Consider the following 71,298-nt stretch of genomic DNA (forward strand, 5'->3'; position numbering starts at 1 on the left):
GGCACGTGTGAAAGTGAAACCATTGTGTAAATAGTATAAAAGACTGAGATAATGGGAAATCGAATGCGAGATGACTGATCTTGCCCTGTTGGAAGATTTGGAACAAGCTGCATTTCGCAGAGAGCAGGTGGGACTTTTTTGAAGAAAGTACAGATTGGTTTTGGGAAACGATATCTGATGAAACAATTTTAAAGGATCTTTGCGAGGATTAACACATACTTTAGAAAGGCAAACACATGCCATTCCGGTGCACATCAAAGTTCTATCCACCCTCAGGTTTTTGGCAACGGGCACTTCAGCAGGAGCTTGCCGATAGGCATCTCACATCCTTCTCACATCCGTCAACAAAACAAAGGTGCTGATCGTGGACTACAGCAGACAGCAGAGAGAACACACCCTTATCCACATCGATGGGCCGCAGTGTAGAGGGTCAAAAGATCCATGTTCCTCAGCATCACTGACACCCTGAAATGGTCCCTTCACACAGACAGCGAGGTGAACAGTGCCTCTTCAACCTTTGCGGCTTGGCCCCTATGACCCTCGCAAACTTCTACAGATGCACCATTGAGAGCATCCTGTCAGACTGTATCACTGCGTGGTATGGCAATTGCACCAGGTGGTGGTGCGGTAAGCCCAACGCATCAGCGGGGGCACACTGCCTGTCCTCCAGGACACCCCTGCCAGCCATCAACAGTATCACAGGAAGGCCAAGAAGATCATCAAGGACCTCAACCACCCGAGCCACAGCCTGTTCACCCTACTAGCATCTAGAAGGTGGAGACAGTACATGTGCATCAAAGCTGGGAACGAGAGACTGAGAAATAGCTTCTATCTCCAGTCCATCATACTGTTAAATAGTCACCACTATTCGGCCTCCGCCCAGTGCCCTGCCCTGAACCTTAGTCATTGTTCTAGCCGGCACCACCCAGTACTATACCCTGCACCTTAGAGACTACTGCCCTATGTGCGTAGAGTCATTGAACACTGGTCACTTGAATAATGTTTACATGCTGTTTCACCCACTTTATATGTATATACTGTATTCTGATCATGGCTCATCCTATATAACGTATTTGTTTATTCTTATGGATTGTGTGTATTGTTTTTTTTTATTGCTAGGTATTACTGCACCTTTGGAGCTAGAAAAACAAGCATTTCGCTGCACCTGAGATAACGTCTGCAAATTTGCGGATATGACCAATAAATGTTTATTTAATTTGGCCAGTGGATGGCGCTGTTCTACATGAAGGCGCGCTTTCACTACAGCTGTGGCTTGCCGTCTCACCCCTCAGTCACAGTTATTTGTATGAGTTCTATAACAGGGAAGGGCATTGTAGTATGGACTGGAGTTTGAAAGGTAAGCTCCACTATATGCAGGGCTGAATATCAGGGGAAAACTTTGTGATTGTCCTGCCAGGTCTAGAAGATTCGCCCACGGTTTTTTGTCTAGCGTTTTGGTGAAGTTGTATATTAATTTGACTGTTGATATGATTGGCTATTGTTGTTGAATTAGGTTTTTGGTATAGTGCGTATATGTTGTTCAAGCTAAATTAAGTTGGTAGGCTTTCTTTTAAATGTCATTGCCCACTCAGCCTACCAACATTTCTGATATAATTAAATGTTGGGCTTTTTTCTATCGCTTTTGAAATCGTCACGTGTTTGAAATCGTCACGTGCGCCTTGGATGTGGTGATGAACGCGCATTTTGCGTTTGGTCAAATTGAACCGAGTTTTGTTATTCATGTTTGTTTCATTCAACTTTACGTAGTCACACACAAACCTTCTGTGAGCCCATGTTCTGTGTTCTTCCTGAAAATCTGAGTTGTATCATTTTCTACCTTATCTAGCCTATAGTTAAAGGGTTAGTTCACCCCAAAACCAAAATGACACGTTGGTTTCTTTACCCAGTAAGCAGTCTATGGACAAGACAGCGATCTATGCTTTTGTGGCAGAAATCCAATGCAAGTCAATATGTCTATTGGTATTTTTCACATTTCATGTCATAAGCTAGCCCAAGATGTGTAGACACGCCTACTCCTTTTAACATCCAATGACCTTAAATGTTATGTTCGTTGGTAAACTGGCTTTGGCAGGCAAAACAACCATTACTTTGTCTAAATGTGAATGGATTCTTAATTACTATACGGTTTTAGAAACATAAAGGCTTACACTTTCATATCACATCAAAACATTTTCACAAATGCTAAATATACACTTATTGTACACTGTTGTAATACAGTTGCAGCCAACACTTGTTACAAACAGGTATTCGGAGACGAGATAGCTAATTAGAACAGGTGGTCGCGCCTCTCTTCTGTAAACAAGCGCTGTAACATGGAAATATGATCGTGTGGGAACCTAAACCCTATAAATGTGTGTAGTAATTGAACCTTTTGCTTTATGAAACATCTTTCTTGATTATATGAAAGCAAACTTCCAAAGGTTTCCAAAACCGTATCGCAAGCGAGGATTATTAACGTATAGACAGAGCGTCGGGACTATTGCACAGTACACAGTCCTACGCCATCGTTAATGCTTCAACTGAGAGGGAGCCCTCTTTGCTGAACAAGAGCTAGTCCAAAGCATCATTGATCAAAGCATTGATTGCTGTTTTACCTTGCCCATAGATAGGGTTGGGGAGTAACGGATTACATGTAACCCGTTACATGTAAGGGATTACAAAAACTAACTAATGCGTTACGTTACCAGCAAAAATGTTGTAATCAGATTACAGATACTTTTGAAAAACTAGATTACTTCGAGGATTACTTTTAAATTCAGAAAGGATATTTGCGAAAAAAAATCTTTGACACTACTCTGTTTTCTCAATGACATTCAAATCAACATTGAAAAAAGGCTCACGTTTTTATGTTTGTTCCACCTGAGCAAGTCTGACCACAAATCAGAGACCACTATGATGACACCCCAAATGTATTTGATGGATCGCGGGAAAAGAGCAGGAATAGGCTTTTGTAGGCTACAGTCCAAGCTATGTCTTCCAATGGTGCGACTGGTATCGGAATCCAACGATTATCCCACTTGAATAAATACTTTGAGGTAAGGATGACAGCAGTGTTGTAGTCTACGGCGATACGGATATCACTTATTTTTTTATTGAATCCAAAACATACAATATACTTGCAGTGAAGCCGCTCAACAACTGCACCACACCAGTTATCCAACAGACTCCCCTTCAGAGCGACACACAGAAGTATCCAGGGTCAATGCCCTGCTCAAGGGCATGTCGATAGATCTCCCACAAGGCCAAAAACGGGGACTCGAACCCCCCCCCCCACACTGTTCCCCAATAGCAACCCATCAACCATCCGAGACCCCTCCCACAGTCCCCCCAAGAACGTATTTTTTTAAATTCCATTCCCCACCCTCAAGAACCCCCCCCCCCCAATGCACCAACAACCAAGAAAATTAACTAAAGAGGAAAAAGACAATGGAAAACAGAAAAAAAACAAAGCACATCAAGGACAACTAAATCATAACAGCAAGGCCAACTGTATATGTTTGAGAGCATGTCTGTCACTATTTACATGTGTGTGTGTCCATGTATGTGTGTATTTGAATGAGAGTGTGTGTATATGCATGTGTACCAACCTCTGCACGGCATCAGCCTCAAGCAAACCGGCATTAGCTGCAAAAACACTGTCATTCAAACATACTTTTTATTATGTTATATTTTGACTTTATTTTTTATACTTTTATCTTTGACCATCATTCTATCTCCCGCCCAGCAACTCCACTCCCACTTGTCTCCAATTCCACATCCCAACCCTCAGCTTCCCTCAGCCCATCCCACCTATCTCTGCTGGCCACCCTCTTCGGATTTCTACGCAACATATATCTTTCAACTATGCTGTGATGTTTAACGTACAATTTCTATCTATCTAATCGAATAGAATCCACAGATTGCGAGTTGAAGATAAATACTTTTACTAAGAGTATTAGTAATTGACTGACCCGGTCTCTCCAGATCTCCTAACAGTACTATTTCTAGGGTCAATTGTATATAAATGCTATGCATTTTCAGCCGTTAACGGAACCTGAGACCAGAAACAGGTTACCTGAGGGCAAAACCATAATAAATGGTCTATTGATTCTCTATCCTCACAAATAACTCTGCAGAGTTTCGATGATTTTATGCCCTAAATATTTAACATTTTGTTGGTGGCAAGAATTCTATATAATAATTTTAGCTGAAAAGCACAGTCTTGAATCTTATGTTGTTTTATATATCAACTCATACCATGGAATTGGTACATCATAAATCTCTTCCGAACTATTTTGCAATCTGTATGGCTGTCACGCCCTGGCCTTAGTTAGCTTTGTTTTCTTTATTATTTTAGTTAGGTCAGGGTGTGACATGGGGAATGTATGTGTTTTTGTAGTGTCTAGGGGTGTTGTATGTGTATGGGGCAGTGTCTAGTGTAGTTGTCTAGGTAAGTCTATGGTTGCCTGAAGGGTTCTCAATCAGAGACAGCTGTCATTCATTGTCTCTGATTGGGAGCCATATTTAAGGCAGCCATAGGCATTAGGTTAATGTGGGTAATTGTCTATGTTGTACGTTTGTAGCTTGTGTGTGCACTTACGTCTATAGCTTCACGATCGTTTGTTGTTTTGTAAAAGTGTTCGTTTCGTCATCTTTAATAAAAGAAGATGTCTTCATATCCCGCTGCGCCTTTGTCCGCTTATTATGGCGATCGTGACAATGGCACAGTTGTCAACATCCTGGTCCTCAAATGAAACTGGTATACTTTCCTATTTATGCTATTTTTATTCCTCAACCAGTTTGAATCCTTTATATTGGGCAGACTGACCAGTTCCCTACCTCACCCCGCTACCACCTGCCTCCTCCATTTTTGGGGTAATGCTGTAATCAATTGGTTGTACTCTTGGATTGAGTAGACCTTCCCGTACAATTCTGATAACTCCATGAAAGACATAACTCTACCATTCCAATTTACAATATAATTTATGAACAAAATACTCTTTTCAAACATCTTTCCCATAAATAAAGGTATGTTATCACCCAGCACATTTGAGTTCAGCCATATTTGTTGTAATATTTGTTCCATCTTTTCAGGGGGATGAAGTTGAAATTGTAGCCAGCTCTGCAATGCTTGTTTGAAAAAGATAGATACTTTTAAAAAAGTATAATTTTTCAATTAATCAAAAATGAGACATGGCAATCTGCACAAAGGCAAAAAGGCCATTTTAAAACAATGGATGAGCTTTTCTTAGTAATCTACTTGAAAACCATTTAGGGTTTAAGTACAACTTTTGAATAAGTTAAACTTTTGGAGAGGTTTAATGCTTTTATATTTAATACTCTCAACCGACCCAATTCATTATATAGATAGGCACACTTTATTTTGTCTGGTTTAACGTCCCAGATAAAGCAAAATATTTTTTGCTCATATGATTTGAAAAACGAATCATCAGGAGTAGGCAGCTCCATAAGTAAGTGAGTAAACTGAGATATGACTAAGGAGTTAATCAGGGCAAATTTTCCATAAATAGATCTCTCTATGGTTGCAGGATCTTGTCTAATTTTACAAGTTTTCTATTGAAATTCATTGTTGAGAGCTTATTTATATATTTTGTGATATGAATCCCAAGTATCTCTACTTCACCGTCAGCCCATTTTCTAGGTAAACTGCAGGGTAATGTAAAAGTTGTATTCTTTAAAGATCCAATATGTAATATTGTACACTTACCATAATTAGGTTTTAGTCCAGAGAGTCCAGAAAAGTTATCTAGATCTTCAATGAGACATTGCAGGGATCTAGATTGCGGACTTAATATAAAACTTGAGTCATCGGCATACATGGACACCTTTGTTTTTAAGCCTTGGATTTCTAATCCATTTCTAATTAATGTTGTTATTGGATCTGACTTTAATAGCTAGCATTCGATTGCCATAACGAATAGATACGGTGACAGCGGACACCCTTGTTTAACACCTTGACAATTCAAAACTCTCTGAGAACTAGCTGTTATTTACTTATTTTACACCTGGGGTTGCTAAACATTACTTTTACCTATTTTATAAGAGAATCACCGAAATTGAAAAAATCCAGGAATTTATAAATACAATCCAGTCTTACTTTATCAAATGCCCTTTCAAACTCCACTATAAATGCCAGGCCTGGCTTCTTAGATGTTTCTTGGTGTATATTATCTCCAATGTATCGTCCATGTAAAAACCCTGCCTGATCAGTTTGAACAATACCTTGTAAAACCTTTTTAATTCTGAGTGCTATGCATTTTGCTAGTATTTTTGCATCACAACATTGAAGTGTAAGGGGCCTCCAGTTTTTTTTAGATAGACTGAATCTTTATATTTGCCATCTGGGTCTTGTTTTAATAATAGTGAAATCAGACCTTCCTGCTGAGTACCTGACAGACAACCATTTATATAGGAGTAGTTCAAACAATCTAACAATGGAGCTTTTAGTATATAAAAAAGGCTTGATATACCTCTACTGGTATGCCATCAAGACCTGGGCTTTTTCCAGACTGAAAGGATTTAATAGCCTCAAAGTTCTTCCTCTGTAATTTGGCCTTCGCACTGATCTTTCTGTACATTTGTTAATAATTTTTACATTTTATTATTTGGAAAGAATTCCTTACCGTAATCTTCATTCAGTGGGAGAGGTTGAGACAGAAAAGAGAACATCTATTTAGCTTCCTCTTTTAAATGATCATTCGGGAGAATCATAGATAACTCAGTCTTCAGTAACCAACCCATAAAGTAAAATGTAACATCCATATATGGCCCGCTATGTAAACTTTAACATTGATTTATCCTGCAATAGATGTCATTTTATTTGGTAACATTTTTGTCTTCTTCTGATGCCTCTTAAGGGGAAAGTAATCTAAAAGTAACAATGCAATCAGATTACGTTAATCCCAAAATTACATTAGTGATTACAATTTTGGACAGGTAACTAGTAACTGTAACAGGTTACATTTAGAAAGTAACCCAACACCTGCCCATAAACTGCTTACAAAGTAAGAAAACCAATATGTAATTTGGGTGAACTATATCTTTTAACTGTAGCAATTGAGGTGGTATTGTCAGATATTGAACCAACAACATCCTGAACTCCTGTGTCATAAAAGACCAGGCAGCATGCCAGACATGGGCTAAAGTACACTTGGCTTGCAAAAAAAACAGAATAGTTTTCCAGAAGTTAAATAAAATAACATTTCAACTTACTCTCTCGCTTGTCTGTAGGCTCGGTCCTTATGTAGGGGGAATTTGAGGAAAAAACATCTAATTGAACGCATAATTACAGGGGGGTCTGTTGTAGACCCATGCAGTTCCTCAGCATGGTCAGTTTCTCTCTGCTTACCACATGCCAAAATAAAAGTCCCCCACAAGTTCTTGCTTTTTTTAAGTTATGGTGCACGTGCAGGACTTTTTTTATTTGAACATAAGGTAAACGGAGAGGAAGTGGCTCTACAACAGACCTACATTTGGAAAGTTGTTTAATTTATGCTCTATTAGATGTTTTTTCTCAATTTCCCCCCTGCACAAGGACCAACCCTATGGGCAATAGGCGGACTATTCCGTTTTTTTGCAAGCCAATTCCTAGCAACGCTCTTGTGTAAATACTAGCATTGCTAAAAGCAGCTTAAAGGAAGGTTACTCTGACACCCTTGGTTGATTGTTGTGTGTATTTATGTCCCCTATCTCCCTATGTGTACTCTACTACTACTACTACTACTACTACTACTACTATCTTTCTCCTGTTGCTATTTCCGCAGGGTGACAGCGAGAGATCTGTAGCGATATGGAGGATTTCTGGGCCATGGTCCTGGCAGGGCTGAAGGTGTGGGTCTGCCTCATTGTGACTCTTCTCATGGTGCCCGCAATGTTTGGCTTCTCCCTGGGCATCTCCGAGACATACATGAAGATCCTGGTCAAAATCTTGGAGGTAAAATGCGTCTGTCCAGAAGTTGCCAACCATCAAACATTTACTGGCACAGGGGTACAACAAATGGGAAAGAGGAAATCTAATACCTACACACTGTTTTAAGGCTGGTAAACTGCCTCACTCAGACAATATGAGGTGCACAGCTGCATGTGTCTATACTTGTCTTAAATGTTTCTTATGCATCATGTTCTAAATATAAGCCTTGTGTCCTAAATGTATGCTGTTTTCATACTACACAATAGAATAAGATACAGTACACATGATGTGGCCAGCAGGCTAGCCATGGTCCTTCATTTGATTTACATTGGAGATTGTATCAGTTTCAGGAATGAGAGAACAAGAAATGCATCATGATCAGCAGTCACATATTTACTGTAGGGAAAGTCTACTGTACACAACAATCAATTAGCACAACTCTGCACATGTGATGTATAAACATGGAATGTATATATGTTTTTTGACAGAAACGCTTGTATGTTTTACAGTGTAATATTTGTTGTATATTTTTTGTAATTGTCCTGTAACCTTACGACCTGAATAAGCCTCTGGACAGTGATTGAAAGGTTTTCTGGCATGAGAGTTCAGGGGTAAATGTGTGTGTCCTTTCTCTACTGTCCTTGTGTGGGTCAGGGAGTGAGAGGTCAAAGGCTAAAGGTGTTTCTCATTTCTCTTGTCCAGTGGGCCACGTTGAGGATCCAGACAGTCAACAAAGCGCAGCAGATACTCAAATCCTCCTCATTCAATAGTGAGTCAATGAGCAGAGCTCTCACACTGATCAATAGATTCATTTGATTGATTTATTGGTTGAATGATGAAGGGATTGATTGATTTATTCATTGCTCTATGATAATGAAATGATTACGTAGTTGATATTTTAGGCTTACAAGTCTGGGCAAGTGTGGGAAAGAGAAACAGTAACGTTTTCAGAGACTTACCTCGCTCAAGGGTAAAATAAAGTATCATTAATTAACATTTGATACAGTATGTTATCTGTTTCAGTCCAATCCGGTTCTCCTCTCTGTCAAGGACACTGGGTCACACGTCCACTCTTGTTCGTCTGCTGTGTTCAGAAGCTCAGATGTAAAGTGCCCTAGAATAAATGAAGTGTGTTAGTGTAGTTAGAAGTGTTGAGTGCATGGAAATCAGTCCTGACATGAGTTTCGCTCAGGTGTCAATGGTTGACTGCGAGTTGATAATAGGTTGCGTTTTTAAAATACAGCTTCTCAATGTGCCCAATCTGCGTGAAACGGTAAGGGAGGGGTAAATTGATATAAAACGATACCTCTGAGAACCTAGAGACCGTGTAAACCTGTTTATAGTGCTGGGCAGGGGCTTGCAGTGGAGATGGTTTAGAGCAGTGTTTGTAGAATAGAAGATGGTAATTGGTCCAGCTCAGTCACCTGAGAGCATTTCCGATGTGATGTACTGTATGTGGCGCTGGGTTTGCTGCCTACCTGTCGGGCTGACTCAATTCCTCCCCTCACAATCAGCAGTCATATAGGCTAGTCGGGGTGGGCTCTTTTTATTTGTTAGCATATCAACTCACAGGATGGTTTCTGTATTATATGGATAGCATAGACTCCCCTCACTTGTACTGTACTGAAGTTTTCCTAAAATAAGGGTTTGTGTAGTTTTCAAAGAACGCAAAGGGTGGATTGAATTCAACACAAAGTCAGTCACTCAGTCTCTCTCTCCTGGACTTTGTCCTGTGTTATCAGATAGTGTATCCTTAGCTGATCCCACTGTCTTCAGACCTGCTGGAGGGAGGGATACACTCTGGGGTGGAGTTGGGTAATCTGATCCTAGACCTGTGATTACCTTGATGATAGACACACAAAGGGAGGCCCTTTTAAGGAAAGAAAGGAGCCTCTTTTATCAGTGAACACTGCTCTCTGATAGCTGTTATCTGAAGTGGTCCCAGTTCGTAAAGTGCAAGGCCACTGACATTTTCTCTGTTTGATGGCCTGTCATTTAATATGGATTCTGTATGACAATTATATTGGTGAGGCCTTGCCCACAGTGAAACTCTGGATTTCATTGATTTAAATAAGGATTACTCAGATATCAGCCCAGGATTTCTTGTTTTCTCAATATGGGGCAACAGTGTGAGAGTTAGTGACACAAGTGTGTTGCAATCCTCTGATTTCATTTCCTTCCTCACCAGCTCCTAACAAGTCCACAGTGGCTTGACCAGTTTGTCCTCCTTTCATTTAAAATGTATGAAAATTCAAAGCCTATTGACTCGATGACTTGTAACACTGTGAATGTTGTCTTTCACCTATGGTAAAAGATAACACTGAATCATCTTCCTTATCAACTACAAATATGTGGTACGATACAATCCAATCTAAAACTGATGAGGTGGATTAGTTGAGCGTGTGTGTTTTCCCCAGGCCTCGTCCAGAGGGATGATGGTTCTATGGAGGAGGAGCTGAGGGGGTTAAGGCACAGTCGCCCCAAACCACCAGTGGGGGGAGACTTCACCCTCAGCGACTGTTTCTACTTCTACAGACGAGGCATCGAGGATATCGTAGAGCACAGGTGTCAAACTCATTCCACGGAGGGCCGAGTGTCTGCGGGTTTTCGCTCCACCCTTGTACTTGATTGATGAATTAACATCACTAATTAGTTAGGAACTCCCCACACCTGGTTGTCTAGGGCTTTATTGAAAGGAAAGACCAAAAACCTGCAGACACAAGGCCCTCCGTGGAATGAGTTTGACACCCCTGTCGTAGAGGATGAGGTGAGTCCACAGACTAGAATAAGATTAATTCCAAATGTATCCCTAACCCCAGACATTCCATGATGGCCCCTTGTTACGAATCCCTTTGGCCCGACAGTCTAGGGGGGGGGATGGTAATGGGACCCGTAACATAACTCATGCAAATTATAGTAGTGACAAAGTAAAAGTGAAAAACGAAATGACGACAACTAAGATCTACCGTCAAACACTCAAGGTTTATTTATAAACACACGGTAATGGGGGGGAGCAGGAAAAGGGGCTGAGCTGGACCCAAGGAATGAAACAATAATAATCCAAAAACACCCCTAAGCTAGACTAGCCTATTTCAACAACAACTAACTAACTAACCAGTAAATACAGGGGGTGGTCCGCCCAGTTCTAACTAGTGTTTTTAACAACGGTTACCTACGGGTAATGTATGCCCATGGGCGACTTATCTGGTTACCCCCTTTCCCCACCATTAAACAAACACTCAAACACCATAACCAAAACAATACTCACAGGTGGGGACTAAGTGACATGTAGATGCTTACCAAACAAGAGATCTACAGACAGAAGGCATTGGCAGAGAGATTGAGCTCATGAGAAAACAACTGACAGGGGTTTTAAACCAAGGGAAAGGAACTGTGATTGGGTAAGGGAAAAGGAGCAGGTGTCTTCTGATTAGCAACTAATTGATGACTGATTGGGGAATGATGATTGTCACCTGTGAGTAGGGGAGAAGGAGAGAAAAGAAATACACACAGGATACACACAGAACACTTGTATCCGTAACACCCCTAATAGAACTGAGTAATACCTGTAGCTACACCTAACCCTCTGGTAGTCTAGTATGAGTTTCTTAATTTATTGCCTACTGCACACCCCTCCAGTCCTTTCCAATCAATGATCACGTTTACATGCACACCGATATCCTGTTATTATTCGGAGATACTCAAGTATTCTGTTTTGAGTTGACGCATACGAATGTCATATCCCGTTTACAATAACCCGAATAAGCTTGTATCCCAGTTTTGAGAAACCTGAATAAGATGCCTGGGATATGCTGGTCTTAGACAGAGACTGTGGCATGTAAACATCTTATCCCGTTTACTGTTGTTTTCTTGCAGTAAAATGATAGACCAAATGTATATTTTGTCTCAGTAACAGGAGTAGAGAAATATGATTTATTTATTTCCTCTTGAGGAAATGTGAATGTGCAATTTTCTTCTGCGACATAAAAGTATTTCACTTTCAACCAACGTAAGATTTCAAAATGGATTGAATTACTATCAGAAACATGTTTGATTGTTATTACATCGTTTAATTGCCCTGAAACTGGTCAATAAACCGATGTCATTTGTACATTTTGTGTGGAAAATCTTCCCGGTCTCTCAACGTCTTCTCTGCAAGAGAAGCAGAAATGAAAGAGAACTTTATACCGCTTTCATTCTATCGATTGATTACATTATTGTGGTGAGCAAGGCTTTATTTAGTATTCTAGAGGATCAAGTAATGACAGAAGCCGACTTAATGTCGGAAATTATAAGCAGAACAATATCTAAATAAGGCTTAACTTTATTTTCAGCACCCCCCCCTTCAAAAAATCTTTCCGTCATCACTGGGCAAATTAGGAATTTTCTGTTTATTCATGGATACAGGGATCCATGTGAGCAGGATATATCAAAGGTGCATATAAACATGTTATTCTGAATAAGACCTTAACCGGGATATGAGTTATTATCTGGAATACTGTGCGCATGTAAACGTGGTCGTTGAATGGGTGTCAGGAAGTGCTTAGGGCCCAGGAAATAGGCATTGATTCAAGTTTGGGCAAAAGAGTAAAAAATCCAGACTTACTTTCTGTACAGGTAGGCCTATTAAGTTGTTTTTAATGTTGTTCCTCTGACCTCCAGGTGACCCAGCGGTTTTCGTCAGAGGAGCTGGTGTCGTGGAACCTGCTAACTCGGACCAACATCGACTTCCAGTACATCAGCCTCAAACTGACCATGGTCTGGGGCCTGGGCGTGTTCATACGATACTGCATCCTGACTCCGCTCAGGTAATCACTGAGAGTGTGAAATCAGTCCTCATCACTGTGCTCACCTTTTTAATAAGGCCTTAGCTCTCTTACAGTTCACATCCATAAACCAAGCATACGTGTCACTGACTGACATTTATGTTGCTGAATAGACAGGATTTACAGCCAACAAAGTAATAAACCATGTAGCGTCGACAATGCATTAATCCATGACAAGTGTTGTAGTGTCTCGTGTATGTTTCTGAGTCTGAATGTTTTCTTTCAGGATCATGCTGGCTTCTATAGGCCTGACCTGGCTGGTGATAGGAACCACTGCTGTAGGATTCCTCCCTAACTGGAGGTACACTTACACTGCATTGAATCTACAGGTTCACACGGGATTGTTTTAAAAACTGAGACGTTTGTCTTGTGTGATTTTGTATTTAATCAGCTTAATGGAAGCTTCTTTCGTGCGTGTCCGTGTGTGTGTGTTTTCTAGGCTCAAGTCCTGGCTGAGTGAGTGGGTCCATGTGATGTGTTACAGGATCTGTGCTCGAGGCCTCTCCTGCACCATCCACTACCACAACAAGTCGGTGAACGCTCCTCTCCTCTGACACATGAGTACACAGCAGGCTTTCACACACACCGTCATGTCCCCCAGTGACTCTACGGAAGGTCCTCGTGATATGTGCACAGAGCTTTGTTTTGATGTAAGATGCACGTCTGCCACTTTAACGTGTGTCCGCGTGTGTTCTCTGTCTTGTGTTTTACAGAGAAAACAGACCCAGGAAAGGAGGAATCTGTGTGGCCAATCACACCTCCCCGATTGATATTGTCATTCTCTGCAACGATGGGTGTTACGCCATGGTATGTGAAATAAAGCAGAAAATAAGCCTAGCTTGAAATAGCTAAACTTTGAATTCATTTTTTATACCTTTATTATCAATGTTCCTTCTAAGCTGCACACGTGTGTGTGTGTGTGTGTGTGTGTGTGTGTGTGTGTGTGTGTGTGTGGGCGCGCAGCTCCCGCAGGACTGCCGCACAGATGAAATATCAACCTGCGCAGAGAAGCAGGAGATTGAACTACACTCAACTTTCTAGAGTTTTCCGCCTTAGTTAACACCATCAACGTTTCCCTTTACTGTGGGAATTGTGATCGAATCAATGCAATACTAGCCACTTTCAATACAACATGCCAAAACAAACTATGCAAGAGATTTTGTTGTAGGCAGAATACATCGGGTAGGATTCTATTGCATTGACACACACCACTCAGCCCATACTCTACACAGACCAGTGTAGCATAACCAATCAGAGCTGCAGTAGGCCTATACGCAAGTAGACCATTGCCATATATGGATCTGTGCCATTCACATTGAACTGGACTGTGTTTACAGCGTGAGTGGTCGTGAATCGATGCGCTTGTTTTGAGATCAAAGCCAGAGCTGCATGTAGTCTAATTCTGGAATGTTTCTGAGATGGAAGTATGCTGTTTTGGATATGCGTTGTCTAAAAGTTAGACCAGGCTCAAAGGTAACACCAAGGTTTTTAACAACTGTTTGGTGTAATGAGGCAACCATAAATGTTGAGAGTGAGGTCTGACACTTTGTGAGTTTCTTGTAGCCAAGTAGCTTCATTTCTGTCTTGTCAGAGTTTAAAAGCAATAAGTTGGTTGTCATCCAGTGTTTAATGTCAGTGGGGCATGTCTCAAGGTGGGCTGACTGTAAAGTATTGTCTTGTTTAAAAGATAAATACAATTGGGTGTCATGATCATCACCATGGCAATGAAAGTTGTGCTTACGGATGACATTGCCAAGGGGTAGCATGTATAAAGAAAGTGCTGTCTCAGTGCTGTGAAATGGTCTATACGTTTATCTGTCTTCTACTACTTTAATCCTGTTCAGATGATTTGTCTATGAAATGTATAATGACGTTAGATGGGATTTGATCTGATGTGTTTTAGGTGGGCCAGTCACATGGGGGTCTGATGGGAGTGCTGCAGAGGGCCATGGCGAGGTCCTGTCCTCACATCTGGTTTGAGAGAGCTGATATGAAAGATCGCCACCTAGTGGCCAAAAGGTGAGCTTATCTGTTCGCTATCTTATCAGCCAGTGGGTTGGGCATGTTCCTGGCACCAGACACTGGTATTCTGACTGCCAACACTCTTCAGACAAGCACTGATATGCCCGTGGAAAATTTCTACAGACCAATAAACAGTGGTGGAAAAAGTACCTAATTGTCATACTTGAGTAAAAGTATTGATACCCTAATAGAAAGTTACTCAAGTAAAAGTAAAAGTCACCCAGTAAAATAGTACTCGAGTAAAAGTCTAAAAGTATTTGGTTTTAACTGTACTTAAGAATCAAAAGTAAATGTAAATGCTAAAATATACTTAAGGATCAAAAGTAAAAGTATAAATCAAATTCCTTATATTAAGCAATGCATACGGCACCATTTTCTTGTTTTTAAAATATACAGATTGCCAGGGGCACACTCCAACACTGAGAAATGATTTACAAACCATAGTCAGTAGGGATGACCAAGTGTTCTATTAATAAGTGCGTCAATTTCACAATTTCCCTGTCCTGCTAAGCATTCAAAATGTAACGAGTACTTTGGGTTGTCAGGGGAAAATATATGGAGTAAAATACAATATTTTCTTTAGGAATGTAGTGAAGTTAAAGTTGTCAGATATAAATAGTAAAGTACAGATACCTCAAAAAAACGACTTAAGTAGTGCTTCAAAGTATTTTTACTTAAGTACTTTACACCACTGCAAATAAATCAGTCATATCTTTTTTTAGTCAACTTTATTTTGACAGGGTGTCAATGCTGAGACCAAGGTCTCTTTTCGAGATGAGCCCTGTTTAGCACAACAATACACATCAAATACAATATTTAATCATAGGTATTCACTTATTTTATTTCCTTATCCAGATAAAAAAAAACTCATGCCAGACCGATGACATATGTTATATAGGTGCTTGTCAAAATCCCCAACTGTAGAACATTCAAGCATAAATGTCATTGCCATTTGACAATTGGGGATATCATTTAATACTAAGATTTCCTGATATGGACATATATTATATGATTTTAGTTAAAGCTATGTTCACACTCCTCCCAGATATAAAGTTAAGTTACTTTTATAAAGTAAAGTAAAGTTTTCTAATTGTTGTTAATGTTTACAGGTTGAGGGATCACGTGAATGACAAGACTAAGCTTCCTATATTGATCTTTCCGGAAGGTAAGTGCTAAAATGGAGTAGAATGAAGTCCTTTAGACACTGATCTAAGTCAGTCAGTTTAGCATTGGTTCGGATAAGCTGCATTGGTGATGCATTGGTTATGTACAGTCAGGTCATCCTATACCTGTACATATGAGTAGCATCTGCTAGAATGAATTTCTCTTCCTCGTCTGTGATTTTGGAGAGCGTTGTTGTTATCATAGAGATCCTATCTGACCAATGAAATTTGATTAGATCTTTATATATCTCTGGTCGTTCTGGTTATGGCTTATCTGCACTCCATATTTCTGATTTCCTCAGGGACCTGTATCAACAACACATCTGTCATGATGTTCAAAAAGGGAAGTTTTGAAATCGGAGGAACGATATACCCAGTAGCCATCAAGGTAAGGTACTCTGTAAGGTACTTCTGAAGAAGTACTCTTCCCTAAATCATGCAAAGATGACATTGGAAAAGTTGTGTGAGAAAGTCAGCATAGATTTGAAGAGGTTTTCTTTTTCCCTCAGTATGACCCTCAGTTTGGGGATGCATTCTGGAACAGTGCCAAGTACAACATGGTGAGCTACCTGCTCAGGATGATGACTAGCTGGGCTATAGTCTGTAATGTCTGGTACCTGCCAGCCATGCACCAACAGGTGTGTATACACCACCACACACACACACACACTTACACAGTACCTACCAATTATGCACTAAGTGCCACTAATTTATTTTATGTCTTCAGGAAGGGGAGGATGCTGTCCAGTTTGCCAATAGAGTCAAGTCTGTCATCGCACATCAGGGGGGACTAGTGGACCTGTCCTGGTAAGAATCTCCTCCCATCTTACTATGAATGGCATCCTGACTGTCTCATACTGGACTTTGCATCTCTTAGACCTTAGAATGGACACGTTTATTTTGTTTATTCACGTTTAGATTATTTTGTGTTAGCATCTCCTAGACCACATGTTTGTTCCCCTGTAGGGACGGAGGCCTAAAGAGGGCTAAGGTGAAGGACACGTATAGAGAGGAGCAGCAGAAGAAGTACAGCAGCATGGTGGTGGGTAGTGAAGAGGACCGCAGCGGTAACAGTGACTGACACCCTCCTCTAACATATGAAAAGGGTAGCATCTCGTTCTCTAGCAACCTACATCGCGACCGCTGGAGACGGGAGTTTTACTTTGGCAGGGGTCGTGTCGCATTTCGGATTTCTCCAATGATCACGCAGCGTGAATACATTTAGCCTTCAACAGTGCACAGAAGGGGGACATAGGCCCATCCAAAAGCTCTTATCTGGGAGTTAGGACAGGAGCTGGCCATCACTGCCTGAATAGTGCACTGCTGACGACCACGGACTAGACTGCCATCGTGTGAATGAACCGTTTTAAAGTGCGTTGCGGACTGTAGGGTTATAACTGATTAGCCAATTTGCATTACGAGAGGAAGGACTCTCGTCTACTGTGACAACACAGTGCAGTGGAACTGTAAAGGAGATGAGGTGGCAGGTCCAATACCACCATTTTGAATAGCTCTTTCTTGTTCTGCTATAAAACACTGTTCTAATTCTCTGCTGGAAAATGACTATAAAATCCTGTGTTAAGACATGAGAATCAATGGGTGACTTTGTGAATAGTGCAATTGTGACTATAAAGACTTTTTGATCACAAAGTTCTAAATGTCAGTGTCTTTGTGTGCGATGACTATCTGAGGTTATTTTATTTGTCTTCGTGTTTCCCCCCCCCCCTGTCGTTGATGATTGTATGAGCTGCTGTACGTCCAGAGCCAGTTGATCAGTCATTACTGCTAATCGTTTGGAAATAAACGTTAGCCCACAGCTGTTCTCTCTCTTAGTGGTGTGTTCATTAGCAAGCTAAGCTACCAGAACAAGGTGGTCAGAATCAGAAAAGCACTTGTCAGTTGACGCTTTGAAATGTTTTGCATATAGTACTGTGACACTATCCATACATAGGTTATGAAAGGGAGCCAAACAGTACAATAATAACAAAAGGCAATTGTTCAGTAGGCAAAGTGATAGGCATAGATTGTAGTTACACAGTCATCCCCCCCCCCAAAAATATATTCTCCCTCTCCCTATGTTGTTTCTATGATTCATCACAGTAACAGGCAAGGAAGAGAACTTGGGGTGATCATAAAGACTCAATACAAAGGGATTATATGACACTAAGTAAAACATTATGGTGTTGGGCATCAAAACAACAAATGCGCAGCCCATTCATAGTCCCGTGTCTCTAAAGAAGGGTACATGTTTGGGATTTTTTCGAGCTCTTTTCGTTGGTTCGTTTTCCTGAGGCTTTGCCTGCGTCACTGCCTCCATCCTTCTGTCGCGTGTTAGGATCTCTGCCCACACCTGGAAGAGTTGAGCCAATTAAGTAATTCATATTTCGGTCAAATGTATGTTAACACTAGCATATAAGGTGCAAGAAATTCCCTCTTGCTTACTAACTTACCGGGTGAGAAAGTGTCCCTGTTCTCTCCATCTGGACCAGCAAGGTGTTGACTGGTATCCTGTTTTTACATTAAGCAAATGTTATTTAACTACGTGAAAACACAGAACAGCATCTAACGTGTTGATTTATTGCATCAGTTCATGTAATTGTATATTTGGCCTGTTATTAACAATGACGACACGTACCCCCAAAATGGTGCTATTGTGCTCTTTCTTCCCCGCCTGGCTTTCCAGATACCTGTTAACATCCGATCAGACTCACTAAATGTAGTGTATTTCAGAGTAAGTGTACTGTAGCTACCTTGCAGTCCAACCAAGGTGCACAAGTAATTGAAAACAAACTGTGCAAGAGAAATTCTGCCATTGTCTGAGGAAAGTGCTTGACCAGTTGAAACATTAATGAGCCTGTTTAGTGTCTGACATTCCTACGTCCTGCTGCATAGTTCACATGTAAGAGAGGGTACTATTGGATGGACAGGGAGAGGCAGCACTAAAACAGCTTTTGTTGATTAGAAATAAAATGCCTTCAGATGATAACAGCAAAGTTATTGAAATAGCCTAAAACCTTGTGATGCATGGACTCATTGCATTTATTGGTCTTTGTAGCAGACACATGGACATTAATACAATATGGTGCGTTTCATCAGGATGCAACATTTTGTTTTAAACCAAGATGTCACTTTAATTCAACAGAGTAAAGATCAATCCACCCACCTTCTTAGATAGGAATCACAGTTCTTGACCGGTTTTGCCTCTTTCTTCACCCCATCTGGTGTCCACGCTATGGATGTATCTATCCCCACATCTACTCTACCCTCAGCTCCAGAAGATATAGGCATCTCTGCTTCTTCTGCAACAACTACATATCACACGGCAGAAAACTCAATCTTACAAACACCTTACTGTAGGGACTTAAGAAGGAGTAGCTTGTATCCCCAGCCTTGCTTACAAATCTGGGTTAACCTTGTCTGTCCAGCTCTGTTTGACCAATAGATGTGGTGGCTGTTTGGCAGTGGAGTTAACGGGTTTGTTGTTGTATCCACGGCAACCGAGGTCTAAATGACTGGAACCAGAGCCATATATTTAGAATTGTATTCTAAATACATAGCTCTGACTGGAACTACACAGGCTCATTGCAGTGGGCCCTTTCTCCCGAATGCACCTTACAGATCACATTTGGGGTATTAAAGGCCCAGCGCAGTTAACAATGTGATTTTTCTGTGTTTTAGATATACTGTATTTCCATGCTGAGGTTGGAATAATCTGTGAAAAGGATGATAATTCCCTTTTAGTGTAAGAGCCTGAAATTTCTGGCTGTTTTGGTGGGATAGTTTTGGTGGGATAGTTTTTTGACCTGTCTGGTGACATCACCAGGTGATAAATTAGTTAACAGATGAATAAGAAAGTTCAAAACCTCTGCAAAAAAAACAGCTAGTTTTCAGTTTTCCCCTCCCCACTCAGTCCTAGCCAAATTATTGCTTGAGAAATTGCTCTTGCTAAGAAACTATTTTTGTTTCGTTTTGACCATTTTAATTGAAAACAATCACAGCAAGGTACCTAATTGTGTCCCAGAAATGATTTGACATTGATATAAAAATGGCTGCATTGAACCTTTAATCTAAATCATGCTGTGTTTGAAGGGGGAGGTGGATGTGGAGGGGGTAATTAGGTTGACTTGAACGTGTTTTGTAGTGGTTAAGTGTAGTTTGTGAGTGTTTTGGTCCCAGTATCGGCAACAGCTGTCAGAAACAAGAGTATGTATGACTGTAAAGATGACAACACTTTTATTCAACTGTGAGATAGTATTTGTACTAACTGTACTGTATCTAAATGTAACCACAAATAAACAGAAATATTTTACAAACAGGTGTTGATTTGATTTCTTTACTGGATTGGCAAAAGACAACCACAGAGGAGATTCCAGTTCTGCCCTATCAGGGGTTATGGGTTGAGGGTCAAGGTTTTTTGCTGAGGGCCTTTAGGACTCCTCCTTCTCGTCTCCGTGTGTGATGATGTAACACAGTGACTTGTAATCGATGTTGCCTGCCGAGAACGCCTGGTCCACCTGAGGATTTCATCAGAAGACAGAGAGGGATTAGGCAAGAATGTGAATTGACCAAAGGCCTACTTTCAACGTAGGACTGCTGATCGAATGGTTTATCTCTCTCTCTCAAGTAATGTCAAATGTGTGATTTGTTAATTTATTCTTTTAAAGAAAAAAGGTAAGCTAAAAGGAGAAAAAGAATACCAACCTCTGCTGTGAATTTATCAGCCTGGTTCATCAGTAATCGTTTAAACCTTTAAAGAATACACAACTAATTAATAATTCATTGCCCACAATGTGTCATTGCATATTTTGGCAATCTGTGTATAGGTTCAAATGATACTGACTCATCCTTGTTGACGAAACCTGTGCAGTTTGGGTGAAAGAGCTTGAAGGCAGCGAGGATGGTGTCCTCAGGGTCTGTGCCTGTAGGGGGAGGGTTATAGTTCAGTTAACATGAACAAAACCAAAGACGCATACAGCAGAAGGGTGGAGAAGCAGAGGGATGGGGTCTTACCGTTGAGTTTCTCTCCAAATAGAGCGAGGAACACAGTAAAGTTGATGGGACCCTTCCCCTCGTTCAACATCTCATCCAGTTCCTCGTCCTTAACGTTCAGCTTCCCTGGTGCACGAAAACATAAATCAACATACAGACACGCATGCACATACACACATTTGTAAAGTGAGACTATTGGAATACCTAGCTGTCCATAGGTTTCTCTCAGGTCCTGTTTTTTGATCACACCATCTCTGTCTTGGTCAATACAGCCGAAAGCCTGGAGATAAACACAGTACATCCGTTGTTAATAGTTTTTCCCCCCAGAAATGTACCTTCATCATAAAATAAATAATGAATATCCAAAATGTATTTATGTCTAATATTATGAGCCGTTTCCTCTGATGTCTAATGTCTATGGACCAGCCAGTGTAAGTGTACTGTAGCCACGTACCTCCTTGAACTCCTGTATCTGAGACTTCGAACATGGAGAAGACATTAGAGCAGCTCTTCTGGGCTCCCCTCTGTCTCTTATTAGCAGCCTTCTTACTGGCCTGAGAAACAAGAAGAATAGACGGGAGGTTACGCATGGTCATTTCACTGTCACCAGTCGTAAACGAATGAGAGCAGTGGAGTCCAAAAAGAATAACTACGTCAATATGTAACAATGGAAACCATTTATTCTATGTGAAAGAATAAAAAAGGAGTAATAGGGTCACATGTCACATACATTTTACACATATTTTCACAGTAAAACATCCAGGTTTACTTGACCAAGGTCACCCGGAGTTAGTGTGATTTCAATTTAAATAAGTACTAATGACTTTCTAAGGAATTAGCCATTTCTAATTTCTAATTAAAATAGTAGGACAACAAAGAAACGTCCCTTTTTCGGGACCCTGTCTTTCAAAGATAATTCGTAAAAATCCAAATTACTTCACAGATCTTCATTGCAAAGGGTTTAAACACCGTTTCCCATGATAGTTAATGAATTAATGAACATGCACCTGTGGAACGGTCGTTAAGACTCTGCGTGAACGTGCCTTAGGCATGCTGCAATGAGGCATGAGGACTGCAAATGTGGCCAGGGCAATAAATTGCAATGTCCGTACTGTGAGACGCCTAAGACAGCGCTACAGGGAGACAGGACGGACAGCAGTGGCAGACCACGTGTAACAACACCTGCACAGGATCGGTACATCCGAACATCACACCTGCAGTACAGGTACAGGATGGCAACAACAACTGCACGAGTTACACCAGAAACGCACAATCCCTCCATCAGTGCTCAGACTGTCCGCAATAGGCTGAGAGAGGCTGAACTGAGGGCTTGTAGGCCTGTTGTAGGGCAGGTTCTCACCAGACATCACCGGCAACAACGTCGCCTATGGGCACAAACCAATCCGTCGCTGGACCAGACAGAACTGGTTAAAAGTGTTCTTCACTGATGAGTCACGGTTTTGTCTCACCAGGGGTGATGGTTCGATTTGCGTTTATTGTCGAAGGAATGAGCGTTACACCGAGGCCTGTAGTCTGGAGCGGTATCGATTTGGAGGTGGAGGGTCCATCATGGTCTGGGGCGGTGTGTCACAGCATCCTTGGACTGAGCTTTTGTCATTGTAGGGAAACTGAACACTGTGCGTTACAGGGAAGACATCCCCCTCCCTCATGTGGTACCCTTCCTGTAGGCTCATCTTGACACGACCCTCCAGCATGACAATGCCACCAGGCATGTGTTCTGCCATGGCCAGCGAAGAGCCCGGATCTCAATCCCATTGAGCACGTCTGGGACCTGTTGGATCGGAGGGTGAGGGCTAGGGCCATTCCCCCCAGAAATGTCCGGGAACTTGCAGATGCCCTGGTGGAAGAGTGGGGTAACATCTTACAGAAAGAACTGGCAAAACTGGTGGAGTCCATGAGGAGGAGATGCACTGCAGTACTAAATGCAGCTGGTGGCCACACCAGATACTGACTGTTACTTTTGATTTTGACCCCCCCTTTGTTCAGGGACACATTATTCCATTTCTGTTAGTCACATGACTGTGGAACTTGTTCAGTTTATGTCTCAGTTGTTGAATCTTATGTTCATACAAATATTTACACATGTTAAGTTTGCTGAAAATAAACGCAGTTGACAGTGAGAGGACGTTTCTTTTTTTGCTGAGTTTATAAACGTGTTTTTGACTGTCGAAGTTGTACCTTTTAGTTAAAATTTGAAACATAAATCTAGGCTTACTCTCTGCAGTCCAAAACGTTATAGGGTGTTTCCACCAATTCAGTGCCTTTTGAGAAGTGTAACTTGGTAAAAAACATATTTTTTATTATTTCACCTAATTTTAACATTCTGTCATAAAGAGCACATGTTCAACTTCATAAAAAACATGTTTATCAAGAGGTTAAATAATAATAATAATTTTTAAAAAGAACTATAGTAAGTGCCTATTAAGTGCCAAATAAGGTAACAGGGTTGTGCGATTGGGTTGTGACTGGGGAAATGGAAGCTTGTTGTGTGCAACAGGGAGTGGCAATTGAATGCACACTTGAATGCATGTTTTAACAATGTAATTGTTAAAACATTTCTAGCCTTATCTATGGGTAACAAACAGGGTTGACGTCTTGTGCTCCACCCACTCAATTTTCCATCACAAAATACAAAACATTTGCTGCAAATAGCACAACCAGCTCTATGATTTGACTATTCAATGTTTCTTTTGAAAAAAATATTTAAAAACAAATGGTTTCACTCTATTAAAACAAGAGTAAAGTTCACCTAACAGAGTTGACCTTAAAAATGAGGGATAGACATCAATGAATCACTAATCACATGAAATAAATAACAATCCTTAGAAATTACTTTGTCAAAGCAACAAAATAAGTAATGATGCAATGATGCAATTCCTAGAACTGACACAGGGTTGACAGAAGGACATGTAACATATTTTTTTTGTATATTATATCAAATCTGATTTATTGAAGTCTGTATGTGGTGTATAATAAAGGGCACTTCATTTAATATAACAGGCTTTTAAAATCCAATATCGGTGCACGATTTCTACTTAAAATATCAAAGGGATGCAAAGGGAACTCTTTTCGTGGAACGACCCTAATATTTCATCACAACAATGAGCTAAATTCCAGATAAACGTTACATAAAGATTTTGCTTATGAGTAAAGTCAGATGGCAAATGATGTATAATATTGAGTCATTGTTCTAGTACTCACCATGTCTGTGTGTGGTATAGTGGCTCTCTGTGCCCAGGACTAGGTGTGATGATAGCTAGGGTTTATGTATGGCTCATGTTATCTTCTGCCCTCTTATAATAGGCCTGCAGTGTGTACCACAGTCCCATACATGGCCATCTACACCCTCTCTCTCTCTCTCTCTCTCTCTCTCTCTCTCTCTATGTGGACACGATAAGGACCAGGATTCCACTGGGGGTGGAAAAAGGAGATAGGGAGAAGGAGCAGGGGGAGGAGAGGTGATAGGATGAGAGACGAGAAGGGAGAAAGAGACAGAGGGGGAGGTGGATTTGGACAAAATGGTCTGAGAGAGGAGCCAGTGGGATATGGCAAGAGAGGAAGTGAAGATACCATGTTACCCATGAGTATGGCCAGTGGTGAAAAAGTACCCAATTGTCATACTTGAGTAAAAGTAAAGATACCTTAATAGAAAATGACTCAAGTGAAAGTCAGCCAGTAAAATACTACTTGAGTAAAAGTTTTTAAGTGTTTGGTTTCAAATATACTTAGGTATCAAAAGTAAAAGTATAAATCATTTCAAATGACTTATATTAAGCAAACCAGACGGCATACATACCAGACGGCGCCCACTCCGACAAGGTTAATTGACCCACAGTCCCACAAGGTGACATGATATCATTGAAGTGACGTGCAAATGAGCGATAGAAAACCGATTGCTCAAATGTCACAATTTTTTTGTGCCGTGCCCAAGATGTTGCCCTGGGCGGCTGCCCATGTCGCCTATACCTAAATCTGCCACTGGCCAGGGGCACGCTCCAACACAGACATAATTTACAAATGAATCATGTGTTTAGTGAGTCCACCAGATCAGAGGTATCAGCCATGACCAGGGATGTTCTCTTGATAAGTTTGTGAATTAGACCATTTCTTGTCCTGCTAAGCATTCAAAATGTAATGAGTTCTTTTGGGTATCAGGGGAAAAAAAAATTTATGGAGTAAAAAGTACATAATTTTTATTAGGAATGTAGTGAAGTAAAAGTCAAAGTAGTCAAAATATATATAGTAAAGTAAAGTACAGATACCCTAAAAAAACGACTAAAGTAGTACTTTCAAGTATTTTTACTTAAGTATTTTACATATCTGAGTATGGCTGTAGTTTACAGTCCTATTCAGTTGCATTGGGTGTTTGCCTGGGAAACTTTGTGTGCCGTTGCTCACTTTACTGAACAGAAACAGAAACTTGACAGTTCTTTATGACAGGAGAGTATGTGGTCATGTACAGTAAAACCACTTCAGTTATTTGGCCCCTTCAATTTCAAATGATGATAAACACACAACAAAATATTTTTATGTTACGGCAACTTTACTTATAACCATAAAAAATTGTCACATGACAAAGCACATTATCATTCTTAGATATACATAATAGCAATTAAGACCTTTACGCTCATCACAGATACATAACGTTTATAAATACACTATCAAAGAAATATTTAATTTCCCACGAACAGTAAGTGAAAGACAATACATTTGAAATGGATAATCCCTTAGTTTTAAATTATATACGGAAACATCTCTGGATTAAACAGACAGCATCAAACAAACAACAATACTGATGTTATAAATCAATTCCAATCCTTTTCACGTGAACATTATATTACATTATTAATCAAGCTTAAAATACCTGCAATCAGTGGAAGCTTGAGGACGTGTTTAAACAAGGGTTCATTACTTTCTGAGACTCACCACTTATGCATTGTGGGACTGCAGGGAATTTTCAGAGGCTCATCAGTTCAAAAACACATCTGTATAATACTGTACACTGGGAAAAGTGCTGATTTAATCTGTCTCTGTGTTTCCCATGTTGTGTGAGCTGTGTGGTGGGGGTCTTTTTATGTACAGTGAGTTATCCACACCCATATTGCTTCTCTCACCAATGAGGAGTTACAGATTACTCTGTGAAAGCTTCAATAGGAGGCCAGAGGCGGATCACCCTAGATGAGGTATAATTTACTGTATGAGGTCAGAGTTCAGCCTGGTTCACCTGCATCGCCCCCTATAGGTAGGAGGCTGTTACGACTCTCACGGTGTCAGCATGCACGCTGCCATCTTACAGGCTACTGCCGAGATAAGTGCCGCCCCCCGGCCACTCCCTTCCTCTGATTGGATGAAGGTGATGTCACAGTGAGGCGTCAGCTCCCGCACAACTTTGTGGAACCTGTCCTGGAAACTGTGGAGGGAGATTAACATCAGAGTTAGAATAAAAAGCATGGCATTGTCGCTAGATATGACTAACATTATTTGTATATTATACTTGGTGACTCCTACTCCCTCCTCCCTCCTCACCAGGGGTGGAGTTTGTAGACGGAGCCATCGATGCCCACAGTGATCTTCAACACCGCCTGGCTGCGGCGTTCTCTCATACGGTTGATGACGCCGGCTAACCCCGCACCACACATGTGTGCTGCTCGCGTGGACACGCTCTCACAAGCTAGAAGCACTATGTCACAGTCCAGTTCCGACGGCAACACGCCCAGCGTAGACAGGATGTTGTAGATCTGCTTCCTGTCTCCAGAGTCACTGAGGAACACACAGGGAGAGAACACACACTTAGACTCAGTGAGGGAAGCTTTGACTGGCTCGGACAGAAGACAGTCACTGACACAAAGAGTTGGAACTGTGTCGATGGCATTGTAATAGTGTTGAGAGTTGTAATTCTAATGTCATTGCTGTGTCGTGACCCCTCACCTCTCTATCTGGGAGACGTAGCGCGTCTCAAAGCTGCCGCGAGTCTTCAGCAGGTCAGAGGCCTCTCCGTTAAACAGCAACTCCTCGTTCACCAGCTTCAACAATAACAGCCGCACCAGCTCTCCCATGTACTTCCCACTGATGAGCTTTTCATAGCTACAGACCGATGGCGAGGAAGGAAGAGAGAAAGGGGGGAGAAGGGAGAGTCGAGGGGAGCAGCGGGGCAGAGCAAGTGGATGAAGAGAGAAAAGGAGTTGTGCGTCACACAACACGTGAACCTACATCGCTGTCATCATCATTTCCCAGCTAGGCCGGGGAGAAACAAGAAAGTGAGAGATTGAAAAGCAGGAGAGCGATCTCTCGGTCTAGCTGTCGCTGTGGGGCGGAGAGAGGGGTAAAGTGCTAGGGTGAGTGAGGCTCAGCTCAGCGGTTGCCCGTGTGAAGGGCCTGTCAGAGTAGACGGTAAACAGCCATTAGCCTGGCTGACATTAGCTAGCGCTGGACAGGAGCTCATTAATCTGACCCTGATGTGTAGTGACTGGGCTGCCACTAGCCTCGACTTGGAAAACAAGAGGGTTACCTAGTGACCACACATAGGCTGCAGGTTAGTGTCAGGTGAGTGTTGTAGACAGGTGAGAGAGAGAGGTGAGAGAGAGAGGCACGTTTTCACCTGTGCTCATCCTCAGGCTGCATGTGCATTGTGTCACAGGAAAGTACAGGTCTTTCAGAAACTCTTGACTCTCACATACTTTGAGCTCTAAGAATGGACACATTTACACATGACTGGATACACACGCAACCAATACTGCACAAGAGAAACTAGGTACTACTTTCAAATTTCTGCAAATTCTTGGAAGGTAATCAATTACTTTAGCCACTTTATGCCAATTAAAGGTAGTTTTATCACTAGTGGAGATTGTAACACTCCCTAAACTTAGGAAGGCCTAATTAGGTTATTGTGCTGAGATTAACAGTGTGAGGCCCAATACTCACAGTTGTTGTCCAGGGTTGAGTGATGTCTCGTCCACCACCCTGTCGTACTCCAGTCTAAACTCCTCCAGCTCTCCGTTGGCTCCGAAGGCCCCCCACTCTGTGTTCACACACATCCTCCCCTCTTCCCCCTCCACCAGCTCCACTGTCCGCATCTCCTCCATGTAGCAAGCGTTACACCCAGTACCTGAGGACAGGACAATGCTCAAATTACATTTGATTTGTGTGTTGTATTACAGACAAATAGCAACATAGTAGGCTTTAAGGAGAGGTAGAGAGATGGTAGGTAACAGGAGATAAATGGCCGATCAATCAGTGTGTGTGTGTGTGTGTGTGTGTGTGTGTGTGTGTGTGTGTGTGTGTGTGTGTGTGTGTGTGTGTGTGTGTGTGTGTGTGTGTGTGTGTGTGTGTGTGTGTGTGTGTGTGTGTGTGTGTGTGTGTGCGTGTGCATCCTTACCCACAATCATTCCCACTTCGCAGCTGCGGTCCTCATAGTAACAGGATATCATGGTGGCAACTGTATCGTTCACCATGGCAACGACGTCCATCTCAAAGTCCTGAAGAGTAAAGGAACATTTCAGAACGGCTCTATTTGCATGAATCTAATACGCATGTTTTACAAATGTGTCATAGCACGTCTATCACAACATATCTATTATTCTATGTATCATAAACATGGAATCCTAATCCTGAAGTGAAAATCCTACCCCTCTCCTCTTGATGGCATCTCTCAGTAGTCCCACCACGTTGTTACCCTCTGCTCCAGACGCCTTGAACCCTTTGGTCCAGTTCAATAGGATGCCCTGGGAGGAACACAGAGGGTTAGGGTTGGTAGCAGGGCTCAGACACTAACTCAGATACTCAGATAGTCATTCGCATATCAAATCTCTAATCTGAAGTCTGTGCCCTGTGCAGATCTTGTTATTAGTCCATCTCCAACCTTGTCTATGTTCTCGTGTCGTACAGGAAAGGAGAAGGTGAAACCCAGAGGAAGCTTCTTGTGCTTGATGTGTTGTCTGTTCAGGAAGTCTGATATACACTCAGCAATGTAGTCAAAGAGCTGGGAAGAGAGGGGAAGGGGGGAAAAGGATGAAGGGAGAGAGAGGATGGTGAAGCATGATGATTTATGGGGGACACTGATTACACTAGTCAACACAGTGCAGTTCTGGATGAACACTTCTAAGTACACTGCACTCTCACCATCTCAGCCGTGCCTGTCATGGCGTCCTCAGGGATTGAGTACATCTGGTGTTTGGTCTCCACCTTCCATCCCCTCTCCTCATCCTCCCCCACCTTCACCAACATCACACGGAAGTTAGTCCCCCCCAGGTCCAGGGCCAGGAAATCACCCACCTCTGACACAGCGCAACACACAGAATGGTGTCATATAGGATCAAACACACACAGCAGGGGTTTCTGGAATAAGAATATTTTTCTATCTTATTTTTTAAAAAGCACTGCAAGTAAAATAAATCTTGTGCGAAATGTAATGTTCTTTCATGTGCCATCACTCTCATGAATTCCCATTTAGTACAAATAGCCTAGGTATCACGCATTTACATTGTTATTCCACAAGAAAGCATTATATAAATGAGGTTTATGCCTCTACCTGATCCTTCAGGGGTAGAACAGACGTAGGTGGGCAGCATTTTGACACTGGCCTCCTGGTGCGTCTCTACACGCAGTCCCCGGTCCATCTCCCTCATCATCCTCTTCATCACTTCCTTCAACTGCTCCTTCTTCAGCCTGAACTCCGACAGGATCTGCTCCACCTGGGGAGGAAGGGGCAAACAGGGTCACAGCAAGCCCCCACAAGTAACCATCATAGTATTCATTCATAGAATACCTTTACAATAGAATAACATTATTTCCCCAACGGAACGTCAGGTGTCCAAGGACACTTTACATCCGCACGCCATAAATAGAGTACAGAATTTAAAGCACAGCAAAGCAAAGTGTGAAAAATGACAGTAAGGGTAAGGATAACTTCAGCCCTCTCTCTCTCTCTCTCTCTCTCTATTTTTATTAGTCTAAAATGTCAGCTGCGGAAACAGAAGCGTAGAAAACCAATGGGGGAAAAAAGTAACAATTTGAAAGACATAGAAGTTGCGTCATGCCGTGTGCTCTGTGTTATGGTTGCTCTGAAATACATTTCACTGCCAAGATATACAGTTTCATCCAGGCATTTCACAAAGAGGACAAAGTAGTAAACTGAACGTCTGACCCAGCTTCTCACCCATAACTTCCTCTCAAACAACATGGAGCAGTATATGTGTTGAAGACTTGAGTCAATTCAGACAACAGTCATGCAGAGTAGAAAGTCAATTTATAACATTGTTAAAGGCAATAATGTCCAAATTATTTTTATAAAACCTAATCACCTCAAGTAAACCCAACCCAAATTAGATTATTCAGAAATTCGGACCTAAACTATTCAGAAATGTGTGTCTTACCATGAGGACTGTCTCTAGCACAGAGCTGAGGTACAAGGCATCTTCCCCATCTGGCCCATGAAGGAGCTGACGCACAGCATCTTGTCTAGCTCTCTAAATCACTCGCGTGTGTATCTAGGTGTGTGGTGAGTGTGTGTCTGGCATGAGTGTGTGTGTATGCAGAGTCAGTGAACTGTAAATGTAGTTGACTGAGGACCTCAGCTGTTTTTATGCTCTGGTAAAGGGGGCTGGCCGGGGGAAGATGGAGGCCCACACAAATGCCCACCCCCTAACCCTTCATCCCAGCCAAGGACATGTGGTCAGATGATATCTACAATTTCTGAGACAATATGACTGTAGTAATGCTGCAAAAAAAATGGCAAACCAATTCAATTTTTTTCCTGAATACAAAGTTTTATGTTGGGGCAAATCCAATAGAACACATTACTGAGTACCACTTTCCATATTTTCAAGTATAGTCATGTTATGGGTATGCTTGTAATCGTTAAGGACTGGGGAGTTTTTCAGGATAAAAAATAAACAGAATCGACCTAAGCACAGGCAAAATCCTAGAGAAAAATCAAGTTCAGTCTGCTTTTCACCAGACACTGGGAGATGAATTCACCTTTCAGCAGGACAATAACCTAAAACACAAGGACAAATCTACACTGGAGTTTTAACCAAGAAGATAGTGAATGTTCCTGCGTGGCCTAGTTACAGAGTTGACTTAAATCTGCTTGAAAATGGTTGTCTAGCAATTATCAACAACCAATTTGACAGAGCTTGAAGAATTTTTAAAAGAATAATGGGCAAATGTTGAACAATACAGGTTTGGAAAGCTCTTAGACTTACCCAAAAGGCTCACAGCTGTAATCACCAAAGGTGATTCTAACATGTATTGACTCAGGGGGCTGAATAGTTACAGTATCTAATCAAGATATTTTTCATACATTTTTTACAAATGTTCACATTTTTTGTCCACTTTGACGTTACAGAGTATTTTATGTAGATCTTTGACAAAAAAATACAGTTCAAACCATTTAAATCCCACTTCGCAACACAACAAAATGTGGAAAAAGTCAAGGGGTGTGAATATTTTCTGAAGGCACTGTACCTTGCAACACTATAGAATGTGAATCATTACCACAGGTCAATTTGAACAGCAAAGTATTGCAGTGAGAAAATCTTTCACATGCGTAATGACAAACCCAAAAGCAGGCAAAAAAAGAAACTTAATTAGACAGGTAAGGTTGATCTAAACTAAAACCTCTGAAAAGACATACAGCTAACTACTACTGTTGCTATTTAACAGAATTTCAAGTACCAGTAGCCTACATTAATGTCCACTCTGTATCCATTTGATGGCATGAATGACCTGACTTGGAAGGCTGTCTGCTTAGTAGAACAGGTAACATAGTCATTTGACCTTGGTCATTGACATAGAAATAGTTGAAATTCATAGATGACTGTGTTTGCTTAGAAAATGTGGCAAATGTGACCTATTTGTGACCTATCTCATTGGGTTCAACAGAAGCCTCTCACAAGAACATGATTTACAGTAGGTCTGTATATGTGTACCTACAGTGCTAAGATATCTTCACATAGGGAGGCACCGGCCTTCTAGCCATCGCCGATCCACTTTTCATTTTCCATTTGTTTTGTCTTTGTTTTACACACCTGGTTTCAATTCCCCAATTACATGTTCATTATTTAACCCTCTGTTTTCCCCATGGTTTTTGTGCGTGATTGTTTTATGTATGTTTGGCCCGTTATTGTGGGCTCGGTATTATGACATGTTATTGGAATATTTGAGTAAAGTTACTTGTGTTACTCATCTCTGCTGTCCTGCGCCTGACTCCTCTGCACCAGCTACACCCAGACCACTACAAGATCAGACACTGGTATAAAGAGTGTAATATTGCTGTATTCAAAGTCTTAGTCATTGTTTAACTAGCTCAATATTAGATGTCAAAGCATCTATATTTAGCGCACTGCAAAGTTGAATGGCCGATAAAATCAATAATGAAGCGTTGTAGGCAAAGGTCTCCTGTGCTTATCACCCAGAAAGGTTTAATTTTAGACATGACCAATGGTACTGTCAAAAACCACTCCAAAAATAGCTGTGGTGACCCTTTCCTGAGTGCCCTGATCTCCTGGTTTCAGAATACAAGCAACAGTAACTCTTACCAACAGGCTGACACACACTTTGTCAACTACAACTCACCTTATCAGGAGAATAATCATGGTATTTAATTCAAATTGCACTTTAATTTATCTAGCACTTACTAGGGAGAATCTCAAAGGCAAAAACTGAATTAGCCAAGTTAATTGGTAGCTCATGCATGTACAAAACTGCATGAACAAAGATCTTCAATGGAGGCTGGCACAAGTCCAGATTATATTTGACTCGGCCTGTTTCCACAATAACAAGAGATTGAGTTCATTCAAACATTCCATATTCTTTATTCTTTATCAGTATAAGCTTATGTAATAAATCATTGTAGTGTATTATGAATTCAAACATGAAGAATATGTTTTATTGTGTGTAAAGTTTGATTGAATGCAACAGTAACACCCCCCCACATGCACATGTGCAGCATAAATCAGAAAAGAGGTGAGGACCTTCATTCAACCTGCCTGTATAACCCTGGACAATGATGCTATAGGTGTTACTGTAACACACACACACACACACACACATGCATGCTGCTGTTTGACAAATCCATCCATGTTTGATTGGTGTCAGGTCCTTTTATGGATGGAACTTGAATGTGTGCCAAGTACATCTCCATAGCTGACTATGACGGCTGATTGAACCCAGTTAGAGCTCTCCTATGGGCTGTTTGCTGAGATGGCCTGATGGGCGAGGCTTCCATTCACCTGCCTCACTCCTCAGATAAGACCACATAAAACCACCCACGTTTTACTCATGACAACTGTCTACAGTCATTCAGCTAACACATCCACCTTCTTAAAAAACAAAAAATTGTGACAGTCATCTCTCAAAAGTAAAACAAAAATAGTACTACTTGCACAATGCCACATTTCGAATGTTAAATGCTGTAGGCAAGTCATCTAAATAGCCTGATAATTCATTTTTCATATTCACCTTATCTGATACCCTGTTTCATGCTTTCATGGACTTTGGCAGTGATTTATTTTTATGCTGCTATAACTCAGTTTGCTAGAAAGTAGGGTTTCCATTGCCCAGGAATGATGTGAGATTTCAGAGACTTTTTAAATAGAACAACTTAAAGCGGGCCTTCAGGGAATCTTCCATTAAATGGATAAGATTATCCCAATATTGTTTACCTTATCCATCGTAATGAGGATCCATATCATACATGTCTTGCCGGTCATGGGTGCTGTCTGCTGTGGAATAGTAAGCGTGTTGTCCAGTTGGGCTACGAGAGCAAGTTAAAAAGTAGCAGTTTGTCGTGAATCTTCATCTGTGAATACAGGCCTATTGAACATGTGTTTGAGAAGTGTCCAAATGATTTATGTCCAACCAGTTCCTCAGTGGCCAACATTGTCTGCTGTTAGGCTAGTTATTCTGTAAAATAATACACACTAAAGGCCTATATAAATAAACAAACACTATTTCAGTTAAAAGTGTTCACTCAAATGCCTGGAAAAGTCTGTATAGGATAGTCCTAAATTAAAGTTTTTTATTCATTTGTGCGCTTTTGCAGTTCATGATGCATCCACTGCGGCCATCAATAACAGAAGTGCACCGCTCAAAAGCAAACTATTCAACCTCAAGTCCTTCTCACCATGGTCCTCAGATCCAAAAATGTATATAATAATCTCCATCCAAGTAACCTCAATGTATATCCAAAAATAAATGTTGTATTGCTTTTCCGTTTGAGAAAACAATCTCACATACACCTCCAAAGCTCTTAGCCTACATCTCATTAACTAGGCTGCTATTTGTTCTCAATATCTATGGCAACCAAAACTGTCAGATTAAAGGGGGGAAAAAAAAACCTCATCCTGCCACAACCACCAACATATGCTCACAATAGCTTTCTTTCACTGTCTCCATGCCCAACGTTTTCAATTCGCTGCCCTGGGAGTCAATAATTTATCTGCACACTTCTAGTATGGAAAGCACTTAGCACTGAGTTAAGTGGCCAGGAGGAAATTGTTAAATTAAGCAAAATTACTTAGGAAAACAACGAATGAGAGTGGTGAGAAATCAGAAGTGGCAAGGCCTATACCCGATCTATAGGTCACTGTCTACTCATGACCTGTCCTAATAAGCCTAATAATAATAATTTGTGGGGGTTTTATACACTCCTTTACCTAATCATTTGTACAGTGAAGCTAAAACGTTTAATCTGGATGTATACTCCAGCATTTGGATTTGAGATCAGAGGATTTTTTTACTATCAGCCAAATCAAATCAAATTTTATTTGTCACATGCGCCAAATACAACAGCTGTAGACCTTAGAGTGAAATGCTTACTTACAGTAAAAGCCCTAACCAAAAATGCAGTTAAAAAAATTAAATAAAATACGAATAAGAAATAAAAGTAACAAATAATTAAAGAGCAGCAGTAAAATAACAATAGCGAGGCTATATACAGGGGTACCGGTACAGAGTCAATGTGCGTGGGCACAGGTTAGTCGAGGTAATTGAGGTAATATGTACATGTAGGTGGACTTATTAAAGTGACTATGCATAGATAATAACAGTGAGTAGCAGCAGTGACTGATGTGGTGTACTCCTCAATGCCATCGGAAGAATCCCGGAACATATTCCAGTCTGTGCTAGCAAAACAGTCCTGTAGCTTAACATCTGCTTCATCTGACCACTTTTTTATTGATCTAGTCACTGGTACTTCCTGCTTCATTTTTGCTTGTAAGCAGGAATCAGGAGGATAGAATTATGGTCAGATTTGTCAAGTGGAGGGCAAGGGAGAGCTTTGTACGCGTCTCTGTGTGTGGAGTAAAGGTGGTCTAGAGTTGCTTTCTCTCTGGTTGCACATTTAACATGCTGATAGAAATTTGGTAAGACGGATTTGAGTTTCCCTGTATTAAAGTCCCCGGCCACTAGGAGCGCCACCTCTGGATGAGCGTTTTCCTGTTTGCTTATGGCGGTATACAGCTCATTGAGTGCGGTCTTAGTGCCAGCATCGGTCTGTGGTGGTATGTAAACAGCTACGAAAAAATTTGATGAAAATTCTGTACATAGATAGTGTGGTCTACAGCTCATCATGAGATACTCTACCTCAGGCGAGCAAAACCTCGGGACTTCCTTAGATATCGTGCACCAGCTGTTGTTTACAAATATACATAGACTGCCACCCCTTGTCTACCAGAGGTTACTGTTCTATCATGGCGATACAGTGAAAAACCATTGTGTACCATGTATTTTTTTATTTATTAGAACCGCTCAGCAAATAGACGTAAAAAAATGCTGATAGTAAGCCTACACGCAACACAACATTTTCTGTATTTGGCCTATGCTTACTTTTTTCACACCTCAAGCACAAGCGTTCTGGAAGTAGGAACACTACACAGAATTGTAATGAAGCCATGTTGCATTCCGGAACAATTATCCTGTAGGACTTGCTTCGATCGTGACGTGGTTGGTGTGGCTCGAAAGAGAAGAAATAGTCATAATACTGATAACTTCCTACAGGTCGTTCACTAAGTTATCATGGAATAATTAAGTTGGTAATTTATTCTCAACAGTTAGCAAACCGTTTTGCGCAGTCTTCTCTGGTAAGTAAGTACGACAAGGGAACTTGAGCTAGCTCCATCGTTCTTGGCACTTAGTTTAGCTAACAACAATTGTGCTAACGTTAGCTAGCAAGCAGCACAGAAATATGGCGAGAACGGTTGCTACATGTCGATAAACGTTAGTCTATCGTGGTAGCGTTAGCTAGTTCATCAATCGTTTGGATTGTAGAGTATGTGTGTAGTAGACAGTAAGCTACCTTGCAACTTATGTATTGTGTGGCTGTACGGATGGTTTGGCTCATGTGATTTGAATTTGTGTCCCTTTCTTGACATGTAGGCATTGAGACCTCTAGGCTGCTGCGCTGGGACACGCCAGTCATAACCCTGGGTCTGTCTGCGTCATCATGAAGCTATACAGCCTAAGCGTCCTCCACAAAGGAGCGACTAAATCCAATCTCCTAAAATCCGCATATGACCTCTCCTCCTTCAGTTTCTTCCAGCGCTCCAGGTGGGTCTTCCTCTTGGCACATGGGCTGAGGTGCATCTCAATAGTCTTAAGGGGGTTCCTTACCTCCATCTTCACTGATTTGAACTTGTACATCAGGGCAGATGAAGAAGTTAACGCCCCTGTCATTAATAATAGCCTATCTTAAACCTGTCACGGGTTTAGACTTCATTAGAATTGACAAGAACACCAACAATGTTTTCACCATTGTTTGTTTGGTTTTGGCAGTGTCCAAGAGTTCATGACCTTCACCAGCGCCTTGATTGTGGAGCGTTCTGCACACGGCAGCCGAGCCTCAGTCAAAGAACAAGGTTAAGCCCTGATACATTGGGCTATAACATATGGGAGTTTATTTGTTATGTGAGGACACATATAATTTCTACCCTTTCCTCCCTCCAGAGTACCTGTGCCATGTGTATGTGAGGAATGACAGTCTGAGTGCAGTGGTGATAGCAGACAGCGAGTACCCACAAAGAGTCGCCTTCACACTACTAGACAAAGTGGGTACACTGCAGAGAGGTGCATTACCTCCTTAGCAACGAGTGAAGAATATTACTCTCTGTTCTGGGTCTTGTTCCTCTCAAGGTTTCTTCCCAAGTTATTGCTCCTCGCCAGGCCCTTTCGGCTTTCTTTTTTATGTAGTAGATTGATGTTTGATCATGTAGGTGCTAGAGGAGTTCTCCAGGCAAGTGGAAAGTATGGACTGGCCATCTGGAAACCCAGACACCATCAACTACAAAGCCCTGGACATCCACCTGGCCAAATACCAGGTACACATGGCATCCTGTCTCTGAAATAGACACATAAAATGCACTACCGTTCAAAAGTTTGTGGTCACTTAGAAATGTCCTTGAATTTTTTTTGTTCATTAAAATATCAAATTGATCAGAAATACAGTGTAGACATTGTTAATAGTACTCGCAAAACACCAGTCTCAACGTCAGCAGTGAAGAGGTGGTTCTGGCATGCTGGCCTTCTATACAGAGTTCCCCTGTCTGTTCTTTTGCCCATCTTAGTCTTTTTTTATTGGCCAGTCTGAGATATGGCTTTTTCTTTGCAACTCTGCCTAGAAGGTCAGCATCCCGGAGTCGCCTCTTCACTGTTGATGTTGAGACTGGTGTTTTGCCGGTAATATTTAATGAAGCTGCCAGTTGAGGACTTGTGAGGCGTCTGTTTCTCAAACTAGACACTCTAATGTACTTGTCCTCTTGCTCAGTTGTGCACCGGGGCCTCCCATTCCTCTTTCTATTCCAGTTAGAGACAGTTTGCGCTGTTCTGTGAAGGGAGTAGTACACAGCGTTATATGAGATCTTCAGTTTCTTGGCAATTTCTCTCATGGAATAGCCTTTATTTCTCAGAACAAGAATAGACTGACGAGTTTCAGGAGAAAGTTTTTTGTTTCTAGCCATTTTGAGCCTGTAATCGAACCCACAAATGCTGATTCTCCAGATACTCAACTAGTCTAAAGAAGGACAGTTTTACTACTTCTTTAATCAGAACAACAGTTTTCAGCTGTGCTAACATAATTGCCAAAGGGTTTTCTAATGATCAATTAGCCTTTTTAAAATGATCAACTTGGATTAACACAACGTGTCATTGGAACACAGGAGTGATGGTTGCTGATAATGGGCCTCTGTACGACTATGTAGATATTCATTTATTTATTTAATCAGCCGTTTCCAGCTACAATGGTAATTTACAACATTAGCAATGTCTACACTGTGTTACTGATCAATTTGATGTTATTTTAATTGACAAAATTGCTTTTCTTTCAAAACCAAGGAAATTTCTAAGTGACCCTAAACTTTTGAACGGTAGTGTACATTGCACATAGATTAATAAAATAACACTTGAATAACCAACCCTACTTTGAATCTTTCATGTTTCTTCTTAGATGATTGTGAAAGTTTGACAGAATTTGTGTTCTCTCCTCAGAACCCCAGAGAGGCAGATGCGATGACCAAAGTGCAGGCTGAGCTAGACGAGACAAAAATCATTTTGGTGAGACACTTTAGTCGACACTCGCGTACAACTCCAAAACATCTCACATAATATGAAACTTTAGATGAGTTTAGAAAAATGTTCTCTGTGTAGGAAGCTTGCACTACTGCATGTCTGACACTGTTAGTGCCTGTGGTTGGTAGGATGCTGTATATGAAGTGGACTGGGCTGTGATTGTCTCTGCAGCACAACACCATGGAGTCTCTGTTGGATAGAGGGGAGAAGCTGGATGACCTGGTGCAGAAGTCTGAACACCTGGGGAACCAGTCTAAAGCCTTTTATAAGACTGTGAGTAGTGACTGTGAACTGCGCTCTCCAGTTCAAATAATCACAGCATCTTAGATTAAACTTGGGTTACTTTTATCCCAACTTAATTTGCTACACTTTATCAAAACTCTTTTATTAAGACTAATTGCCATTACATATGTATCCTTCTCGGTGTCAAATTGATATTGTAATCGCTAACCAGTCACTTTGTCGGTGTTTTCTATCCAACAGGCACGGAAGCAGAACTCATGCTGTGAGGTCATGTGAGGTTGCTGGACTGTCCTCTTGGATATGTCTCTTTGCCTTTCTGCTCATTCTACAACTTCCATCGTGCCTCCAGGAGACAGAATGGCCTCCACTCAGTCTCTGGGAGGGCGCAGGGGAGGGGGGACGTGGGATCTCTGCAATCTCTTTACATGCTTACTGGGGAAGAGGAGAGGGGGTGGGGCTGCAGGACTGGTGGGGTTTCATCAGGAAAATATCATACTTATTGGCTTTGTTGTAACAGTTCAAAATGTGTTTACAGGAGGTTCATAGCCAGCCAGGATGTGTTTTGTTGTTCAAAATGTCTTAAACTGTTTCCTGAGTTAAGACTGTATCAGAGTCTTAATCTGAGTTTGAGCTCAGCTTTCTGGGAGTTTTGATCTAATGCTTGGCGTTAAAGAAACCCTGACAATCTCCCTCGGTACTCAATGCAGTAACTCACAGGATCTGCTGGTGATCTCGTTAAGGTCTGGTAGTGACATTTTTATTTCCCTCTGCCCAGTAAATGACACTGTTTCCTCACATTTGTAGTTCAGGTATGTTCAACTCTGTATGTAAAGGGCCTCTATGTAGCCCAGAGTAATACCATTGTGTTTGATGTAATGTGAGCAAAGTGTCTGTCTGTAACTGGGCCTGAGACAACAGAACTCCATGATCAAATCCTCTTGAGTTTGTTTTCAAAGCTCATTTCTACAGGACAATAATTGGATTAGTTCACATATAGTTGTGTTTTGATTATGTAACCTAATCAAAACAACAATATGTAACCTATTGTTGTTTTGTTGTTCTCTATGAAGATGTGAAAACTTTGAAACATTCCCAGGTTTTTCAAATTCACAAATTGATTGGTATTATAGCACAAGCGGATTAACTTAGGTTGAACTAAAATGGGGTGGCCTGTACTTATAGAGCATTGTGTAGTGATGTCTACAGATTCTCATTGATACACAAAGCCTTTATAAAATATGGGTTAGTTTGAAGTCCCCCTACGTATGTGTTTGGAAAGTGTCCTATTGGAGGGGCTCTCTGACTTTGTAATCCTTCTAAAGCTGTTGTGTTTCTAGTCTGGACAAAGTCTCTTTAAAACATGGCACACAATGAATCAGCCACGACCCACCCACCAATGGGTTCTGCTCCACCATTAGGTGTTCTACTGCAGCCTGATGTCTGCAGCTCTGCCCCCTGTTGGCAGTGTAAACATACTACATATGGATTCGATTTAAACTAACTGAATGATCATGACAACACATATTGTGTAGTTAACTTCACTTTTGCAACAAGGAAATTACTACCTGAGGTTATTTTGTGGTGAACAATGCTTGTCATGTTGCCGGTAGAAATGTAATGTATAGAACAGATCCCTTTTCAGCATAACACTGAATCGTGTGCTTTTTACAAACATTTCTATCAATGTATTCTATTTCATTTAACAGGCTCAGCTTTGTGTGCACAACACTCACAGGTCACTCCTTTTGTTGTGATCAGTATTATAACATACCCATTTGATTTATTTTTTTAATAGCAGAAATGCCTTCAGGTTTTCATTGTTTCCAGACCCCAGCGGATGAGTTGAACAAGTGAGATGAAGAGGCCTTTGATATTTTAGATGTAGTATATCTTGCTGCTTTATTTTGTGTGTATGACCTGGTTGTGTGTGCAAAGACATTAGTCAGACTTGAACTGCTCATATTGCTCTATGTCACAACTTCTGTGCAATAGTAGGCTGACTATATTCTCCATATAATGTTTTATCTTGCAACCTGTTTCTCATTTGAGTAGGGCAAACAGTTAGTTTGACCCCAGTGTTTCCAATGAAAGATACTTCTATGACCCATGTGCATGCTTATGATGTCCAACTCTCCAAATGATACCGCGTTCATGTGCTAGTCTGAACTCCAAAATGTCCGACATGCTAACTTGGTGAACGTGGCACATGTATAAATTAGCAAATCGGAAACTTCAGAGTTTCGATTTGCACGTAAATTAGGCATAAACTATGGGTGAAAAAAAAACATTTGCCTTATAGAGTACCGCAGTATGAGTCATAATACCCATAAAACCTAGCTGTCAAATAAGGCAATGTTTTTTCCCATAGGGGATTTTAGAAACACAATATTAGCCTGTGTTTAGTGTAGGCTTACCCTGGCGTAGCGTCTTAAGAACCGTGTAAATCTCTTGGGCAAGGTGACATAAATACATTCGCCTGTACCCCTCAAAAATGAAATGCTAATGTAAAGAACTACAAATGCCAGACAATTCTTCTACAAGTCTCCTACTAGCTGCATAGATTGAAATGTTAATAGATTAATCATAGGCAGTTTGTAGACTTTCATACATGCTGCAGAAGACACCACAGATCTTTTGGAAAATTGGTCTTGGTTGGTCCAGTTCTTATCTTGGCGAAACAGTCATGGCCTGCAGCACAATCCTACTTTAATTTCCTCAAACGTTTTTGTTAAACCTGCTTTTCGGTTTTAACCAATGATTTATATAGGCTACATTAGATGACTGACGGATCGCTGTTTTGACGCCACCGTGCCTCCCATCTTGGCATTCCCCCACTATTGTAAAAAATATTTTTTAAGCTATAGAATGTCTACATTTGTTTTTGCCACCTTTATTCTATTACAGACACCTTAAATGCAGGGATCGACAACTCCAGTCTGCAGGGGCCGAGTGGTGTGTCACTTTTCCCCCAGCCTTAGAAAACACACTGATTGATTAGTTAATTATTGGAGCCAGGAGTGTAACTACTGAGGACTGGAGTTGCCCATCCCTGCCTTAATGCATACTTTAAAATTATACTGAACAAAAATATAAAACACAACATGTAAAGTGTTGGTCCCATGTTTCATCAGCTGAAATAAAAGATCCCAGACAGTTTCCATATGCACAAAAAGCTAATTTCTATAAAATGTTGTGCACAAACTTGTTTACATCCCTGTTAGTGGGCATTTCTCCTTAGCCAAGATAATCAATCTACCTGACAAGTGTGGTATATCAAGAAGCTGATTAAACAGCACAATCATTACACAGGTGCACCTTGTGCTGTGGACAAGAAAAGGCCACTAAAATGTGCTGTTTTGTCACAACAATGCCACAGATGTCTCAGGTTTTGAGGGAGCGTGCAAATTGGCATGCTGACTGCAGGAATGTCCACCAGAGCTGTTGCCAGATAATTGATTGTTAATTTCCTTAAGCCACCTCCGTCATTTTAGAGAATTTGGCAGTACATCTAACCGGCCTCACAACCGCGGACCACGTATAACTACTCCACATCCGGCTTCTTCACCTGCAGGATCGTCTAAGACCGGACAGCTGATAAAACTGAGGAGTATTTATGTCTGTAATAAAGCCCTTTTTTGGGAAAAAAGAATTCTGATTGGCTGTGCCTGGCTCCCCAGTTGGAAGGCCTATGTCCTCCCAGGCCCACTCATGGCTGCACCCCTGCCCAGTCATATGAAATCCATTGATTATGGCCTAATGAATTTATTTCAATTGACTGATTTCCTTCTATGAACTGTAACTCGGTAAAATCTTTGAAATTGTTGCTTTTATGTTTTTGTTCAGTATATATTATGAACTAAACATCACATATGTAAAAACATTTTTCTTGAAGTAGAATTGTTTTGAAAGTATTGAAAGTATTAGTGTTACTGTCCCCACGACAACAATATTTAAATAAATGCAATTTTGTCTTTGAAACATTTCATTTAAATACTCTACAATTCCATTAATTCCTAAGGAGGACTACTTCTTCTGAGGAGTGCCAATATGGCAGGTCATGTCTAGACGGGATACAGGTTTTCTCAAATTGACATAAAATTATTTATTTTTTTACATTTTAGCTAACCCTAACCCTTCTCCAAACCTTATCCTATTTATCATAATCTGCTATGTTAATTCTACTAACCTGCTGCGTAAATTCTCCTAAACCTGCCATGAAAAGTAAAATTTGACAATAGCTGTATCCCTTCTAGACAAAAAACATATGGCAGGTAAGGGTCAGTGGAGTTATAGTAAGCATATTTTCGAGTTGGATCAGAGTGGTGTAAGTCGAAGATAAGTATATGAAATGCACCAACAAGAAGATGTTACTGAACGCCTTTTTCCGGTAACTTTTGTGTGTGTGTACTGGGATTGTGTTTGTGTGTCCTATATGCTTTCTCAATCAGTGTGTTTGTCTTTCAGATGGCTGTTCCAATGCACACATGGGTCTTCTCTACAGATCAAAGCAATGGTGAGTGTGTCCCAGTCTCCATCACACACACAGCCACGGCCGGCCCGCTCATTTGGCAGGATTAGGTGGCAGATTGACGAGGGCGGCATTTTCTGAGCTAAACTGACCAAAACGCACCTCCAACAACACATGAAAACTCTTTGTTGTCAAAGGCAGAGGCGCAAAATATTTTGCTTGTCCATTCCCAAATGCGCCTGTAAAAAAAATGTATTAAACATAAATCATGTAGGAGATCTAGGATATGGTAGAAAGAGTATGTGGCCTTTTCTGTAGCCTACAGGCTAGAGATGAAATGTATGACAATGTAATGAGGGAGACTTTTTACATCATGCAGTTTTCTCCGATCAAATAGCCTAACCTAAATGGCGCCCAATCAATTAAAAAAATGCGCTGTCATGTTAACAAACAACATATCCTAAAAACAGGACTGGTCGCAGTAAAATGGACAATATGGAATGGACAATCAAAACTGTTGTCCAGGAGTTTCACCCGATTATCATGATCAGTGGTTTCAAGTTTGTATCTGTCATTTTTTGACAAGCTGATCATAGCGAAAAATAAACTACCTATGCATTTACCGCTGTGTAATCACATTGCAAGGCTCACGATAACTTATTATAAAGTTGGGTAGCTGATATTCAGAGCTTAAATAGCCAAATTGATCAGTCACAGGAATCAGGACTAATAAAGACTAACTGCCTGTTTTCTTTTTCAATAAATGTGCAAAAATGTCTAAAAACAATATGTTTTCACTTTCTCATTAAAGGGTATTGTGTGTAGATGGGTGAGAGAATATATGTAATTCAGGCTGTAACACAACAAAATGTGGAATAAGTCAGAATGAATGCATCATTTAACCAGCATAAATATTCCTGTTAGTGGTGACGTTTCAACAGTACTAGGAAAGTAGAGGTTTGAAGTGAATCAGATCAGCTCCAAATTAGCTCTGTCAAATACTAATACATATTGCTTTAGTGGAAGGTCCTGAAGTTATACATAATTAGATTCAAGTCGTACATCCTTTTGGTTTATGTAAAGAATAAACTTGTACACGTCCTCTTCAAACGGTCTTGTTATAATTAAAGGAGCAGCTGTGTTTAGCACAGTGTGGGTGCACAGTGTATGGGGAGAGGGGTTCCTACAGGACAGTGGGAAGTTTATCTTGGTCTGGTGTGGATCTTAAAGGGGTGTGGTGTTCTTGTGGCTCCTTCCAGACTCGGCTCCACTCCATCCAGTGAAGATAAACTCAACTTCTGGAACAGACTGACGAAGAATAGGAAGAGTTCTGTACTGGCCAGACCCTCCCCCAGACACACACACACTTACCTGAGGAGGAGACATGCATACCTTAGGAATGTTACATGCAGAGAAGATCATGAATGGGGCCCGCCTTCTAAAGTGTCTCTCAGCATCCAGGAAGTGTTGTGGGTTGAAGGTGTCTCCCATTCAGTCTGATCAAACTGCACTGAGTTCAGGTTGGTCATCAACATCGTGCCCTAGAAGCAACATCTCGTAAGGAATCATTTGGAAATTGAGCAAATTGAAGGGATTAAACTGCTTGGAGTAACCCTGGATTGTAATTTGTCATGGCCAAAACAAATTGATACAACAGTAGCTAAAATGGGGAGAAGTCTCTCCATAATAAAGCGCTGCTCTGCCTTAATTCAGGATTGGTGTCCCGTCCATGGGACGGTTGAGCTAACGTAGGCTGATGCGATTAGCATGAGGTAAGTAACAAGAACACTTCCCAGGGCATAGTCATATCTGATATTGGCACAAAGCTTACATTCTTGTTAATCTAACTGCACTGTCCAATTTACAGTAGCTATTACAGTGAAATAATACTATGCTATTGTTTGAGGAGAGTGTACAATTTTGAACTTGAAAAGTTATTCATAAACCAATTAGGCACATTTGGGCAGTCATGATACAACATTTTGAACAGAAATGTAATGGTTCATTTGATCAGTCTAAAACTTTGCACATACACTGCTGCCATCTAGTGTCCAAAATCTAAATTGCAACTGGGCTGGAATAATACATTATGGCCTTTCTCTTGCATTTCAAAGATGATGGTACAAAAAAATAGCAAAAAATGTAGTTTTTTTCTATGTATTATCTTTTACCAGACTAATGTGTTATATTCTCCTACATTCCTTAAACATTTCCACAAACGTCAAAGTGTTTCTTTTCAAAAGGTATCAATAATATGCATATCCTTGCTTCAGGGCCTGAGCTACAGACAGTTAAATTTGGGTATGTCATTTTAGGCGAAAATTGAAAAAACAGGGTGGATCCTTAAGAGGTTTTAACAACACTATCAACAAGGCAGGTCCTAGTGGCCCTAGTTTTGTCGTACCTGGACTACTGTTCAGTAGTGTGGTCAGGTGCCACAAAGAGGGACTTAGGAAAATTACAATTGGCTCAGAACAGGGCAGTACGGCTGGCCCTTAAAAGTACACGGAGAGTCAACATTAATGATATGCATGTCAATCTCTCATGGCTCAAAGTGGAAGAGAGATTGTCTTCATCACTACTTGTTTTTGTAAGAAGAGTTGACAAGCTGAATGTCTGTTTAAACTACTTGCACACAACTCGGACACCCATGCATACACCACAAGACATTTCACCAGAGGTGAGAACAGACTATGGGAGGCGCACAGTACTACATAGAGCCATTACTACATGGAACTCTATTCCACATCAAGAAACTGATGCAAGCAGTAGAATCAGATTTTTTTTTTAAACAGGTAAAAATACACCTTGGAACAGCGGGGACTGTGAAGAGACACACACAACGTTACAGACACACGCATACGCACAGAAGCGCTATCACACGCACTCTACACACATGTACATTGTAATATTGTTGTATGGTGGCATTATACATTTTGTATTGTACATTCTGTATTGTAGATATGTAGTGGTGTAACAATGTTATATGATGCACTGTTTTATCTTTTGTTTTATGTGTGATTTAAGTGCCTTAATGTGTTTTGACCCCAGGAAGAGTAGCTGCTGCCTTGGAAATGAATACATATACAAAAACAAACACATATAAGAACAAACTCCAAAAACTGCCCTACACATAACACAACACATACACACCTCTGGTATGAAGTACCCCCACACAGCGTAGTGTCTTTGTGTGCCATCCTGGGTGCGTTGAGAGGTGCGACGTTGCCCATCCTCTGGATCTCGTGGATGACAGCGTCCGTGAAGGGCATCTTGGCTCTGTGTATATTGGGCTGGAGGGACAGGCCCATCGCTGTCTATCTCAGCCTGGACCTTATCCGTGTGTCACAACAGAGGGCTTAACCAATCAATCAAAATCAACCAATCAGTGTTCTCAGGACCTTCTCTGTGGAGGAATATCAGCTCCAGTTCGGATAACTGTCAACCTCAGCATAAATCTTCGTGAGGGAGACATACACTGAGTACACCAAACATTAGGTGTACTCAGTGTACCTTCCTGAAGTAGATTAACAAGTGACATCAATACGGGATCATAGCTTTCACCTGGATTCGCCTGGTCAGGCTGTCACGGAAAGAGCAGGTGTTCTTAATGTTTTGTAAAGTCAGTGGAATGCCTATCAGGCGCACCCTGTATGTGTGGCTGTGTGATCATGTAGAGCAGGGTGGTGGAGGTGGTCTCTGTGCCGGGCAGGAACAGGTCCAGAGAGCACAGCGCCTTACATTGTGATGTCGGGGGAGGGGTTCATCCTCTCACGATGTGAAAGGCCTCAATCCCAAATGAAGGTTTTAAAGGTTGGTGGCACCGTAATTGGGGAGGACGGACTCGCGGTAATGGCGGGGAATTAGTGGAACGGGGTCAAATACATCACACCCGTGGGTATGATGCCATTCCATTCGATCTCTTCCGGCCATTAGAGGGTCTAGAGGGTTTTAGAGGGTCTGCTAAAAGACCCAAATGTAATAATTGGAAGGAAATAGCATCAGAGTAACAGCCTTACATTCTTCATCTCTATGAGGAAGGTGTCTATGTATTCTCGCAGTGCGTTGGGATCCAGGTCCCGCCTGTGTCTCTCCACCTCCTCCCCGATGAAAGCCTCCATGGCCTTGCAATGGCTGAAGATGGCATTGTGAGGTCCTGGGAGGTGCTTCATCATGCCAGGGAATGCCTCGTACAGCTACAGGGATAAAACATGGCACTTCAGTGGGATTGTTTGTCTCACTGAGCAGGGACACCACCTTCATTAAAGGTGTAATCTGTCAGTAAACTTCACTGGCAGAAATAGACTCTCCTGAGTGGGAGCTGCCCCTGAAAACAAAGAAGACCGATAGTGGCTTATGCCCTCCATGTCTCACTGCTGCTGATGGTGTCCTTCCACTCATGTCCTACTGCTGGTGTCCTACCAGGTTGATGTCCTACTGCTGGTATCCTACCAGGTTGATGTCCTACTGCTGGTATCCTACCAGGTTGATGTCCTACTGCTGGTGTCTTACCTGTTGATGTCCTACTGCAGCTGTCCTACTGTTGGTGTCCTACCTGTTGACGTCTTACCTGTTGATGTTCTACTGCTGGTGTCCTACCTGCTAGTGTCATATTGCTGGTGTCCTGCTGGTTTTCTACTGCTGGTGTCCTACCTGGTGGGGTCCTACCTGCTAGTGTCCTACTGTTAGTGTGCTACTGATGGTGTTTTACTGCTCATGCCCAACCTGGGTCCATAGGGATCCCACTATCAGCATGGCCTCAGATAGGTAGTTTAGCAGGGTCTGGAAGCTGTGGTCGCTGTAGTCACTGCGCCTCCCAAAACTCCTGCTGATATTAGACATAGCAGTAGTTCAGGAGAGACACATGGCCAAAAGGCTCACTTGGGTAGAAAGAGAAGGGAGATTGTAATAAAAAGTAAACGTCCGCTCACTGCTATTGTTATCTGTTGTTCAAACTTGGAAACACAAGGTTGACGAACAGCATTCATATTTAATTACCAGAGCCAACTCATGTCAGAAGTTATTGATGTCAGCGATGAGGAGGAAGAGGAAAACAAGTCCAGATTCACCTGAAGATCATAGTACCACTAACTATTAGTCATGTATCAGCTCAACTAAGTCCACAGTGGACTTTCACTGTTTACTTTTAGGGCTGACTGACGCAACCTGCCTGTAACTCCATCCGTCAAATACATTTCAGTTGCCAAAGCTTCTAGATGGGAGTCTGGCACTATACATTGTATTGCCTTAGTAAGGTAGGAGCAGGTAGAGAGTGACAGTCTGAATTCAAGAGACTTCACATAATAATGATTAGAGCTTTTCCAGATCCTAAAGCAATGGAACTCACCTCATATGTGTAACACCCACCTGGATGATGACGCTGTGCTAGGAAGCTCACCACACATCAAATCAAAGTTTATTTGTCACGTGCGCCGAATACAACAGGTGTAGACCTTACAGTGAAATGCTTACTTACAGGCTCTAACCAATAGTGCGAAAAAAAGGTGTGTGTGTGTGTGTGTGTGTGTGTGTGTGTGTGTGTGTGTGTAAGTAAAGAAATAAAACAACAGTAAAAATAGGCTCTAACCAATAGTGCGAAAAAAAGGTGTGTGTGTGTGTGTGTGTGTGTGTGTGTGTGTGTGCGTGTGTAAGTAAAGAAATAAAACAACAGTAAAAATACATTTGAAAATAAGAGTAGCAAGGATATATACAGACACCGGTTAGTCAGGCTTATTGAGGTAGTATGTAGTAGTAGCGTAAAAGGAGGAGTTGACGGGAGGTGGGACACAATGCAGATAGCCCAGTTAGCCAATGTGCGGGAGCACTGGTTGGTCGGGCCAATTGAGGTAGTATGTACATGGATGCATGTTTAAAGTGACTATGCATATAAGATAAACAGAGAGTAGCAGCAGCGTAAAAGAGGGGTTGGGGGGGGCACACAATGTAAATAGTCTGGGTAACCATTGGTTACCTGTTCAGAAGTCTTATGGCTTGGGGGTAAAAACTGTTGAGAAGCCTTTTTGTCCTTGATTTGGCACTCTGGTACCGTTTGCCATGCGGTAGTAGAGAGAACAGCCTATGACTGGGGTGGCTGGGGTCTTTGACAATTTTTAGGGCCTTCCTCTGACACCGCCTGGTGTAGAGGTCCTGGATGGCAGGCAGCTTTGCCCCAGTGATGTATTGGGCCGTATGCACTACCCTCTGAAGTGCCTTGCTGTCAGAGGCAGAGCAATTGCCGTACCAGGCAGTGATGCAACCGGTCAGGATGCTCTCGATGTTGCAGCTGTAGAACCTTTTGAGGATCTCAGGACCCATGCCAAATCTTTTTAGTTTCCTGAGGGGGAATAGGCTTTGTCGTGCCCTCTTCACGACTGTCTTGGTGTGTTTGGACCATTCTAGTTTGTTGGTGATGTGGACACCAAGGAATTTGAAGCTCTCAACCTGCTCCACTACAGCCCCGTCGATGAGAATGGGGACGTGCTCGGTGCTCCTTTTTCTGTAGTCCACAATCATCTCCTTAGTCTTGGTTACGTTGAGGGATAGGTTGTTATTCTGGCACCACCCGGCCAGGTCTCTGACCTCCTCCCTATAGGCTGTCTCGTCGTTGTCGGTGATTTGTGCAAATTTATAAAAAATTCTAAACAGAAATACCTTTTGTGCATAGGTATTCAGACCCTTTGCTATGAAACTCGAAATGGAGCTCAGGTGCATCCTGTTTCCATTGATCATCCTTGAGATATTTCAACAACTTGATTGGAGTCCACCTGTGGTAAATTAAGTTGACTGGACATCGTTTGGAAAGGCACACACCTGTCAATATAAGGTCCCACAGTTGACAGTGCACGTCAGAGCAGAAATCCAAGCCATGAGGTTGAAAGAATTGTCCGTAGAGCTCCGAGACAGGATTGTGTCGAAGCACAGATCTGGGGAAGGGTACCAACATTTTTTTGCAGCATTGAAGGTCCCCAAGAACACAGTGGCCTCCATCATTCTTAAATGGAAGAAGTTTGGAACCACCACTAGTTAAATATGTGTGTGTATTAGGCCTACTGACGGTCGATACTGATAATGGCTAATGTTTAACATATTGTAAAAATCGGGGTTAGCCTATAATTAAGACATTCAAGAGTGCCCATCCCTGCAAGTTAATAGGCGTACAATTGAAATTCTGCATAATGGCACAGCATTTCATAAACTTTACTGTGGGAAAGTTGATGTGTTAATATGCGTCAGTTTAATGTCATACGACTGGTTTCACATTTGCCTTCAGTGATTATAAGGTGAAATATATCTAAAACAAGTTTCATTTATATTTACAATTCCCTTATCCAAATGGATTACTCATTCTTACCTAGCTCTTATCAATAGCACTTCTCAAGTTGTAAATCACAGTGCATGATGGACAATAGTGTTGTTTCTGTTGAGATTTGTTTTTATAGATGCTTGTTCCACTTGGAACCGGTAGGTACGCTGGTTTCCTCTCGCTTAAAGGTGGTGGAATTATGAGGGAATTAAGTCAAGGTCAGAATAAGGCATATCTGTAGACACACCTCCACCTCGCCTTAATTTATTCTACCTCCACCCGAATGAATAGCGGGTGAATAGCGTGCTATTCTCATGCTTCTGTTCAAGGTCAGAATATGCATGGCGATAAAGGTGCATTAAAAGGGAATTGGAATCGGCCCCATTGTGCTTATGTAATGCATTTATTGTGAATTATGAAAATCATTATGCCATTTTATCCCTGGGTTTCTCACAGCCTACAAAGTCAAGTCACACATACTTTACAGACATGTTTAATATTCATTTCACAATATTTTTTACAGACAATACAGAAAATTATTTTCAAGACTATTTACTATCAACAACTGGAGTGTATTCTCTGACTGTAATTTAGGGGAAGGCAACTAGATTCAGCTGCTGGCCGAATTTTGTCGGAGTGGATGGTGGGGGAACCGAAACATAATTCGAATCATTTGTACACTGCAAATTGACCACAACCAAAAAGAGATTGTATTTGAAAATAACTATAATTCCGTACCTTGACTACATTCTTTTTTATTCGTAGGAACACTCGATGAACAGATTTTGTGAATGAAACTCATTTTTAGTTGATTTAATTAATAGATACAACATATTTAAATTAAATTAACATACATTTAACTGACACACAAAACAATTCTAATAGTATAAAAAACGAATTTTGCTAGCATATTTGTTTGTAATTTCTCACTAGGAACCACTTTGGGCCTGCATAATTTGCAATGCAGAAATCATCCTGCCGGTTCCTCCTGCCCAGGCCGAAACTGTCACATACAGAATATGGACATGAGAGACTACATGTCTACATTACACAGTATACTATTAGAAGTAATGTCTCTGTTGAACGACCAATAGGTCCCTCAGTTCAGTACGTGGTTATGTATCTCCACTCCACACAGTTCATCTGGTAGTAGATATTGCACGGTCGTCTCTATTGCGGCCTTCAGTCCTGCCTTTCCCGAATAAGGGGACATTGCCGCTAGTGCCATAGATGAAGATCTGCACATATGGCTCAATATATAGAATCTCTATTAGACCCTCCTTTGCTACATACATTGTCCTTGCTTCGGGCTCTTGTGGTTCCTATGGTTACGGAGGTATATGTTGATCAACTGGAAACAGTTGTTTAGGTAGTGGTGTTCAGAAATGGCCCACTCTCACCATTTTATCTTATTTTAGCTGTTCCTCAGAGATTGTCTCTGGGGGGGGGGGGGGTATTGTGTCTTCTATTGCAACCTTTTTGAGGTTCTCAGTGGTGAGGGGTTCGTACGGGGTGATGGGGGGGGTGGTGTCGGGGTTGGGGCTGTTCTCCTGGTCTTCATAGCCGATGTTGTCATAGATGTTCTTGGTGCTGCTACTCAGCTCCAGCGCCTGGGTCTTGGCCTGCTGTAGCCGTAGCAACACTGCCTTATTCACTCCAGGACCTGAGAGACACACAGGATTGGGGAAAAAGGTATCAGTCCAAAAAAGGTCACAGAGTGAAAACCTTCCTTCAGTGACTAATCTGTTGGTTGACACGCGCCCACGCACGCACGCACACACACACACACACACACACACACACTCTCACCGAAGTAGCTGAGCAGCACGGGCAGGAATATGAGACCATGGGCCATGCCCAGCAGAGTGATAACCAGGTTTAAACGGAAGAAGAATATCTGGATGAGCTGGGCTTTGGCAAATGCCAACACAACTATGCCAGGCAGGTTCGTCATGGCGACGCCAGCAAACACCTGTAGAACCGCACAGGGACAAACATACGTTCAGCGTTAATAAAAAAAAAAAAAGAAAGTCCATTAAGGGTCCACATATATCTTTGTGGTTAAAACAAGGCCATATATCTGATGGCTGTACAGGGATTGTGTGGTCTGGCACTTGGACTCACCGCACTGCCCATAGTAGCAGTAGCCTCCTTGGCTCTCTCTACATGTGTAGGCTGGATGCTCATGGCAAAGGAACGTGTCATGTGAGATACAAACTCCACAGAGATACCCACCGCCTGCGGACCAGCGAGAGAGAGAGAGAGAAGGGGGAGGGTTGGGGTGTAAAACGCATGTTTGCTTATGTCAAGTGCAGCTTGGGTGGGGACAGTGGCTTATAGTCCATTTCAAGATGTAAATATAGGGGACACTATCTACAGCACGTGTACAAACAGGATGTATGAGGTTTCAAACTGGTGCTGAAGTTGAGACACGTTGCAACAAGTTGCACCCGCACCAACACAAGTAGTGATCTGGTTCCATACCGTGACCAGGTTGATAAGAGCCACAGCGTTGTAGTCGATGCCCCACAGTGTCATGACGCCCACGGTATCCACGGTGATCATGATGATGGTGAGGAGGTTGAGAGCGCCGGAGCGCAGGTCCATGCCCAGTAGCAGACAGCACACCACGAAGGTTGGCAGTAGGCACAGGGAGATGTTAAACAGTCCCTCAGACACAATGGTCAGGTACTGTTCATAGAACACATAGGTCACCCTGGAAGGAGAAGAGGAGGACAGTCTGATTAACTGATGCTTGTCCACAGCCTCTCCCAGAGGGGAAAGGAGGAATAGATGTATAAGGAAATATGTGAGAAGTGGAGAAAAAGATGAGAAAGGAGGAGGACGCTGAGCTAACACACGTGTAGGGGAAGACCTCAAAGTCCGGGGATGTGCCAGGTATGGCTCTCATGCTGAGGGTGATGTTGTGGGCCAACTCTCTGGCTATTTTTAGAGCTGCAGTGAACTCCTTGGAGGTGGTCAGGGCCGTGTGGTACGCCATGAACCTGGTGGCTAACAACACAGACACACAGGTCACCTTCGACTTCCGAAGCTTTATTGTCTGTGTATTAGGTTAAAATGTGATAGATAATATCCAGTATTCCTCACCTATAATTTCTCCACTCTCGTCTGTGATCACAGCCTTGTCATAGGCTCCTAGGCCTCTGTTAGGAAGAGAAACGGACCATTACACACATGCATGTGTGTATGAGTGTGTGTGCGTGCGTGCATGTGTACGAACGTGTGTGTGTGTGTGTGTGTGACACTCACCCCTTAGGGCACTGCAGGTCGGGCCTGTTGCCTAGGAAGTCTGGTAGGAAGCGGTTGAATTGCTCCATGTCGGGCCTCAGTACCCCGTTCTCGGGACTCTTCATACACTTCTGCCCACACAGGAAGGCCGCTAAGCACACAAACCATTATACATCAGGTTAGATATACACCATGTTTCTTTGTGTTTTATTCATGCATAACAAACAGAGAGGATAATGTTCTTTGTTTTTAGTTCCGGTTGTCCGGCTGTCTCTGAGGTACTTGGTACTCACATTCGCTCGCGGGACAGAATTTCCCTTTGTTAGGACCGAAGGAATAGAGCCGACAGCATTTGGATCCAGGGTTTAGCCAGTCAATGAAGTCGTCCACCCACGAGTTTGCTGGGATGGCCAAGTAAGATCTGTTAATCATATGAATGAGTTTGGACTCATTAAAACAAGCACCGTTATGTATCAGAAAGTAACCATCATTCTGCATCGTTACGAACTTCCCCCTTATTTCATTTCACTTTCATCCACGTTCACACAAACCCCCAGAGTCAGCCGAACTTTGGCCTTGGAATACTACCTTTTACATTTACAATACCAGCTGCTGATATGGCAAATCGAAAATAAAGGTGCATTAATCAGGTGGCGATACCAGCAGCCCTGAGACCTTATCTCCACGCTAGAGAGGACAGAAGTGTGGCGCTTTCTGACCACAAATGCTATTTAACCACTAACCCTATCCATAACCCTTACCCCCTAAAATGAACCTTAATCCTAAACCTAGACTAAGAATAAATAGCTTGCTCATCAAATTTGATGATATAGCCTTTCTATCCTCTTGAACATCTAGTCCCTGATCTATTCTTGAATGTGTTTGGTGTAACTGGGTTGATCATTAAGTGTTGTGATTGGCTGTGTGTGAGGTGGCCTTGTGGATATCAAGAAGTTCAAGGTTGAGTGTAGTGGGGGAAAAGGGTGAGGGAGGAGTCAGAGAGACAGACTGGAAACAGAACAACAACACTGTTAGAAGGAAGTAGTGTTTGAATATACACTGAGTGTACAAAACATTAAGAACACCTTCCTAATCTTGAGTCCCCCCCCCCCCCCCTTTGCCCTCAGAACAGCCTCACTTCGTCAGGGCATGGACTCTACAACATGTCGAAGCGTTACATAGGGATGCTGGCCCATGTTGACTCCAAAGCTTCCCACAGTTGTGTCAAGTTGGCTGGATGTCCTTTGCAAAAGGGTTATTCAGCTGTCCCCATAGGACAACCCTTTTTGGTTCCAGGTAGAACACTTTTTGGTTCCAGTTAGAATTATTTTGGGTTCTATGTAGAACCCTCTAGGGAAATGGTTCTAAATTGAACCCAATAGGCCCTACACCCAAACAAGGGCACTGCGTTCATCCACCTCTGGCCTGCTCGCCTCCCTACCACTGAGGAAGTACAGTTCCCGCTCAGCCCAGTCAAAACTGTTCGCTGCTCTGGCACCCCAATGGTGGAACAAACTCCCTCACGACGCCAGGACAGCGGAGTCAATCACCACCTTCCGGAGACACCTGAAACCCCACCTCTTCAAGGAATACCTAGGATAGGATAAAGCAATCCTTCTGCCCCCCCCCCCCTTAAAAGATTTAGATGCACTATTATAAAGTGGCTGTTCCACTGGATGTCATAAGGTGAATGCACCAATTTGTAAGTCGCTCTGGATAAGAGCGTCTGCTAAATTACTTAAATGTAAATGTAAATGTTCTACCTGGAACCAAAAGGGTTCAATCTGGAACCAAAACGGGTTATTCAAAGGGTTTTCCTATGGGGACAGCTGAAGAAGAAACCTTTCATGTTTAAGATAGCACTTTTTTCTAAGACTGTGTGTGGTGAATCATTCTTGATACACTCGGGAAGCGGTTGAGCATAAAAATACAGCAGCACTGCAGTTCTTGACACAAACCGGTGTGCCTAGCGCCTACTACCATACCCCATTCAAAGGCACTTCAATCTTTTGTCTTGCCCATTCACCCTCTGAATGGCACACACACAATCCATGTCTCAATTGGCTTAAAGGCTTAAAAAGTGGATTGAAGTGACATCAATAAGTAATCATGGCTTTCACCTGGATTCACCTATGTCATGGAAAGAGCATGTGCTCTTAATGTTTTTGAACACTTAGTGTATACAAGCCAATTTACCCACACCCAATATAAAGTGCTTTGAGACCAGGTGAAAATAACTAGCTTTCTAAATGTAATTATGATTATTATTTGTATCCTCCGTTTAATCTAAAATCGAATGACTACTCACAGGTCAGGGTATTCAGTGGCGTACTGGATCTTCTGAGTGAGAGAGAAGGGGTCACAGCCCACACTGGAGCAGGTTGCATTCATACCCGTTACGCTGGTGAAGTTAAAGCCCTTTGTTGTGACAAAATAGGTCGGGACGCCCACCTCAAAGTATGCATACAGGTACTTGAAATACTCCAACATGTAGGAACCCTGAGACAGAGGACGAGAGGAGAAGGTGTCACGTGGCCAGTACATGGATGAAAATGTACTGTTATTTATGCGCTTTCTTGTCATTCATACTGTATGTTGTTATATGTTATTCATGAATGAATGAATGAATGGATAAAGGGTCATGGGAGATGCATTCAAGCAGTAGCCCGGGTGTCACTCACCTGGGGCATAGCCAGCTCCTGATCCAGGCCCACTGTCACATAGAACATCAGGTAGATGGAGGAGATGAACATAAAGATGAACACAACCATCTGGCAGAGGGAGAGAGGAGGAGGACTTCAACCACAACCATAACCACAACCAGCCAAATGAGCTAACTAGAGGGAACATCAGTGTATAAAAGGTAAAAAAGACAATCGTTTATTTACCACTATGACCCTGGTGACGGGGTGGAGGAGGACGAGGGCATAGTATTTCCTCATGACGGGCAGAAGGAAACCCTCGTTGGGTTTGGAGGGGGCCGTGGTCTTGACGGTGACGCAGCAGGCCAGCTCGCAGCGGTTCCCGTCCTGCCGTCTGGCGTCCAGGGACAGCAACGCCACGAAGGCCGTCATCTGCAGCACGAAGTCCATGAGCACAGCCAGGGCAGCGTACAGAGCAAAGGACTTGACAGCAGGCATGGTGCTCAGAGCGCCTGGGAGACAGAGGTGAGGAACAGAAGCGGTTAGTCATTAACATAGAGTATGTAAACCCCCTTCACAGACGCCATGTGTATTGAATGGATTAGAGTAAATGGATGGAATGTAGGCTACATCCTGGTATGTATAGACCACTATTGTCATTGCCATTGACAGTGACTTTTGAAAGAACGTGCTGTTGCTAACCTTGTACCCAGGCTCATTGCTACCACGTAGGTTTGACAGAGCGAGTCGGCCGGTGGACGAGTCTACTTACTTGCACACCTGATGAATTACTACAGGTTCAGAGGAGTCAATAAGAAAAATAGCATCTCTCTGACAAGAAATTCCAGTGTCTTTTCTGTGTGCTCTGTCCCTATGTTCTAGAGTGCGCCAATGGGAGCTCACCCAGGAAGAAGCAGACAGACTCGGAGAGAGAGCACAGGAGCATGCTGGGAGCTACATTTCCAAGGACACGTCCGATCTGCTCCTCCCTCTTCTCGCCTGGCCTCCGTGCGTCCCTCTGAGAGAGAGAGAGTTTTACTATTACCAGAGAGAGAAAATATTACCACCTGACGAAGACCATTATGAGTGAACCAACGGAACTATCGATCGTTGTGGAATACCAAAACAGTCAAGTGACTTACAGCCACACGCCCATGCACACGCACACGCACACGCACACACTAAAAGCAGCTGAGCAGTAGGAATATGAGACCGTGGGCCACGCCCAGCAGAGTGATAACCAGGTTTAAAACACACACACCTGGTACTCCAGAACGAAGATAAAGATGTTGTCAGCTCCTACGGCTAGCACCAGGAAGGGGACAACCTGGAGGATGATCAGAGAGGAGGGGATACCGATCCAGGCGTAGAAACCCATGGAGGCCAGGACAGAGCAGCCCACCACCAGTATACCACCCAGACCAACCAGGAACTTCGAATCCACCTGTAGGGACACCACAGAGGTCAGGGGCAGCTCCTGTTTACCACTGTTTCCCGTATGGCATAGGAAAACCTTTTAGTCCACCCTAGTCATATACAGTACAGTGTTTCATCTATTTTACAAACTAGCGTTACAGTTTTTAATATTATGGAGAATTCCATTTTTTGTTCCATCTAGCCCTCCAAAAGCCTAAGCAGGCATAAAAATCAGCAATTTTAGAGAATATGACTATCTGCATCTGGACATGCTGTACCTATACAGTCGTTTCCTCCTTTCTTTCCTTGTATAATGCTAAGGTTATTGATTTTACTTTCTGATTAGGGCCAAGTGTTTTCTGTGGGTGTCTGGCTAAAATGGCAGGAGTTGAAATTCAAATTGGCCCATTGTATTTGCGTGAGTGGTCTCACCAGTATTCGACTGAAGGAGGTGTACTCCCCCAGAGCCACAGCGATGTACACAAAGATAACAGCATAGCTAATCATAAAGATGGGGATGTCCTCCACTGTCGTCCTGTTAATCTCATCCTCCAATGACCTCTACAGTGAGAGAAATAGAGGGGTTCGGAGAAGGGGTGAGAGATGGGAGAGAGCAGTGGCAGAGAAGGATATAAAGAAAAGGAGAGAGGGGAGAGGACAGAGAGAGGTAATTCTAGACTAATAAAGCAATGTATTTCAATATTGTGACCATGTAATGTCTTCCAAGGTAAATAGCAGGTAATCAATAAGTAGACTGTCTGTATGGGAGATATCCCTGTCTGTGTGCTTACGTACGTACCTCAGCCATGTACGCAAAGGTGAACGGGTTGCCTGGACTCTTCTGGTACTCTTGGACTATGTCCAGGAACCTCTGCTCCCACTCCAGGGCCACCTTGAACTTAACGCTGTCTCGAGGGTAGTTATTGAGGGAGAATGTCAGGATGAGAGCTTCTGCTGTAGTGTAGCCTTCATCTGAGAGAGGGGAGATTACGAAAGCTGGGTTAACACACAGGATTCATCTAATATATAATAATAAATGCCATTTAGCAGAGGATTTTATCCAAAGCGACTCATGCGTGCATACATTTTACATACGGTTTGTCCCGGGAATCGAACCCACTATACTGGCGTAGGAAGCGCCAACGCTGTGCTACGCTCTAACGACTGAGCTACGGCGAACCACGAGTCATCGATTCTATGAAGTGTCGTCAAGCTATTAGATTAGTGTTGGCGTCTGTTCTGCGGGATTGGTAGCAGAGCAAAAGAAGAATGCAATCTATGGACTATTAAACTATTATTACAAAAGAAAACAACGTGAAGACTTACTCTCATATCCTCCCACTGCGAGGAAGGGGAAGACTGGTGCTCCGTAGTCAGCCATGCAGCTCAACTGCAGGTCAGTGATGTCTTTGAACGACAGGGGAGAGCTGCAGGGAATGGGGTATACAAGATCGTGTTTCATTTAACTGCCTTACCGTCAATGGTGAAACATATTTGAACAAAGATAATGAATATTTCAAAACAGCTCTAGAATCTGATTGTGTTTTCACCGATAGAAAGGGGAGGTACATCACAAATCAGACTTACTTGACGCAGTAGATGAAGTGGTCTCTCCAGTCCACCTCCTTGGTCACGCCCAGCTCCGTCATGTTGACTTTAGCGTTGAGGTTGTCCACACTGTTCTGGAAGTACTGGGGCAGGCTGTTGACAGCACAGTCGGTCAGCTTGGGGTTGGAGGGGTTGAGAGGCGCGAAGCACACATCCTTCAGACTTGCCGTACGGTTCAGATCATTCGACCAGAACTCAATGTTCTGCAGACAGAGTTGAAACAATAACGGAGTTTAGTATTGAATTACTTTAGTGATTTCTGATTATCACCATCCTTAAGAATAAATACAATATGTCAATAATCACATGTTCTCTATCGTAGACCTGGTAGAACTACTACTAACACAATTGTCATGATATTTCAGTAATACCAATTATAGTGCCATTGCCTACCCTACCTGAATCTTCTTCTGCAGCTCTAGAAGTTCCAGGATCAGGTCTTTGGCAATGATTCCACTGAAGTTCTGCTTCCCGAACAACAACGAGTCGTAGAAGTGACCAGGTCGGCCCGGCGCTGTCAGGATCAGCTGGTTGGTTCTAAAGAATGGGTCAAAGAGCTTGTCGTGGATGTCCTTCTCCATACGGGCGCGGCTGTTTGGGGCAGACCACAGCTGGACCGGGTCGGTGGTCAGTTCGATGTGCATGAGTCCTGTGGCGAAAGCAGCTGTGACCACAGCCGACGCTAGCAGCACCTTGAGGGGGTGGGAGGCAATGAGGGTGCCCCATGCCTGGAACCCAGAGCCCAGGAACTCCTGAGTAGCCAGGCTGTTCTTGTCTGTACACGTCACCTCCCACGGTTCAATCAGCCTCTCACTAACGTTGTTCCCATTCTTATCCATCCCTTTCCCCTTTCCTTTCCCTTTCTCAGAGTCCTTGCCCTTTTCCTTCCTCAGGAGGTAGGTGGAGAGCACAAAGAGCAGGAAGGCTAGAATGAGAACGCAGAGGAAGATCACACATAGCACCAGGTAGCCGTCCACCCCTCCGATGGTGAAGGGTTCTGCGGGGGGTGGGGGAGAGGGTACGACCGGGCACGAGGCCTGGCAGTCCTGGCAGGAGCAAACCTCTGCCCCTGTTGGGGTCACCTCGTTACACCCCAGCGCCCTCCCAGCGTAAGGCACGACCCCATCGGGTATCCCCTCGGTGACCCCTTCTGGAATCAGCCTGAAGTCGATGTCCAGTGGGGCCAGGCCATTACTGGAGTCTCCCTGGAAGTCATACCAGCGCTGAGCCGTACACAGTGCTGAGCCATAGCGTCCACACATGGTAGCGATGGCATATCCCCCCGTGGCGGGAATCCTCACGTTCTTGCAGGACTCAAAGGATTTGTCAGCAAATGAGGTGGACAAGTAGGCCTGGTAACCCACCACAGCCTCTTTGATAATCCCCGAGCTGTTGACGTTCATGGTGCGTGTCACGTTCACGGTCACGGTCTGGTCAGGGCTGCAGGTGTTGATGCAGTGGAGGTGGGCAAAGTTGTCAGCACAGGAGGGGCAGCGAATGAGCACTGCCTTGGACAGCATCAGGCTCATTTCCAGGGACTTGAGCTGCTTTATAGAGCAGCAGGCGGTGGTGCTGCCCTCTCCACGGTCCAGCATGGGGCACACCTAGAATCATAACAACAGTAAGGTAATTTACCTGAAACTTGACATTGCTCTGTTGCTTTAAAACACTGTCATCTCTCTCTCTCTCTCTCTCTTTCTCTCTCTCTCTCTCTCTCTCTTTCTCTCTCTCTCTCTCTCTCTCTCTCTCTCTCTCTCTCTCTCTCTCTCTCTCTCTCTCTCTCTCTCTCTCTCTCTCTCTCTCTCTCCCTCTCTCTCTCTCTCTCTCTCTCTCTCTCTCTCTCTCTCTCTCAGACAGACAGACAGACAGACAGACAGACAGACAGACAGAACCATCCAGACAGAACCATACAGAGAGTTACTGGGCCAGAACCACTGACCTTTTTGAGTTGTTGGTAGTGCGCCCCCTCGAGGGCTCGAGCGCGGCTATAGTTGAGGCAGGGGATTATGGGGGGGAGGAGGGATCCCGCCACCGTTGGGTTTTTACCACACTCCTCGTAGAAGGCACAGTATCCTGGCTCATGACGGGCCTCTAAGACAACCTGGGGGATACAAACACACGTAGGATCTCAGTTTGATCACTATGTGTTGCTGAGAATTGTCCTGCACGGCAGGAAATGCAAACTTGTAGTGTATTTGAGTTTTAAAAAGGCTTCTAAATTTTGTCATTACCACTTTGACTTGATTTGCCCTCGCGAAAAGTGTATCAACCCCAACAAAAAATGTCTATGAATTATAATCCACATAATAATTCACATTTCCTGTTGTTGGAGGATTATTTCCTGCTGGAGCAAACTGGCTCAAATTAAGATCCTAGTGAACGGACAGAGTTAGTATGGCTGAGTGGAGATAGTGGTCGTGTAACCATAATACACATTTTCACTTTTTCACCCTTCTGGTTGGGATACTCTTCTAAGTTCCACTATCTATTTTTCAACTGATAAAAATTTCTGGCCGACAAATATTCTGTATTCTGTATTCGCCTTCCTGAAACTTCTTATCAATGAGATTATACAGTTGTTTTTTACCTTGCTCTTTGTCGTTTGTGCGTAATGACAATAAGAGGGTGGAGAGAGTAAGTTACTGTATGTACAAGGCTTATTATTTACCAGCACAGATAGTATTAGTATGTACAGGAATAGAGAGATTAGAGACAGTTTTCAACAGAAGGAAACAAAATGTCAGATTAGCTCACTATTTCTGAGTACCTGACTGTTTCTGCATTCAACATGGCTAAATGCCTTGTTTTAGTAAGGCGACAATAAATGGTAGTGAAAGAATATCTTCACTCCCTCAATTAGTCCATTCGTCTGCATCAATACAGTAAAGTTCCCGGCTTCTCTGTTTTAGATATCCTAAAACAACACATTTGACAACACTTGAAAAGAATCATAAAAATAGAGGAAGGGTTATTGGACTATGACCACTAAGTAAACTTGACGGTCGCCCCTTAGTGAAAAAGTATAAAAACTACAGTTCCTCAATTTTACAATGAATTGCATAATATTACATACACCTAAACTTTGCATTAATATTAACACATCCCAGTAGATATTACAGTTACACTTTCCTTTAAGTCTATTATTATATTCAAAGAAATATAGTCAAATTCAAGTACTGGATTCTGAGTTATTGTGATTCTGTTAGTGTTGAATGGCAACGTAGACACTTGCAAGTTGTTTAACTACCACACCCTGTAACACCAGTGGTGGAAATGGAAACGCCATCAACACAAAATGCCCTCCTGGGACACAGTTCCAGGAGGTTCCATCTCTACCTCTAGATAACAGCCATCAGGGAGAAACAGAAGGACTTACCAGACAGGCCAGGAGTGTGAGCAGGGCAGTGGCACGGCTCATAGTGGGTCTACCCATGCTGCTACACCTCACAGCTAAGAAAGAGCCTGGAACTCCAGGTATAATCGGTTTAGTTGCAGTCGTACAATGGCAGGTCTCCCCTTTGAAAAGAGAGTTTTAATCTCAATAAGATCACTTGAATAAATAACAAAAAATGTGATGTTTTCTTTCCAGTGAAGGGATGAGATAGTGAGAGAGGTCTCTATGTGTTAGTCCTCCGTCTCGGTCTCTGTCTGTCTGCCTGCCTGCCTGTCTGTCTGTCAGTCCCAGGGGTGACAGCCAGGGGTAGGAAAAGGCGAAGACATCAGCCACCCCGCCCCATGACTAGTATCAGTGGTGTCACCTGTTTTATCTGGCCTGATCCAGTGAATGCCAATCAGAACGAGCGAAGAGACATTCATCTGATTGATAATTAACCAGGGAGAATGAGGATGGTGGAATGTTACCAGGAGACAGAGAAACTTGGAAAACAAAACAAAATAACATACATACCGCCACCGCCCTCTACGGCCCACAACACCCCTGCGCTTACCCCCCTCACCCCTATTCCAGCTTTACCTCATTAATTCAAGGTTTGGTTCACTTGTATTTGTGTCAATGAACAAGGAGGAAGCGAGAAGGAGATAGCGAGAGAGAAACAGAGAAAGAGAAAGGGGGTGGAAGGTGGCAGAAAGGAGTTACAAGAGAGGAAGAGTGAAACGTTAGGAGAGAGAGAGGGTGGTGAGAGTGGGAGAAAGAGAGAGTTGCTGTAATTCGTAGGTTGATGTCCATCTCCTGAGTACGTGTGTTTGTTTAACTGAATGTAAATACTTCTGGGTCGATGGGAGCTTCTATTCCAGAGCACTTTTTGACCTACAGTTGGAGAGGTGGTATCAGAGATTAGTTTAGAGTTGTGTTTGGGTCCCTCTGATATCACACAGTAAGAATCCATTTAGGCCAATAACCCACTGTGCACAGACGTCAGTTCAACATCTATTCCACGTTGCTTCAACATAATTTCATTGAACTGACGTGGAAACAACGTTGATTCAACCAGTGTGTGCCCAGTGGGTAGTCGTTGTGTGGATAGGCTACTATATTACACATTGACATACACTACATGACCAAAAGATGGTCATACTAAGGATAATTTAGCTATTTGATATACAGTACCAGTGAAAAGTTTGGACACACCTACTCATTCAAGGGTTTTACTTTATTTTGTATTATTTTCTACATTGTAGAATAATAGTGAAGACATCAAAACTACGAAATAACACATATGGAATCATGTAGCAACCAAAACATGTTATATATTTTAGATTTGAGATTCCTCGCCGACAGTGTCACCGGCAAAGCACCCCCACACCTCTTCCTCCATGCTTCACAGTGGAAACCATACATGTGGAGATCATCCATTCACCTTGCTCTGCGTCTCACAAAGACATGGAGGTTGGAACCAAAAGTCTCAAATTTGGACTCATCAGACCAAAGGACAGATTTCCTCCGGTCTAATGTCCATTGCGCGTGTTTCTTGGCCCAAGCAAGACTCTACTTCCTATTGCTGTCCTTTAGTAGTGGTTTCTTTGCAGCAATTCGACCATAAAGGCCTGATTCACACAGTCTCCTCTGAACAGTTGATGTTGAGATGTGTCTCTGTAAAGCATGTATTTGTGCTGCAATCTGAGGTGCAATTAACTCTAATGAACGTTTCCTCTGCAGCAGATGTAACTCTGGGTCTTACTTTCCTGTGGCAGTCCTCATGAGAGGCAGTTTCATCATAGCGCTTGATGGTTTTTGCGACTGCACTTGAAGAAACATTCAAAGTTCTTGACATTTTCGGAATTGACTGACCTTCATGTCTTAAAGTAATGATGGACTGTCGTTTCTCTTTGCTCTTTGTTTATTTGAGCTGTTCTCACCATAATATAGACTTGGTCTTTTACCAAATAGGGCTATCTTCTGTATACCACCCCTACCTTGTCACAACACAACTGATTGGCTCAAACACATCAAAAAGGAAAGAAATTCCAAGGCACACCTGTTAATTGAAATGCATTCCAGGTGACTACCTCATGAAGCTGGTTGAGAGAATGCCAAAAGTGTGCAAAGCTGTCATCAAGGCAAAGGGTGGCGACTTTGAAGATGTGTTTAACACTTTTTTGTTACTACATGATTCCATAGGTGTTATTTCGTAGTTTTGATGTCGTCATTATTATTCTACAATGTAGAAAATAGTAAAAATAAAGAAAAACCCTGGAATGAGTAGGTGTGTCCAAACTTTTGACTTGTACTTTATAGTGTAGCTAAAGCCTTTCTCATGAATCTTATCAGGGCCTGCTTGGGATATGGTCTCTACTCCAAGAGTGTGGACCTTAGACCATGACCTGAGGGAGGCTCAAGGTCCCGTTCCTCTTCCCAGCCATAGTGCCCGTTGTGTGGGAGAGGAGGGAGGGATGACACTGGGTGATCACTGATCATTCTCTGGACACACCTTATACAGTCTGACAAACCTTAGTCTGTTATTCTCTCACCCATATATAATCATGTAATAATGATGACCAGAGACTGCTTTCTCTGTCCACATGGTTGTCATACCCTGGGCTGCTGTAAAAGGGGCAGAGATGTTAGATAGATTGTTATCAGTTAGGGCATTCCTTTCAGGCTCACAGTGTAGCATCAGAACATATCAGCAGAAAGAGACACATGACATGGCCCAGAAACACAGCAGCAATTGCACTTGTGTTTGCTCTTATGTTTCACTATATGGTTCAGTCTACTTAGTGGTTCACATATTTCTTATTAGAAAATACTGGGGTCTGTTCTTTCTCAAAAATGACTGATGAAAATGTTGGCAAGCCATCTGAAGTGGGAGGTAGGAATCATCACATTATCAAGCCTTGACTTGCAAAGGGTTCAGGGCTATGGGGATGTTTTTGGAACTGGGCGATCACTATCTATCACTCACTTCTCAGGTAGGTAACTAGACCAAAGGACAGTAGCAACCCATCGTGCTATTATAACAGGACAAGAGTCATCTCATCATACGATCTATGCTTATGTTTGGTCTGCCTGGACTGTGACCATCACTATTACACTTCAAGGTACTCTGTGAGGTACAGCCTCTGCAGCTCCATGGCTGAGGCTATGGGGAACCAAAAGGTGCTTCAATCTCTCTGTGATAACATGCAGATATGGGTGATAAGACAAGAGGTGATCTGCCAGAGATAGTTCTGCCTCAACAGTGAATATAGGGGACAGTTCACTGGCGATGGCTGGTGCAGTATTTCATAGTAGTGGTCCCTATATAGTAGTGGTCCCTATAAGTAAGGGACATTTTTACAAATCGGTGCTCTTAGTCTGGTCTCTTTAGGGTTCATTGACACAAGTGCCAATTGTACCACTATTGTGCTGAACTACAAATACCAGAAGGCTGGAGAGTCTAATAGAGGGTTTTTGGTTGAAATCCCAAGACTGATGTGTGAAATCTGGCGGTATTGTAGTCTATAGTGCTTTCCTCTTATCTCGCTCTATCTTTTCCTCAGCAGGCTTGTCCTTGAGCAGGGTTCAGTGTACTTATATTGTTGCCTTTATGGGGCTCTTTCTGCACACACTCTTTATACTGTATCTATGAAAGCCCTGTCTGGCACACTCCCCATATGCAAACACACAACAATATTTGGTAACGTCTTGGTGACAATTGGTACTTCCTGTTATTCGATACGAATACTATTATTAAGTATTATCGAGTAATAATTATGTAATCACACTGTTATAGTTTGTAGGTAATTAGTGGGCTGTAAAATTAAGTGTTACCATTATTATGTTTTTACATTGAAAGTGTGAACTAATTTCATAAGAAATCAAATATTTAAGAAAAGTTGAATGGGTAGAAGGGTGACAGAGCAAAAAAGTGATTAAACATGCTGGCTATCCTTTATTGGCAAACAATATGATGCCAAAGTAATCTTTCGGGTTTTATACCATTCTCATCAGCAATATAACAATTTCCTCTTCGTCCTGCCAGTGTGTGAGAGAAGGTACAACCCTGGCACATGTCCTTTAGAGCACAAATGTGAAGGCCACTCCTTTCTTTCTCATTCTAAACAGCGTCATTGCTCCTATCATCCCACAGAAATCACGATGGCGTGACGCTGTGTAGGCCGACATCTTCAATGGCAAGTCATAAACACACGCCTGCACCATGCACACACTCACAAACAATTACTCATGCACTTATCTATAATTTCTATTAAAAAGTGATGTAATACATAAGTTTGCAAACAAAAATGTGTATATTTGTTTACTTCCCATGATAGGAAAACTCTAACATAATAATCGGTTTATTGTTAAAGTACCTATACTGTGGCTACCCTAAAGCCGTAAACTTTACAGTCTATTGCTCATCTCCTCTGCAGCATGTAGCCCTTGAGCAGCCTACAGGCAAAACTATAAGTAAACCACCTACAAAATAAAACATCATAATTACCAGAACTTTATTATGGTCAGGCCAGGCTATTCTACGCTATGGTTTTTATATGGTTGACAAGTTAACATTCCTCTTGCACTAGGAAATGTTTGTTCCAATTGCATCAACAAAACCAATTGTATCACAAATAACATTTTATTTCAATGACAACTTTAACTTAACTAATCCTGATTCAAACAGGCAATCTTGCAGCACAGGCAGCCACATACCTATAGTTCTAAATTCCTGGTTATCCAATAATTATTCTGATCAAATTGGACAATGTTTAAACCCACTGATATAAGACCCCTGTGGTCTGTGCAGAGATAGACAGAGCCAGGGATCCTTCTATATGTGTAGTGTAAAGGTCTACTCACTAGATAGCTAGGCAACATCACTCATCTGATACCTGTCACAGGCACACTTCACCTGTATAGGAGATCTGAAAGTTGTGTGGAGATATTCTGGTGTGATAGAGTGGAAAAGTCATGACCCTACACCAATTAACAGGATAAGCGGAGTACTGTATTGTAAGGTCAGGGGGGCATTGTATGGTAGATAGAGTGCATTCGGAAAGTATTCAGACCCCTTGACTTTTCCCACATTTTGTTACGTTACAGCCTTATTCTAAAATTGATTAAATCGTTTTTTTCCCCTATTCAATCTACACACACTAGCCCATAATGACAAAGCAAAAACAGATTATTAGAATTTTTTGCAAATGTATAAAAAAAAAAAACGGAAATATCACATTGGCATAAGTATTCCGACCTTTTACTCAGTACTTTATTGAAGCACCTTTGGCAGCGATTACAGCCTTGAGTCTTCTTGGGTATGACGCTATAAGCTTGGCACACCTGTATTTGGGAAGTTTCTCCCATTCTTCTTTGCAGATCCTCTCAAGCTCTGTCAGGTTGGATGGGGAGCGTCGCTGCACAGCTATTTTATGGTCTCTCCAGACATGTTTGATCAGGTTCAAGTACGGATTCTGGCTGGGCCACTCAAAGACATTCAGAGACTTGGCCCAAACCCACTCCTGCGTGGTCTTGGCTGTGTGCTTAGGGTCGTTGTCCTGTTGAAAGCTGAACCTTTACCCCAGTCTGAGGTCCAGAGCACTCTGGAACATGTTTTCATTAAGGATCTCTCTGTACTTTGCTCTGTTCATCTTTCCCTCGATCCTGACTTGACTCTAAGTCCCCGCCGCTGAAAAACATCCCCAAAGCATGATGCTGCCACCACCATGCTTCACCGTAGGGATGGTGCCAGGTTTCCTCCAGATGTGACGCTTGTCATTCAGGACAAAGAGTTCAATCTTGGTTTCATCAGACCAGAGATTCTTGTTTCTCATGGTCTGAGAGTCCTTTAGGTGCCTTTTGGTAAACCCCAAGCTGTCACGTGCCTTTTACTGAGGAGTGGCTTCTGACTGGCCACTCTACCGTAAAGGCCTGATTGGTGGAGTGCTGTAGAGATGGTTGTCCTGCTGGACGGCTCTCCCATCTCCACAGAGGAACTCTGCAGCCCTATCAGAGTGACCATCGGGTTCTTGGTCAGACGGCATCCCTAGCCGCATCATCAGAGCATGCGCAGACCAGCTGGCTGGTGTGTTTACGGACATATTCAACCTCTCCCTATCCCAATCTGCTGTCTCCAAATGCTTCAAGATGGCCACCATTGTTCCTGTAGCCAAGAAGGCAAACGTAACTGAACTAAATGACTATCGCCCCGTAGCACTCACTTCTGTCGTCATGAAGTGCTTTGAGAGACTAGTCAAGGATCATATCACCTCCACCTTACCTACCACCCTAGACCCACTTCAATTTTCATACCGCCCCAATAGGTCCACAGACAATGCAATTGCCATCACACTGCACACTGCCCTATCCCATCTGGACAAGAGGAATACCTATGTAAGAATGCTGTTCATTGACTACAGTTCAGCATTCAAAACCATAGTACCCTCCAAGCTCCTCAACAAGCTTGAGGCCCTGGGTCTCAACCCCGCCCTGTGCAATTGGGTCCTGGACTTCCTGACGGTCCGCCCCCAGGTGGTGAAGGTAGGAAACAACATCTCCACTTCGCTGATCCTCAACACTGGGGCCCCACACGGGTGCGTGCTCAGCTCCCTCCTGTACTTCCTGTTCACCCATGACTGCGGGGCCATGCATGCCTCCAACTCAATCATCAATTTTGCCGACGGCACAACAGTAGTAGGCTTGATCACCAACAACGACGAGACAGCCTACAGGGAGGAGGTGAGGGCACTCGGAGTGTGGAGACAGGAAAACAACCTCTAACTCAACATCAACAAAACAAAGGTAATGATCGTGGACTTCAGGAAATAGCAGAGGGAGCACCCCCCCTATCCACATCGACAGGACAGCAGTTGAGAAGGGGGTACGTTTTAAGTTCCTCGGTTTACACATCACGGACAAACTGAAATGGTCCACCCACACAGACAGTGTGGTGAAGAAGGCGCAACAGTGCCTTTTCAACCTCAGGAGGCTGAAGAAATTTGTATTGTCACCTAAAACCCTCACAAACTTTTACAGATGCACAATTGAGAGCATCCTGTCGGGCTGTATCACCATCTGGTACGGCAACTGCACCACCCACAACAGCAGGCTCTCCAGAGGGTGGTGCGGTCTGCACAACGCTTCGCCGGGGGCAAACTACCTGCCCTCCAGGACACCTACAGCACCCGTTGTCACAGGAAGGCCAAAAAGATCATCAAGGACAACAACCACCCGAGCCACTGCCTGTTCATCCATCCAGAAGGCGAGGTCAGTACAGGTGGATCAAAGCTGGGACCGAGAGACTGAAAAATAGCTTCTATCTCAAGGCCATCAGACTGTTAAACAGTCATCCCTAACAAAGAGAGGCAAATGCCTACATACAGACTTGAAATCATTGGCCACTTTAATAAAGAGATCGCTAGTCACTTTAATAATGCAACTTTAATAATGTTTAAAGTGACATTATTACTCATCCCATATGTACAGTTGAAGTCGAAAGTTTACATACACCTTAGCCAAATACATTTAAACTCAGTTTCTCACAATTCTTGACATTTAATCCTAGTAAAAATTCCCTGTCTTAGGTCAGTTAGGATCACCACTGTATTTTAAGAATGTGAAATGTCAGAATAATAGTAGAGATAATTATTTATTTCAGCTTTTATTTATTTCATCACATTCCCAGTGGGTCAGCGATTACATACACTCAATTCGTATTTGGTAGCATTGCCTTTAAATGGTTTAACTTGGGTAAAATGTTTCAGGTAGCCTTCCACAAGCTTCCCACAATAAGTTGGGTGAATTTTGGCCCATTCCTCCTGACAGAGCTGGTGTGACTGAGTCAGGTTTTTAGGCCTCCTTGCTCGCACACGCTTTTTCAGTTCTGCCCACAAATTTTCAATGGGATTGAGGTCAGGGCTTTGTGATGGCCACTCCACTACCTTGACTTTGATGTCCTTAAGCCATTTTGCCACAACTTTGAAAGTATGCTTGGGGTCATTGTCCATTTGGAAGACCCATTTGTGACCAAGCTGAGCGGCCTTTCAGGTTATGTCGATATAGGACTCGTTTTACTGTGGATATAGATACTTTTGTACCTGTTTCCTCCAGCATCTTCACAAGGTCCTTTGCTGTTGTTCTGGGATTGATTTGCACTTTTCGCACCAAAGTACGTTCATCTTTAGGAGACAGAACGCGTCTCCTTCCTGAGCGGTATGACGGCTTTATGCTCCAATGGTGTTTATACTTGCGTACTATTGTTTGTACAGATGAACGTGGTACTTTCAGGGGTTTGGAAATTGCTCCCAAGGATGAACCCGACTTGTGGAGGTCTACAATTTATTTTCTGAAGTCTTGGCTGAATTCTTTTGATTTTCCCATGATGTCAAGCAAAGAGGCACTGAGTTTGAAGATAGGCCTTGAAATACATCCACATGTACACCTCTAATTGACTCAAATGATGTCAATTAGCCTATCAGAAGCTT

General features: G+C 42.5%; 5 protein-coding genes and 1 pseudogene across 5 annotated transcripts; 2 read left to right on the plus strand and 4 right to left on the minus strand.

The window, feature by feature from the left end:
• Positions 1-1,272: 1,272 nt before the first annotated feature.
• On the plus strand, positions 1,273-17,525 carry LOC129853804 (glycerol-3-phosphate acyltransferase 3-like). The gene is made up of 15 exons (XM_055920218.1): positions 1,273-1,357; positions 7,785-7,954; positions 8,633-8,699; positions 10,348-10,489; positions 10,851-10,857; positions 12,593-12,738; positions 12,983-13,057; positions 13,196-13,285; positions 13,470-13,563; positions 14,660-14,775; positions 15,888-15,943; positions 16,244-16,329; positions 16,451-16,579; positions 16,669-16,748; positions 16,908-17,525. The coding sequence occupies exons 2-15, from the start codon at positions 7,811-7,813 to the stop codon at positions 17,020-17,022; spliced, it is 1,347 nt and encodes a 448-aa protein (XP_055776193.1). The 5' UTR covers positions 1,273-1,357; positions 7,785-7,810; the 3' UTR covers positions 17,023-17,525.
• Positions 17,526-20,151: 2,626 nt separating this feature from the next.
• LOC129853802 (myosin regulatory light chain 2, atrial isoform-like) lies at positions 20,152-24,202 on the minus strand. Its single transcript, XM_055920216.1, has 7 exons — positions 24,153-24,202; positions 21,385-21,484; positions 21,135-21,210; positions 20,952-21,056; positions 20,782-20,860; positions 20,643-20,688; positions 20,152-20,455 (listed from the first exon to the last, which is right to left on the minus strand). The coding sequence occupies exons 2-7, from the start codon at positions 21,427-21,429 to the stop codon at positions 20,369-20,371; spliced, it is 438 nt and encodes a 145-aa protein (XP_055776191.1). The 5' UTR covers positions 21,430-21,484; positions 24,153-24,202; the 3' UTR covers positions 20,152-20,368.
• A 1,085-nt stretch (positions 24,203-25,287) lies between these two features.
• Positions 25,288-30,498, minus strand: gck (glucokinase (hexokinase 4)). The gene is given in 11 exon segments (XM_055920219.1): positions 25,288-26,361; positions 26,478-26,711; positions 26,880-27,035; positions 27,873-28,056; positions 28,327-28,426; positions 28,577-28,672; positions 28,810-28,929; positions 29,070-29,224; positions 29,479-29,641; positions 30,323-30,357; positions 30,360-30,498. Coding segments are annotated over 11 exon segments (1,434 nt in total). The 5' UTR covers positions 30,403-30,498; the 3' UTR covers positions 25,288-26,213.
• Positions 30,499-35,849: 5,351 nt separating this feature from the next.
• Positions 35,850-42,731, plus strand: LOC129853806 (synaptobrevin homolog YKT6-like). The gene is made up of 8 exons (XM_055920220.1): positions 35,850-36,031; positions 36,327-36,497; positions 36,723-36,805; positions 36,894-36,994; positions 37,160-37,264; positions 38,430-38,495; positions 38,682-38,783; positions 38,994-42,731. Exons 2-8 carry the CDS (start codon positions 36,394-36,396, stop codon positions 39,027-39,029), a joined length of 597 nt encoding a protein of 198 aa, XP_055776195.1. The 5' UTR covers positions 35,850-36,031; positions 36,327-36,393; the 3' UTR covers positions 39,030-42,731.
• A 1,692-nt stretch (positions 42,732-44,423) lies between these two features.
• Positions 44,424-48,063, minus strand: LOC129852878 (cytochrome P450 2J2-like; annotated as a pseudogene).
• Positions 48,064-51,965: 3,902 nt separating this feature from the next.
• npc1l1 (NPC1-like 1) lies at positions 51,966-63,324 on the minus strand. Its single transcript, XM_055920221.1, is given in 21 exon segments — positions 51,966-52,045; positions 52,048-52,187; positions 52,334-52,496; positions 52,649-52,762; positions 53,009-53,240; positions 53,386-53,536; positions 53,633-53,688; positions 53,795-53,924; positions 54,067-54,194; positions 56,082-56,272; positions 56,455-56,544; positions 56,662-56,927; positions 57,319-57,433; positions 57,677-57,859; positions 58,264-58,392; positions 58,631-58,803; positions 59,158-59,258; positions 59,419-59,642; positions 59,838-61,043; positions 61,379-61,540; positions 62,816-63,324. Coding segments are annotated over 21 exon segments (4,044 nt in total). The 5' UTR covers positions 62,873-63,324; the 3' UTR covers positions 51,966-52,012.
• Between the last annotated feature and the right edge of the window lie 7,974 nt (positions 63,325-71,298).

The sequence above is a fragment of the Salvelinus fontinalis genome, chromosome 4 (assembly GCF_029448725.1).
Source record: "Salvelinus fontinalis isolate EN_2023a chromosome 4, ASM2944872v1, whole genome shotgun sequence".
Lineage (NCBI taxonomy): Eukaryota > Metazoa > Chordata > Actinopteri > Salmoniformes > Salmonidae > Salvelinus > Salvelinus fontinalis.

What these genes read in the sequence shown, in the direction of transcription:
- LOC129853804 (XM_055920218.1), top strand. Translation starts at nt 7,811, where the DNA reads ATGGAGGATTTCTGGGCCATGGTCCTGGCAGGGCTGAAGGTGTGGGTC. An exon ending in GGATTCCTCCCTAACTGGAG is followed by an intron (nt 13,058 to 13,195) that starts GTACACTTACAC and finishes TGTGTTTTCTAG; the next exon opens with GCTCAAGTCCTGGCTGAGTG. An exon ending in CGCCACCTAGTGGCCAAAAG is followed by an intron (nt 14,776 to 15,887) that starts GTGAGCTTATCT and finishes TAATGTTTACAG; the next exon opens with GTTGAGGGATCACGTGAATG.
- LOC129853802 (XM_055920216.1), bottom strand. Translation starts at nt 21,429, where the DNA reads ATGTCTTCTCCATGTTCGAAGTCTCAGATACAGGAGTTCAAGGAG. An exon ending in AGATACAGGAGTTCAAGGAG is followed by an intron (nt 21,211 to 21,384) that starts GTACGTGGCTAC and finishes GTTTATCTCCAG; the next exon opens with GCTTTCGGCTGTATTGACCA. An exon ending in AGAAACCTATGGACAGCTAG is followed by an intron (nt 21,057 to 21,134) that starts GTATTCCAATAG and finishes TTCGTGCACCAG; the next exon opens with GGAAGCTGAACGTTAAGGAC.
- LOC129853806 (XM_055920220.1), top strand. Translation starts at nt 36,394, where the DNA reads ATGAAGCTATACAGCCTAAGCGTCCTCCACAAAGGAGCGACTAAATCC. An exon ending in CCTTCACACTACTAGACAAA is followed by an intron (nt 36,995 to 37,159) that starts GTGGGTACACTG and finishes TTGATCATGTAG; the next exon opens with GTGCTAGAGGAGTTCTCCAG. An exon ending in CTAAAGCCTTTTATAAGACT is followed by an intron (nt 38,784 to 38,993) that starts GTGAGTAGTGAC and finishes TCTATCCAACAG; the next exon opens with GCACGGAAGCAGAACTCATG.